General features: G+C 33.1%; 5 protein-coding genes across 10 annotated transcripts; all 5 read left to right on the top strand.

Moving 5' to 3' along the window:
* The first annotated feature begins 4029 nt into the window (after positions 1 to 4029).
* Positions 4030 to 8922, top strand: LOC114400113 (bromodomain-containing protein 4-like). The gene is made up of 3 exons (XM_028362395.1): positions 4030 to 4560; positions 6297 to 6575; positions 7571 to 8922. Exons 1-3 carry the CDS (start codon positions 4213 to 4215, stop codon positions 8678 to 8680), a joined length of 1737 nt encoding a protein of 578 aa, XP_028218196.1. The 5' UTR covers positions 4030 to 4212; the 3' UTR covers positions 8681 to 8922.
* Positions 8923 to 18944: 10022 nt separating this feature from the next.
* LOC114400120 (zinc finger CCCH domain-containing protein 41) lies at positions 18945 to 26905 on the top strand. 3 transcript variants are annotated; one of them, XM_028362404.1, is made up of 6 exons: positions 18945 to 19115; positions 19796 to 19904; positions 20501 to 21391; positions 22473 to 23666; positions 24034 to 24366; positions 26047 to 26905. In XM_028362404.1, the coding sequence occupies exons 3-6, from the start codon at positions 20606 to 20608 to the stop codon at positions 26512 to 26514; spliced, it is 2781 nt and encodes a 926-aa protein (XP_028218205.1). In that variant the 5' UTR covers positions 18945 to 19115; positions 19796 to 19904; positions 20501 to 20605; the 3' UTR covers positions 26515 to 26905. The 3 variants fall into 3 exon arrangements, with proteins under 3 accessions (XP_028218205.1, XP_028218204.1, XP_028218203.1); XM_028362403.1 differs by having other exon boundaries at positions 19739 to 19904; XM_028362402.1 differs by lacking the exon at positions 19796 to 19904.
* Positions 26906 to 34699: 7794 nt separating this feature from the next.
* Positions 34700 to 38494, top strand: LOC114400515 (heterogeneous nuclear ribonucleoprotein 1-like). The gene is made up of 6 exons (XM_028362998.1): positions 34700 to 34913; positions 35135 to 35175; positions 35316 to 35479; positions 35614 to 35713; positions 36266 to 36435; positions 37648 to 38494. The coding sequence occupies exons 1-6, from the start codon at positions 34789 to 34791 to the stop codon at positions 38179 to 38181; spliced, it is 1134 nt and encodes a 377-aa protein (XP_028218799.1). The 5' UTR covers positions 34700 to 34788; the 3' UTR covers positions 38182 to 38494.
* A 12731-nt stretch (positions 38495 to 51225) lies between these two features.
* Positions 51226 to 55363, top strand: LOC114400892 (protein kinase PVPK-1). 3 transcript variants are annotated; one of them, XM_028363554.1, is made up of 3 exons: positions 51226 to 51445; positions 52152 to 53161; positions 54296 to 55363. In XM_028363554.1, exons 2-3 carry the CDS (start codon positions 52161 to 52163, stop codon positions 55131 to 55133), a joined length of 1839 nt encoding a protein of 612 aa, XP_028219355.1. In that variant the 5' UTR covers positions 51226 to 51445; positions 52152 to 52160; the 3' UTR covers positions 55134 to 55363. The 3 variants fall into 3 exon arrangements, with proteins under 3 accessions (XP_028219355.1, XP_028219354.1, XP_028219356.1); XM_028363553.1 differs by having other exon boundaries at positions 52057 to 53161; XM_028363555.1 differs by having other exon boundaries at positions 52027 to 53161.
* A 2025-nt stretch (positions 55364 to 57388) lies between these two features.
* Positions 57389 to 61847, top strand: LOC114400628 (altered inheritance of mitochondria protein 32-like). 2 transcript variants are annotated; one of them, XM_028363169.1, is made up of 5 exons: positions 57389 to 57819; positions 57905 to 57990; positions 59235 to 59546; positions 60531 to 60614; positions 61268 to 61847. In XM_028363169.1, the coding sequence occupies exons 1-5, from the start codon at positions 57526 to 57528 to the stop codon at positions 61584 to 61586; spliced, it is 1095 nt and encodes a 364-aa protein (XP_028218970.1). In that variant the 5' UTR covers positions 57389 to 57525; the 3' UTR covers positions 61587 to 61847. The 2 variants fall into 2 exon arrangements, with proteins under 2 accessions (XP_028218970.1, XP_028218969.1); XM_028363168.1 differs by having other exon boundaries at positions 57390 to 57819; positions 57902 to 57990.
* Positions 61848 to 72089: the final 10242 nt, after the last annotated feature.

The raw sequence follows: 72089 nt of genomic DNA, 5'->3' as shown, positions 1-72089 counted from the left end.
TTATATCCCTAGATTTGAATTAGTTAGATGTCATTTTCCAGTTCTTTTAAAGATAAACATTTCTCAACACTACTCATAAAACTTACCATGAATATGAGTGATCAAACTACAATCAATAAAATTAAGCACAAAAAAAAGACAATGAAATTGAAATAAAATTAAATAGATAAGAAGAATAGTTACATCAAAAGTAGTTGGTTGTTAAGCTCCCAACAAGAGAGTTTTTAGCCTCTTATTGCCATAAGAGACTTTACAATTGTAAGAGGGTAATAACTAATGACGATAGTAGATAAGAAAGGGAATGAAGTGAAGAAATGACTCCTAGTGGTTGATTTTCCTACTTTTAGCCTTTGCCTTTGGTAAGGAATTGTATTCTCTTAAATATTTTGTGTATTTTCTCCTTCTCCTCTTCCACTTGTTATAGGTGCAGTTCAACTTGGATTTTACGCAACTTTCACACTAAGCGCGATTGTCGTGCTGAGCGCCTAAGACGCATCGAGCGAGCATCTTCAGATCTTTAATTTGTTTTATTGGGCTTTACTTTGTTTTTATGTGACAATTATTCACCAAGCACTATAAATTCACAAACTCGAATACTTCTTGCACAAAAACTTAAATGATATTAAAATTTCAATTATTCACATAAAAAGGAAGAAATAAGAGAGGAAAATTAATAATTTCTATATGATTTAATCCCAAAATATACTTATATATATCAATTATCAAATATGCAAACCATTTGATTGAAGGGGAAAAATATACTAGTTAAATTGTGCTATTTGAAAAATGTCGATGTCTTAAAGAAATATTTTAAATAGCGTTAGTCAAGAAACTGAATCATTCAATCTAGTCCAATTTGCTTTTAATCGAATTGGATAATAGTATATTCAATCTTTTTCAAATCAATTTGCACTTTAAAATCTCATTATAGTTTTCACATTGTTGCGAACACCTAAACTAGAATTTATAATCATTTTTTTCACTCGATTTTGTAACATATTTTGGGAGGTAGAAGGTAACATGGTATATGGTTTTTGAATCATGTTGTTTAAAGTAAAAAGAGTGATATGAAATTGGTTTATATTGCTTACACCACCTAAATGTTATTGCCAATGTTGATTCGTGTCCTATATGTCATCCTTGTATATGTGTCATGTTGTATATAAATTTTTTATTATAATGTTGCAACATTTTGTTGTTTTTGGTACTTTTGAACATTATATAAAATCCAATACAACAAGAAAGCAAATATATGCATTTCCTCCTTTGAGCCAACTTTGTATAATTTATTCTTTCTAAATAAGATTTATTTCATTTTGACTTACTGAGGGTCATATCTTAAATATCTTATTTCAATGTCTATGACTTCGTATTTCTAGATGTAACAATGTTGGTATGATGGGTTGCTAATGGACAAATTCTTGAGTCCATATTACTTTTATTATGTTAATTTATACTAAATAAATAAATAAGAAGATCTTGTATTGGGATTTTTAGATTTGTGCATAATCTACTTTTTTTCAATCTACTAATATACAATTTAATTTTTCAAAAACAACATCAGTTTTTAAAAGAACCGATGTTGTCCACCAAAAAACAACATTGATTTTTCTAAAAATTGATGTGAACCACAACATCGATTTTTCTAAAAATCGATGTTGATTTATATATATTTTATATTTTTATTTTATTTTTTATGATGCAATATCAGTTTTTTTAAAAAAAATCGATGTTGTACAATTTAGTTTAACATTGATTTTCATAACTAATGTTAACGTTGATACTTTTAACGTTGGTAGTTTCAATATAGGTTAATAACCGATGTTGAAAGTCTTTAATAATCGATATTAAAAGTCTAGTTTTTAGTAATGGTTGTATCATAATTGAGACATTTGAATCTTGTATTTCTCATTTTGAATCCTACAAAATACGTCAAACAATCTATCAAGGGCCTAATCTATATAAGGTATGACCTAATGACTCATTTATTGAAAAATGTCAAATTTAAACTTTTATAAAATTTGTGTTAAAAAGTCAAAGCTTAGGCCTTTAAAAAATCCTATTAAGTTCGATCGCTTAGCTCATTTATACAAACATATAATATATTATTATATACACTAGATTTTAAAATATATAATTTTTTAATATTTTTTAAAACATATGTATATACATATAAATAAAATTATTAATTTTTAAAATATTTAATAAATTTAAACTATAATTGCATTAAAATTGGGGAAGATGATTAATTATATTTTATTTAAATAAACCATAGCTAAAAAATTCAAGGCTATTAAAATTTATTATGATTTTTTCCCAAATAATATTAGTAATACAATACCTACATGAAATATATATTTTTAAAATATAAATATAATAAATAGGAATGAATAGTATGTAATTATCCAAATTTGAGTGTTAGTTTTTGTTATTGTTGATATTATGTTAATGTGTACTTAATTTTTGTATGTTTATAAATAATTATTTTAATATATTTCTTGTTAAAATTTAAATTATTTTAAACTTTCTTGTAAAAATAAAATTTTTCATCATGTTTACTACTGCTAATGTCTTTTATTTTGTTGTTATTGAAAAATATTATTATTATTTTAGCTAAAAAAATTAATAGAATAATTTAACTATATAAAATTCATTAAGTTATTTTAAGAGTAATTAATATATATATATATATATATATATATATATATATATATATATGGAGAATTAATGAATAAGGATAAAGTTGTAACGATAATAGGTTCCTTTAATAAAATTGGTGAATAACATAATTTATGTCAATAAAGAGACTAAAATTTCGTCCATAATTGCATAAAATATAGAACTCAACATAAGGATACAAAACTCTTTGATACATATCAAAGATTCCTATATCCTCTCAACATAATAAGGGGAATAGTATAATATGACATTATTATTTTAATCCACCATTCATGCATGCAACATGAAAAATAGTATCAACTTAAAATACTATGTCATTCTACGCAACTTTAATTTATCTTTGTTATGGTAGAGGATAAAAAACTTGTATTTGTTGTTAGTCACTTCCAGTGTTTTGTTCAATTACAAAATCAAAGATAAATATAATATTATAAGACTTATCTGTGCTTAGATCTTTAAGGAACTAAGCACAATAAGTCACTACTTCCATTTTCTAATAACAATTTTCTAGTTCACACGTGCAAAATCTAGTTCCAGTGAGGAATGCTAATAACAATTTTCTAATCCTTAATTAATTGTTATGTTCCTTTTGTTGATCTGAAGATGGTCACGCTTGGAACATCATGCAGGAGGCATTAAAGTATAAAATATTTTCATTCTTCTATTTTATTTATCATGTTATTTAATTTGATGACAAAAATAAAATAAAGACTTATCTATTTTATATTTATAAATATATACGCTAAAAGTATAAAATATTTTAAAAAACATCTAGTAATTAGTAACTTTGTGTTTTTAATATAAAAAAATCTTTTGTACTTCTTACTTTTTCATGCTTAAGTAACAAAAGTTATTAGTATAGTACTCTTCGTATTTATACTTATTTATTTACTTTTGAAAAGTTATTTTTATTTTATTTTTACTTATCTATTCATTGAATGATTCAAAATAATTTTAATTATGATCTTTTTAATCATATTTTTATCTTTATCAAACTTCTTAAAATTTTATACTCTTGAGTTTACATATGCAAATGTTTTTTTTAACAATTTTCTCACGAAAAAATATCACGTAACTTTTTATTCTTAGAAAAATTATTTAAATATTTTTATGATAACTAAATAAATTTTATTCGTTTTATGAAATAATGATTCTAAAACTTGAAAAAAAATTCCCCTTCCAAACACTCTTTAAGTAAATAAATAATAACAAATTACGAATTAAATATAAGTAAAGATATTAATATTTTCTTCAAAAAAAACTTACTGAAATATGTTATCCTTTTAACTTGTGAGATTTTTTTAAAAAAAAAACAAGAGATAAAAGAAAAGAAATAATTGTTTTATTTTTTTTTATTTTTTGTTTTTGGAATGAGAAAGTGAAGAAAGAAGGATAGTGTAGTGTTGTTGATCGAAGAGGTTTTCGGTTTTCTTATATGATAAAAAACTCAACACAGTTGCTGTTCGCACCCAACCATTGTGCTGTGTTTGAATTCGTTGGTGTGCTCTTTAGTCTCAGTCTGGTAATTCATCGATGAATACGACGCCGTTTATGGACAAGCAGATTATGGATCTCACTCACGCTCACGGATCTTCTTCTTCTTCTTCCACTACGCAGTTGCAGAGCAAGGACTTCATTGACCTCATGAAAGAACCGCCACAAAACCAACATAACCATCACCATCATCATCTCGAAGATGAAGATGAAGAAGAAAAAGCGAGTCGTGGCAATGGGATCAGCAAAGACGACATCGTTCCCAGCTACGATTTCCAACCGATTCGCCCTCTCGCCGCTTCCAATTCCAATAATTTCGATTCCGCCGCATTCTCTCGCCCTTGGAACTCCGATTCCAACTCCAACGCTTCCCCTCCCATCCTCAAAGTAACCTTTTTCTCTTTTCTCCCCAAATTTTGTGTCTTTAACTCGTTTGCTGATCTGGGTGTTCTCTATTTTTATTGGTTAGCTTATGGGATGTTTTGTTTTGCGATTTTTTACTAATGGGTATTGGATTAATTAGAGTTCAAAGATTAGTTGCTAAGCTTTGTTTGGTAATTACCTTTGAGGTTGTCTCCCTGTTGTTACTTGTGATTGCTGCTGTTTGTTACTCCTTTGAGTTTTATTGAAAAACTCGGTTATGTGTTTACGTGGAGATTTTTTTATATTTTTTTGAGTAAAAGTTTAGGTGAGTTGGGTCTTGGGGACTCATCAGTATCAGAGCATCAGAGCATGCCTCGAGGCTCATTGAACGCTTATAGAGGTACTTATAGATTATTCACCATGAAGGTCCTCACATCGACAGCGGGAATCGAACCCACGCCCTTGTGAAGAATGTTTGGGAACATGGACATGTGGTGCTCATGGACCATACCGTAAGTTTGAGAGTCCTCTTCGAAGGGGGTGTTTGGTATCTTTCAATGCTGAAGGAGGATATATATGTTTACTATTTCACTTTAGTTTTTTCATTGTTGGGTTCTCTATTGTGTGTTCATGAAATATATTATGTTAACTGTTTTAAATTACTCAAGGAATGCAAGCAATTAATCTGATAAATACTCTCTTTGCTAATAATTTTTGTTTCTATTATTGACTTCTTACCGTGCGCCTGCCGCCGCTGGCACACAATAGAAAAGCCCTTTGATTGTTGTTGCGTGTGGTTTTTAAAATTATGCATATTTGAATGTATTCAGAGTGGCAAGTGCTTAGAGAAAATGGAAGGTATGTTTTGTGAAATCTGGGGGTTCAGCATTTGGAGTTAGGTCTGCCCCCTTTGTCGTTTCTACCAAATCGCCACTTTTCAGCTTGGGTCTGCATTCATACATTCGTGCATTCATGAATCAAAACCACTGGATGAAAATTGGTCAGTTTAGATCTTGTATACTTATTTTAAGCTAGGTTTATCGACATAGAATATGAGTCATCCGATCTACATCCAACAATTCTGATTAGCTGAATGAGTGAATGCGGAAAATCTGTGACTGCAGGGAATCCCAATCCAAAATTCTATAGCCTGTTGTTGTGGCGTGGCAAGTTGGAGCTTCATGTTCCAAAAAATTTCTTTATTTTTTGTGTGTAAAATATTGACACTGTTACTTAAGATACTTGTCTTCATGTCTGGGTTCCAAATGTTGTTCTTGAAACAGTAAGAGTTAGCTGATACTATGTAGTTATTTATTTCTAGGTTGTTAATAGCCCGCTATAGCATGGCGCAATAGTGGCAGAGTGGCCGGTAGTCACTGTAGCATAGTGTTTTGGTGTCACAGCTGTTGCAGCTGCTATAGCGGTCTAGATCACGGCTTGTCGTGCACAAATTGCCAACGATATTCCTAAAGCGTTGGTTTTTAAACATCCTGAATGGCGTTTTGTGATCCATGTAGCTGATCTCACTAGTAGAATAAAGCTTTGTTGTTGTTGTTGTTACTTCTTGAATTTGAATTGTGCTCTCAACTTTATAGCTTTAGTTGTTTTACATTGTTGCTGCATGAAGGTTTTGTGTGTTTGAATAATTGGGTGATGATTCATATCTAGTGTTGTGTAGCATTAATAATTTATTGTACCATCTCGGTGTAGTGTTTTTTCTTCATGAATTTTATGTATTCATTCATCCTCATCTGGTGCAGAATTACAATTCTCTGGATTCAATGGAACCTGCGAAAGTCATTGTAGAAAAGGACCAAAGTGCTTTTGATGCTACAATGTTGTCTGAGATTGATCGTACCGTGAAGAAACATATGGAAAATATGCTTCATGTTCTGGAAGGTGTTAGTGCGCGGTTAACACAACTAGAAACCAGAACCCACCATCTTGAAAATTCCGTGGATGATTTGAAGGTATCGGTTGGAAATAGTCATGGTAGCACTGATGGAAAATTGAGGCAGATGGAGAATAGTCTTCGAGAGGTATTTTATCTATAACACTCCCTCCACCCACTTGCTCCCACCCCCTTCCACCCTTGATAACTAGGAACATTTTGTTGATGTAAATATTTGTATATATATGGTATAAGAATTACAAAAGTTTATCCAAGTAAAACATATAATTAACCATTTAATACCATAAACAGTTGTATCCTAATCCATAAACATTTTTTTATGTTCAACCATTCAATTTGATTCTGACATTTTATTCACACCAGATATCAGGACAATATCTCAGTATAGTTGTTGGGCTTCATTTCAAATTCTTGCTTTTCTGTCCCTAAATTTTCTACATAACTTCTGTTGAGCAAAATGTATAACAAAAAATGTGGCCTATACACAAGACTCCCATTATTGTCTTGTCTGCTGTTTGGAAAGGTTAGATGTACCCAGACTTTTCCCTGTAAGCGATAGAACGCCTGGTTACCGGGTCTTAAGGCAGCAACAATGTGACTTGACTTTGTGTGTTTCTGCTATAAATTTATCATGCAAAACTCTTACTGTAAATCCTTATTTGTGCAGTCCACTTTCAGTATAAAAAAATGAATGATATTGAAATGTTTGTGAATTCGGTTAGTTCTCCAATTCCTATGTTGTTTGCTATGTATGGTCAATATTAAGCTTCTCTTCCTAAGCTTCTGGGAGAGTTGGCACTCATGATTGAATTTAATACTGTTTTAAATTTTCTGTAATAGTGAAAAGAAACATTTAAAATTATAGACTGAATTTGTTAGTTCAAAAATAAAAAAAAAATGAGAAGAGCAAAATATTTAAATGAATGGTTCATGGGGAAAGTTATGTAGAGGCTAATTATGAGGAGCAATGAAGCTAATTTTAATAAATTGGTGTATGAACATGCTACTGTTTGTATAATCCTAACTTAAACTTTATCTCTAAGCTTTAGTTCATGATATATTATGGTTTATTTTCATACTGGTCTTTTTCTTACTGTTTTGTTTGACAAATGAAATATACAGGTACAATCAGGGGTGCAGACTATCAAGGACAAGCAAGATATTGTGCAAGCTCAGCTGCAACTGGCAAAGCTAGAAGTGTCAAAGACGGATCCGCAATCAGAAACACAAACTAGCACAATTACTGATCCTGTTCAGCAAGCTGCATTTGCTCCTGGGCAAACTCAACCACAGCTTCCTACCCCTGCAAATCTTCCACAATCAATCCCTATTGTTCCTCCCCCTAATGCACCTCCTCAACCTTCCCCACAACAGGGTTTGCCACCTCCAGTTCATCTTCCAAACCAATTCCCTCAAAACCAAATCCCAGCTGCTCCTCAGAGAGATCAATACTTCCCACCACCGGTTCAGTCTCAGGAAACACCAAATCAGCAATACCAACTTCCGTTATCTCAGCAGCCACATGCTCAGCCCGGGGCACCACCGCATCAGCAATATCAACAGATCCCGCATCCCCAGTACCCTCAGCCAGCACCTCATCTACCTCAACAGCAGCCACCGTCGCATCCATCCATGAATCCGCCTCAACTACAATCTTCACTTGGTCACCATGTTGAGGAACCACCTTATCCTCCTCAGAATTATCCTCCCAATGTCCGCCAGCCACCATCTCAGTCACCCACCGGTCCTCCTCCTCCCCAACAGTTCTATGGGACACCACCTCATGCATATGAACCACCATCAAGCAGATCTGGTTCAGGCTATTCTTCTGGATATGGTACACTATCTGGCCCTGCCGAGCAATATCGTTATGGTGGACCACCTCAGTATGCTGGCACTCCTGCACTAAAACCACAACAACTGCCAACTGCTTCAGTGGCTCCGAGTGGTGGTAGCGGTTACCCTCAGCTCCCAACTGCCAGGGTACTCCCGCAAGCAATACCAACTGCATCTGCAGTGAGTGGTGGCTCAGGTTCTGCTGGAACTGGAGGCAGGGTTTCTGTCGATGATGTGGTCGACAAAGTTTCTACTATGGGATTCCCTAGAGACCATGTGAGGGCCACGGTTCGGAAGCTGACAGAGAATGGTCAGTCTGTTGACCTAAATGCAGTGCTGGATAAGCTCATGAATGATGGCGAAGTCCAACCCCCTCGAGGTTGGTTCGGTCGGTAGCATGGCTTGATTAATTGATGTATAGAAGAATCTATTGCTCCCTGATGAAAGGTTTATGAGGAGACTTTGTGGTTAGTTGGATTGTGCCAAAGTGGATATTTTGACTTCTTTTTTTATTATTATTGTTTCTTGGAAAGTTGAAACTGGTTTGCTTTCTTGTCTGGCTCCGATTTATGACTATCTTCATCTTGCTTTGTATACCCGCAATAAATAGATGTGGATTTCGAAAATTACTTAGAACAGCTTAAGTCATGTTACTAATAGCGTGTTTGGATTTAAGTTAAATGATCTAGAATCATGTTGAAATACAAGCTAACATCATGTTGAAATACTAGCTAACATGATTTTAGATAAATACTTGCATGTTTGATTCCATGTTGAGGAATTTATTCAGGCTTCAAAATTGATTAATGTGAAACAACTTTAAATAGTTTTCGCATTAAATAATTTTTTTAATAGAATTTTAGCTCCGACTTACTTTTAAAATAAAGGCATCTAAATAGTAATTACATTATTTTAGAATCAATTTTAATCAAAAAAATTGTAAAATCAAATTTGTAAACATTCATCTAAGCATGTCCCAAATGGTAGATTTTTTTTCCACGTCATTTCTTTGATACGTTATTGTTAGGTGATTGTTTGCTTGAGGACTAGGCATGCCATTAGTGGCAAATATTTATTTATAAAAAAATGAAAAGGGGAGTGGTGGCAAAGGAAAGAATCTCCTAAACATGACGTCGTGGACAGGGGGTGAGGAGAAGAGACCTTCACAAAGATATTAAGAGCACATTTGCAAAAATACATGGCTGCTCTAGCTATTCAACATAAGAGATAACGTGTTAAAAAAAGTAGAAATTGATAACAAATGTTATCTTAACCATTCAATATATAATCAACAAATCTAACGATTATTATATATTTGTGCACCATAAATCATATAACACACTTCCTCAACTTAGTTATTGTCATTTTTTTAAAATTTATAATTAACCTAGATATACATATTATACTGAAAACATTGTAAATAATGAGTCATCTGTTATAAACTATTACTCAATGAATTTTTCATTTCTTAACATATTTTTTTAATATATTTCAACAATAATTTTCAGTATATTCATTGTAAATAATGAGTCATCTATTATGAACTATAACTCAGTAATTTTTTCTTCATAAAAAAAATCCAATAAATTTTTCATTTCTTAATTACTCGTTGCAGCTTTGTGCCCTCACTATCACTAGAACATCATGCAAACATGCATGGGGAGCGATAAAGCATGAGAAGAATATTAGTACCTCAAAGCTCGATTCAATTTATAAAACAAAAGTGAGTTGAGTTTTGTCTTAGGATAAAAAAAATGGTTTTAATGAGCTAAATTTAGTGATTAATGTAAGCTTTTGCTTAAATAATGACATTTGTTTCAACAACGTCATAACAAGTTATATATATATATATATATAAACTCAATTATTAATTAAATTTTATTTATCTTTTAGTCGAACTCCAAATTAATCAATTTTTTTTTCTTTAGATAAACTGAATGGCTAAGACAAAAAGATACATATAAAAAGAACTTAATTAAAATTATATAAAATGCAAAAATTATATACCTGCGTACAAGATTGGTGATTATAAATCACTTGTATGTTTGGATTTTTTTAGTTAAAAGGCAAATGCTAAGTTTTTTTTATAATTTTTTAAAGTTAATTTAAAATAGAAGTTTTAAAGATAAAATAGAAATAATTTTACAATTTTCCCTTTTTAATTTAAAAGAGATGACATGAGACTTGAGAGAATAAAAAGATCGAGTGAGGAGCGAGAATGAGAATGAGAAGAGAGAGATGGGACAAATGCTCAATAAAATCAAATAAAAGTCCAAAAGCTTTGTTTGCAATATAAAAACTTAAACACGTGAAGGAGAAAATTTGAAGATCACGCAAAGAGGTTTATACTAGTCCATTCTATAACTTAGCTATGTTTAGTACTTTCACTATCAAGAAACACTTACACCAAGTGTTCTTGTTAGGCTCTTTATGCTTTACAATAACATAATCTTAACATGATGATATTTCAAAAACTAAGTATTCTTTTTGACTAAGTTTCTTCAAGTTTTAACAAGATCACAAAGGTTATCAAAAGGCTAACTCACAGAAGTGAGGTTTTGAAACTTTAAGTCCAATGCAAAGCGTTGAAAAACAAAGCGATGTCAAAATTAAAGAGTATCATCCAACAAATTCTAATTGGTGGTTGCATGTTATTCCTACTTATTTGGTTGATGTCTTCTTTTTTATATCAAACACTTAAGCCAAATTAACAAGCATGTTAGATTGATTAATGTGTAAAGCACATTGTCCAATATATTTAAAACACTTGAGTATATAGAAAAGAGTCAAGCTAAAAGGTACTACATAGAAACACACATTGGACGCTCTTTGTGAAAAGACTATTGGATTGTCTAATTGAAAAACATACATTTGGATGCTTTTGTGTTAAAACCATATGTTGGACTTGAAAACACGTTTTGTTTTGAACAGTTCGTACATATTTATTTTCAAAAACATAATTTGTTATATTTCAAAGCAAATTTTGAAAGATTTATAAATTCATATTTTAATCAAATTATCTTCATTTCACTTATAACACATTATTAGATAGTTCATAAATTATACAACAAATAAATTTATGATGACAAATATGTATTAGAGCAGAAAACTTTTTTTTGTCAGCAAAGATAAATATATATATATATATATATAAATCTGAGTACCAGAGGTACAAAGGTTACAAAGTTGTGATAGACCATACAATATTGGTTCCAAATATCAGATTTAATGTAGGCTCGATAGGAACCAAATCTGGCTAAATACATGACTGTAATGTCTACTAGTAGCCTATATTGTTAGCCTCAGCTAAAAACAAACCCTGTTTTAAGATTACTAGACCATTGATTAAAGTGAGTTGCAAAGTCCTTCTCGAAACTTCTAAGCCATGTCCAGAGTAAGAAAGCTGCGTCATCCATCAATTTGTTGCCATTGAAGGTGTCATTGGAAAAAATTATGTTGTTCCTCTGCTGCCATATGGACCATGTCAGAGCCAACCACCAACACTTTCACCTGTTGACCCTTATTCCATTAGCTAGTCCAGATACATGTTGAAGGAAATGTTGTCTTGGGTTTTGTGGGAAAGCACCTAATATATTCACCCAAGACAGAGATTCCCACCAAATAGGAAGAATTTTGCTGTAATGAAAAAATAAGTGGCCTGCATCCTCCTCCCTATTGTTGCAGAATGGATAATGCCTGTCATTGATCTCCACTTGTTGCCTTTGTAGATTTATTTTTGTAGGCAGTCTATCTCTAAGTAACCTCCATGCAAAGACTGAGATTTTGCTTGAGACCTTTAGTTTCCACAGTTCCTCAAAAGCTCCATCCTGATTCCCATCTATTGTTTCCCCCATCATCATATTATAAGCGCTTTGTACTGAGTATTGGCCACTTGGATTTGCCATCCACACCCAATCATCTCTTCTATATGGCTGGATTGGCTTGCCTTCAACATCCTTTAGGAAATTAACAGCCATGGCTATCTCACTGTCAAACAGTGGTCTCCTCCATATGAAATCCCACTCCCACCCTATGTCCTTGTGGCCTCCCATCTGCTGGATAAGTTGATTTTGCTGACAAGAGATAAGGTACAACCTAGGGTATTTTGCTAATAATGTTGCCTCTCCATCAATCCAGTTGTCCTCCCAAAACTTGATCTTATCACCACAACCAACCCTCCACAATGTGCTATTTGGGAAGGCATCACCCTGTTGCAAATGTTGAGAAGCCATCTTTAAGTCCCTCCACCATATGGATTCGTTGGTGTCTCATGATGCTTCATCCACCGTATTTAGACTCAAGTACCCTAGCCCACAATTGTCCTTGATGTTGAAATAGATTCCACTTCCATTTGCCAAGCAGTGCAAGATTGAAAGAGTTTATGTTCTTGATGCCCAAATCCCTTTTTTTCTTTTGGAAGGCACACTGCCTCCAAGTTAATCCAGACAATCTTGTTTTGCTCAGATCCGCCACCCCATAAGAATCTGCGTTGTAAGCTCACCAACTTGTCCACCACCCTCTTAGGGACCCTGAAAAATGAAAAGAAATAGATATGAATAGATGTTAAAACCGACTATATAAGAGTCACTCTCCCCTCGAAAGAAATGTGTCTTTACTTCCACTTTGCTAGTTTTCTCTCACACTTGTTGAGGATAGGATCCTACAACTGACATCACCTTGGATTTGCCCCAATAGGTATGCCCAGGTAGACAAAAGGAATGGACAACAAGCTACAATTTAGGTAATTTGCTGCATCAAGTTTCCACTGGTCTGACCTTCTAATTGCTCCAAGGCTTCTACTTCTTTATTGTTTCATCATGTTGATTTTCAGTGCTTGACCTCCCAATAGGCCTCTGCCATACACACTAACTTCACCACTTATACTCTCATTGTTGGTCCCAGAAATAATTTTTAAGGCCCTGGACTTTGTTGAATGTATGGAGGTATAACTAATATGTGTAACCCTGCATGTTTGCATGTGTTGATTGTTCATTTTTTCACGATCATGTTATGTTAATCTATAATATAATAAACATATGCAAGTCATAGTTGTTTCTTGAAAAGTAGTTTTAAGTTTTGACATAGCAAGGTTTTGTCATTGAGTGTTGTTACTTTTTGAAGTTGTTTCTGCTGCAATGTCCTTGTTTGATAGGAACTCAAGTTCATCTTCATTAGTGAAGCTACCTCAGTTAATTAGTTAACCTTATTACTACTGCTTGGAAGTTCGAGATATCTAGTTCCTTTTGAATTATTGAGAGATTACAACATCTTTGAAAAAGTCATATGACTATTTTTTTTCCACATTTTATGTTTTCGTTTTCAATTATCGGTTATTATTTAATTTAAGGCTTTATTTAGATAAATTTCTTTGTAAGTATTCATAGAAAAAATAATAAAAATAAAATAAACTTTTTTATAAGTTAAAATTAACTTATGTATAAGTTAAAATCAAGTTGTTTAAAATTATTTAGATTCTCTAAAAATGTTGATTTTATCTTATACATATGCTAGTTTTAGCTTGCTTGAGATAGACTTATTTCATTTTTATAAAGAAACTTATGCAAACTGACTTGAGTATATTTTATTATGCAAAGTTAAGGGGGAAATTGAAGGTCTGCCTCTTAAATTTAAATAGTTTTATGTTTATTTCTAATTACATTGATAGTATGCATGGGAGGACAAGCTACACTGATTTGCATACAAATGCAAGAAAAAGGTTAATTTTCTGGTTGGATTGATTTTGTGTAGTCATGGGCCTGGCTTTGAAGCTTCTAAGTTTGGTTTTGAAAACTTATTTGAGAGTGATAGTTTATAAAGGTTTATAGATGTAGTTTGAGTTGCAATTGGAGTGAATATTCTAAAGATATCTTTAGGAGGAAGCTATTTTGACTTGTAAGCATTTTACATGATAAATCAGATGTCTGTCTTGGTTTTTTCTTGTATATGTTGTTTGGGGTGAATTGACTCACTTACTCTGACAAACATGTCATATTTTATATTTATATATTTTTTTATGTAATTTTGTAGATACCTCCTAGGACCAAATGATATGCTAGTTTTGGACATTGCATGCTCAATTTATAAACAATTTGAAGACTATCCAAATGCACTCCAAATTGCATTTTTCATGGATAATACTCAGGTATGACATTGAAATTCTTTGCAATGTCTCTTTTAACATTGTAGTTTCTGTTCAATCCTCCTTTAAGGAGTGTGTGTATCTATTTAACTATCTATCTATCTATCTATATTATTTGTGAAATGATTTCTATCTTTTGTATCGTAAATTATTGTGGCTTCAATCTACTAGTTACGGTGCTATTGACAGCATGTGAAGGGGGTGTTCACCTCTTGTAATGTGTGTTGTGAAAGAAGCAATTCTGTTACATGTTTGCACGTCATGTAAGTCCTACATTCTGTGTTAGTACTTTGTGAAGTTATCTTGGCTCAAGTTTCTTTGTATGTGAGGTAGTTGTGACACATAAGTTTTTTAAATGTAATTATTTAACATTTTTCTCTCTTATTTGTTAAAAAAATGTATCAAAATATTATATAAATTGATTTTTTTCTCTCTCTTGTTTTGAAGTTTTCCAGAGGAGCTCTTTGTTGATGCAGGAATATTGGCTATTGAGCATGTTGATTTTGATGGGATTAAGCGTCTGCCTTCGGTAACTGGTGGTGAAATTGCGTCAACCTTTCACAATCTAAAGTCTGTTAAGCTTAGACATTGCGACCTTATTGAGGAGATTATGATTAGCGAGGATAAACTGATTCATTTTTCTGGTGTTGCTATGGGGCAAACATGTACAATAGTTTTGAGAGGTCCTACGTACTTGTTACTCTTTTTATTTATTTATTTAAAACCTATTTCAAGTGTTCTTTTACATAGTCAAACATTTTATTGTTGATAACATATTATATCAAATCTTTTTGTCAGTTGAAGTTTTAATGTTTTGGCAGCAAATTTTTTTAAATATTTTGTTCCATTCAAGTATAATCACACTATCTATTCATGGTGGATTATATTACTACCTTTTTTGTTGTTTCCGTGCTGATTTATTGAAATTTCACATCCATAATCCTGTATATATATATTTCCTTCCAGAATATTGGATATGCATATTGAGCCTAGTAATATGCATATTGTATATATTTGTAAATTTTAATTATTAATTATGAACATCTTTTCATTTTTGAGCATTTATGTGTGCTATAAAATATTCATATTGTATCCATAATTTTTTATCTTGCTAAAGCACTTTTGGGGTTGACCATTTCATGTGGCCAAAAATAAAAATAAATAAAATCTACATGTGACCTTATAAGATGATTCTTAGTTAAGAACCATATTAAAATGATACCTTTTTCTAAGAATGTTTTTTTATAAAACCGTCATCGAAAGTCAAGACTTTCAACGACGTTGGCTTCCAAAACGATTTTCAACCGTCTTTGAATGTACTTTGGAACCGCCTTAAAATGATACTCCTTTAAGATGATTCTACTAAGAATGTATTAAGAACCGTATTAAAAATGTATCATTTTCTAAGACGATTTTTTATGAAACCGTCATCGAAAGTCAAGACTTTCAACGATATTGACTTCAAAGATTATTTTCAACCGTCTTTGAATGTACTTTAGAACTGTCGTTTTTGTAGTAGTGTGAAGTTTGTGTTAAATATTTTTTGAAATATATATATATATATATATATATATATATATGCGTGTGTGTGTGTGTGTGTGTGTGTGTGTGTATATGTGTGTGTGTGTGTGTGTGTGTGTGTGTGTGTGTCTATATATATATGTAACATAAAACTACAAAGTTCAAAAGCTTCCAATGAAAAAGGTAATGAATAGGAAAAATGCAAAAAATTTATAGTGGTTCACTCTGCAGCTAAGAATTATGTCTGTCCCTTCACATGAAGGATTTCCACTAAAAAAATCACTTGCAACAAGTAAATAGGTGAAGGTATTTTATCTTGAGATAACAAATTTTCTATTAAAAAAGTGGAATTCATAACTACTTTCATAATGTTCTTAGCACGAACTATCGAAGATAATTCTGTATTGGTTTGTGCAGGTGAAAATGATTCCTTAGATGTCATCTTTGTATCCTTATTGCATGAAGCGTTCATCCCTTTTTGCGTATACCCTACATGTGTTGCTTAGGGATTGCCATGTGCTAGAAATTCCATCAACTTGAGAAACATGTGGATTATTCCTTCCATATTTACGTGGCCTTTTACGTATTGAATTTTGCACATATCTATAAATTTTTTTTCCACCATGGCTTGTTGATTGAGTGACATTATTGGAATTTAATATTGTTGAACTTGAAGCGACAACCCGATTCACATTGTCTTCAATGATAACGAGTATCTTCTTAGAATCAATATTGGATCCTATATCTACATTATTACCAATGAACTACTGAAGCAACAACCCAATTTAATATTGTTTTTTTTTCTTTTGTTGAACTATTGACCACTCACCATACACCTCAATATCTACATTATTACCATTTTTATCTCCGAACCAACTATTTGGGGTAGTTAAAGTGAAATATTTGCTCTTATGACCATAATCATTTGCCACAAAACAAATGTAAGCCTTTATATTCCACATAATACCAATGACCTCTAATATTAACACTTCCATCAAATTTGAAGGTTAATTTCCATGCACACCTGAGTAAACCTACCATGGCCCAAAAGCAAAGTGTTTGTACTTACCTTGATGAGTTTGCCAATAATCAAGCTAAACCAAGTAAAAAAAAAGCCATCATAGAACATCATATTTAAACTAAGGAAGGAAACCCTACATCAACATCCTATCAATTGTATTTGCTTCTGCAATGAACTTTGTGACCATGTTTTCCCTATCAAATAGTTATAAAAAATCATCCATGGGCCTCTACTGATAACCTGTTAGAGTTTGTGGTCTTAGTTCCTTTGTCCCACATCGCTTGGTCTGTAAAACTTGTGTGGTCTTAGTCCCACATCACTTGGTTTGTAAAAACTTGTGTCTCATTAGTGTTATATATAGAGACACCTTGTAAGCTTTTATGTGCAAGTAATAAAAAGTTCTCCTAGTGTAGCCGTGGACGTAGGCACATACATTGTGTGCTGAACCACATTAAACTTTGTGTCTTTTTCTTTCTTCCTTTTATTTCTTTCTCTTCTTTTATTGCTCTATACTAACATAACCTTCCATCTATCCTTTGGAAAGTCAAACTTAACCATGAAATAACCATGTCCAACATCCCTTATATCAAAACCTAATAGATTCCACAAAGACTTTAACTTTAAAAGCGTAGTAGGATAACCAATAATCCAATATTCTTGTTGAGCAAATTAATCACAAAAGGCTCTGACCATAGCTCACATAGCTCGTTGAAACAACTCTCATTTACAATAATCTTTAGGAGTACATAAGGGATTCATATCCTCATTTTACACTTTTAGGAGATTGCAAGCAAAGAGATCCTTTTTCTCTTCACGAGCCAAAGGTGGTCTACCAATAACATTATTGCAAAAAGACATTGCAATAGAACCTTGTTCATCTACGGAATCCGTGAGAGTGCTCTACAAAAAAAAAATGAAACTTTAAGAGGAATTCATTGTAAAGATTATTTATATGCTAATTTAAAATTATTTTTAATGTTGATGTACAAATAACAAGTTTAATTTTAAAATAGATTATTTTCTAAAGTGAATTAGAAACAACTATTATGTACAAATAACAAGTTTAATTTTCATCCATATTTGGAATGCATTTTGTTATTTTATCAATTAATTAGAAATTATATTAGACATAACTCTTACTATTATTATCATAAAAATAATAATCTTTAAAATATATGGTTGAACAACAATGTTCTTACTTTTTACTACATTGAAATTACATTTCAATTAAAAATTAAACAAAACATGAATTTGCAATGTAAATTTAGTGTATGTGGAAAGAAAAGAAATGAAAATTTTGAATTAAAATAAAAGGTAAAAATATGAATTTCATTTAATTTGACTATTTATGTTATTTATTTCCTAGCTTTTTTGGGCCTCTACCAAACTAAATAGATCATTCTTATTTGTATGACAAAGATGAAAGGGAAAAAATAACAAAAGAAAGAAAAGAAGGGATAAATAGTCATTTCTTCTTTGAATGTATAATGTGTCGACAAATTGATCCCCAAAAGATGAAAATTCAAATTTTAGTTATTAAAAATGAAAAAAGTATGACAAATTTATCTATCCATTAACTTTTCGTCCGTTACCATTAATGAAAGAATTTACGTGATACATTCAAGGATAAATTTGTGAGTTACACGGACAAAAATGATAATTTATTCAAAATATAATTTAATCTTCATATTCTCTCTTTTAATGGTTATAAGCGTAATATTACAATAAATACTAAAAAAACAAAAAAAATATACATAAGTTAAAACAAACATATTATTGATTAATAAATATATATATTGCTATGAAAATTTGACAAAATTAGATAATAACAAAATTTAGTTGAATAAATAATTATTTTTGTCCCATTAGAACATTAAACTCTTTCATTATCACCTTGATGAAAGAACCTAGATAATATATTCATGTAGGAATTTGTAAACATTTAGAAAATGACTATTTATATATAAAAAAAAAAGTAATCTTTGTTGTGTTTGTTTCCTGCTTACAAAGTCTCCACCAACGCACAAGAGAGGCGCACGCACCACGCTCTCGCTCTCACTCTCAGCTCCTCCTCCTCCTCCGTCCAATCGCCGCCACTAACCGCCATCGTCGTCCGCCGCCACCGCCTCTGCTTCCATTCCACGTCTCAGGTTTTTCCTCTCTCTCTCCCTCTCTCTAACTACGTTGTTCTTCGAATTGTTTTGCCCCTCTCTTATCCTAATTGAAGGAATGAACGAAATAGATATACGCGCGCGATTGCTTTTTCTTTAGGTTTCACTGAATTTCGGTGCTGTGGAATGGATGCGTAATTTCGGTGATTTCCTTCATCGCTATGTGTGGACATAACATAACCCCCCTCGCACAGTGTAGTGGTTGTTTTTTATTATTCGATGATTTAAATTGGAGCAAATGATTGAAACGCCATGTGTTGCGAACGCAAAAATATTTGTTTAGTTAGGGCTAACAACAGTGAGGGATCTTTCCAATTAGCCAATCATTTTGGGGTAATTAGCAAATGATGTGGTTTTTTATTTTTTTGTAATTCAATGGATTCCTAGGGGGTGTCATTAGCAGGTTTGAGCTGTTGATGACTTTGGTGTGGAATAGTGTGGTGAGATTTTTGTTGCTGCATTGTCTTAGATGATGATGTTGGGTAGCTAGAGATCTGTTGCTTTTTTTTTTTAATGGTTGCTCCTAATATGTCTGTGTCTAATGAATACTGTGTGACGTGTTGTTCTGTTTCTGATTTAACTGCATATTTGTTTGTGTCAAGGTTTTAAATGTTGGTCACAGTTGCGTTGTGGTTTCGTCGCATTTGTTGATATTGCAGAAAATCACAGACAAATGCGGCCGATGCGGTCATCTTGCGGTCGTGGATAGTTAGAAAAACCTTGATATAGCGGCCCAAATCACAGTTGCGGACTGTTTTTAAAACCTTGGTTTGTGTCTTGTCTAGCTTCTATATTTATTTTTTGTCGTCTTTGATAAACATTGGGACTTGGGTGTTTCCTCAAAAGTTGGATGATTCTCTTACTATTTGACGAGCCAAACAGAGTTTAGTTTTAAGTGATTAGAAGTAATTATTATGGTTTTATCATCTTACTTTGCACAGATGCTGCATAGCTCACATTCTTTGGAAGTAGGGATGTGCCAAATTCTTCACTTATTAATAGCTTAAGGAGTTTAGTTAGCATTTCTCACTCTCCACAGTTGGACAGAAGATTGTGGATTTCGTATAGATGTATTTTTTTGAGCTCCTTGCTTGTTATCCGTTGAGATTGTGGAAATATCAGAGTTTTTCAGCAATTAGTAGTAAATTGAGATTCTCAATTTGACCTTTGGCATTTTCCTTGCAACCGAGTGTAATGATACATGACTAGGAAAACTGGCCATTAAATGCAAACATAACATGTATACAAGTTACCAGTGCCTTTTGCATTTTCTATGGGTAAAATTGTTAGTCTTTTATATTTAGATTCTGACATGACACCAAATCATCTCATATTAGATCTCCTATATTTTCTATTGCTGGTAGGTCCCTTTGTATTTCCGGAAGTGTTTCAGACAACATAAGCTGGCTTATTCTTTCTAGTTGGTGTTTGGAAGAAGATACTGTAAATATTGTGTTGTAAGAGAGTTAATGGAGCTGAAAGTTTCATCTCCAAAACCTGAGTCTGTTGCGCCGTCTGATTGCGCCAGTGATCCTGAGGAAAAGGAAGTGAGTGATGATGATGATGATGATCGGAATCACAAGCATCGAAGGAGGGAAGCTCGTTCTCAATCTTTGGAGAGAGATGTTTCAGATCCTGTTATTAGTAGGCCATTCAAAAAGCGTAACAAAAATTTTGGGAATAGGCATCCATTCAGGGAAAATGAATCTCAAGCCTTTGAAACGCTGAAAACTTACAGTGATGCCACCACAGATAAAGAATTTTACTTCAAGTTTGATAGAAGACGCCCTGGCTTGGCTTCAGCTCCTCGAGCACCTCTGGATATGAGTCAAAGACTACGTGCAAACCAATCTTTTACTGGAGATCCTGGTATTGGCAGGGGAAGAGGCAGGGAATCTGGTTTTTGGAATCAACGTGAGTCTAGGTTTGGTTCAATGGATGTTGCTTCACAAGTGGTTCCGCAGGGGTCCATTCCTCCAAGCCTTTATGCTGGACGTGGGTTACTCAATGTTTCAAATGCACAAAATGCATCATGGAATACATTTGGTTTAATACCAGCGGTGCCCAATGGTGGCCTAGATATGCTTCATCCGATGGGTTTACAAGGAACGCTCAGACCACCTATTAATTCATCTTTGAATGTGAATATTCCTCGCCAACGATGTAGGGATTTTGAGGAACGTGGGTTTTGCCTTAGAGGGGACATGTGTCCTATGGAGCACGGTGTTAATCGGATTGTTATTGAAGATGTTCAGGTACCTTTTCTTTTCTTAGGATGTTTCCTGTTGTTTAGTGAACAAGGGTGAAACTCACATTTCAAATTGCATGAGGAATTCTATTACAAAGTAGGATAATATTTCTATTGTATTTCACTTTAAAGAAGAATTGACTGACTGTAGGTGGAATCAATTCAATATTATTGCATACAAATTATATATCAGATGTTCATGTGGGTGATTTAATTTACTATATGATTTGCTGACATGGTTGGGACAAAAAGTGTTGCTGAGGTGCTGTTGCATTTCCTAGGATTTTTGGGCTGTTGTACGAATATTTGACTATTTGATGTCCTTGTCATTTGCATGTCTCTCAATCAAACTTTGTTTTATCAAAGAGAAAAAAATGATAGTTCCTTACTTAAGAGCAATGGCAAGGGCAACATTGAAACATGACTCACATTATACTGTTAATTAAATATATTAATCCTAAAACACAACACCAAGCACTGAAAACATAAATAGGTCTGAGTTGAAGCAGTTTCTGAATCAAGAATGCTACATTAAAAAAATGAGGCATTGAGCCAGCGAGAAAAAAAGTTACCAGATTTAAAAATTAGCTTCACAATTTTTAAAGTGTGTACTTCCTCTCATGTTTATGCATCATTCCTCAAGTTTATATGAATAAAGAATAAAATCATGCATGATAATGATAGTGGAGGGGTCAAAGGGAAATTTTTTAAAAATGGCGTCATTTATGAAAATGTTCCCTCATGTTTTCTGCTTGGTGGCATTGCTTTTGGAAAATTAGATATTACATGTTCCTTTTTGAACTTGACATGTTTGCAAATTGCATAAATTTGTTAATAGAACATTTACATAAAACTACTTGGCTTTTTTAACACAAACTTGCATTTTGTAGAATTTTCAAATATTCAATATTAAAATTTATTGCATTGCATACATTGTATTAACTTACGTTGTACACTTGTACTTTCCCAGATTTTATACATTATCATAATTATACACTGTTGGTTTGAATTAGATGCAGTAATGCATACTTTCTTTTGTATAGGGTTTGATTCATTGTTATACTCACTATTTTTTGTTTACAATTCAGAGTCTTTCACAGTTCAACCTTCCTGTTTCACTTCCAAGTGCACACCTAATCGGAGCTCCTGCTGGATCTGGACCTTTACATTCAGTAAATGCTTCGACCACTTTGATGAACAACAAATGTTTACCTGGAAAAATTTCCAAGTCTGTAGTCAATGATGATGGTTTGCCATTGGATGGTGTATATACCGGTCCTGGTTGCACAAGTGGAGCTGATCTTTATGATCCTGATCAACCGCTTTGGAATGATTGTGGTCTGGAGTCTTCAAATGCACTCCTAACTCTTCAGTCATCCAAGATTGATGAATCCGAGCCCATATCTAATGATGCTCCCGATAGTGATTGCCCAGTTGGAACTGCCAGAACTTCTGTCAGTTCACAGGGTACTAGTTCATCTGTCTGGGCCAGAATTGGTAGTTCAAAAAACAGATTTGACATGAAAGAAAAAACTAACTCTACAATGAGTTCCTTTAATTATCCAGAGAATCAATTGAAGGAAGATAACGATGAATTAGTCAGTGCTCACAATGCTTCCTTTCAAGTAAAGCAAAGCATAGCCGATGATGCTGACCCAAAAGCCTTGGAAGCCTCTTTGAAAGCACAAACTGATAGTATGCGTAATATACGCAAGTCATCACAAAAGGCATTGTGTACTCTATTTGTAAATGGGATACCTCAGAAAAATAACAAGAGAGAGGCTCTTCTTGCTCATTTTAAGAAGTTTGGTGAAGTTATTGACATTTATATTCCATTGAACAGTGAACGGGCTTTTGTGCAATTCTCCAAGAGAGAAGAGGCTGAAGCTGCTTTGAAGGCACCAGATGCTGTAATGGGTAATCGTTTTATCAAGCTATGGTGGGCTAATCGTGATAGCATTCGCAAAGATAGTACTACTAGTGGGAATGGTGTGATTGTAACTCCCCGTGGGCAAGCACCTGCTTTTGTTCCATCTCATCCTGTTGTCACTGATAGGGGTAAAGACATCCATCAAGCTGATGCTTCAAAGACTATGTATGAAGTATCATCGCCTACTGATCAATCTAAGCCTGTCATCACAGATGGACCCAAGGTTCCACCTCCTTTGCAGAAGAAGCTTGTAAACTTAGAGAATCTAAAGGAAGAACTGCGCAAGAAGCAGGAAATGCTAGATCAAAAGCGCAATGAGTTCAAGCGCCAGTTGAACAAATTTGAGAAACAAGTAAAACCTAAAGGCCCTTTCCTTTAATTTGTTGTTGATTATACATTGTTTTAGAGGTTTATGATCTTTTTGCTTTAAAAGACTATACCTTTAGTAAGTAGCGTGATTGGTTTAGACTTTAGTGTCAGGTAACAAACATTATGTATCAAAAAGGCCTATGCTGCCCTTTTCAAGTCTGAGTAAAGTTTATCTGGTAGAAACTTGTAAAATATTTTTCGTAGTTTATCCTCTACTTATGTTAATAAAGAGGCGTAGAAGTTAGGCATACTCGTCATTCTTGATTCTCCTGTTACATTCTGTTATCATCTTGTTTCTTGTATTGGTGTCATTACTTCCTTCTCATCATATGGACTTTGGTTATTCACAGGCTTCTGGACTCAAGGGTGAAGTATCTACTGAGCAAGCCGCCAAGAGGCTCAAAATGTGTGTGCCATCTGATGTTGCCAAACTGGCTTCCCCTCAATCATCGGATGCTGATGTTGGCATGGCATCTCCACACACAGAGGCAGCAGCTGATAAGAATAAACAGCTGGTCAATCCTGTATCCCGAAGTCCTAAAGCAAGTACAGCAACAAGACTGCAAGAATCTACAGGCTTGAAGCATCCAATTCAACCACTAATGCCTGTAAATAGATACAAATTGGACAATCGTCCTGCTGCATTTTGTATCATTCCACCTTTGCCATCTGGTCTAGCAAATGTAAGTATTCTATCTGTCTTTCTGTCTCCGTGGTTAAGGTATAGGAGGATTTTACAATGGCATGCTTTGCTTATGCACTTGTTTTTAATACTGTAAGAGTCTAAGACAAATTCCCTGTTGGAGTCAGGCATGCACTCACATGTGAGAGTAGTAAATATTGGTTTCGATATATTTGTTGGATAAGGTTTTTACTTTTTGAACTTGCAGCACAACATGTGCCGTCAATGTTGTAGTGTGTGACTCTGTGTTCTTAGTTATCTTTCCAAACTCCAAAGTCTGACCCATTTTAGGATATTTGTGAAAAAGCAATACCATCTGTTGATAGAAACACAGAAGAAATAGTAGTGACTGTTTGGGTAAAAAAAATGATTTGTTTGTCACCCTTCCTTTTAATTGTTTGTATTTTTTCTATCTTCATGGGTTTATATAATGTTTAGAAATTATGGCAAATGTCTTCTCTGTAAAATACAGACACACATAAGAAATCATACTTTAAATTCCAATTATGGGTTTATATAAGGTATGCTCAGGAATAATTTTTTTTTTAAAATTCAACCAAACTTGGGAATCTTTATTTCCTAAGCTTGTATTCCCAGGAATATATTTTCCTACCCCTGAAACATATACTTTTTTTTTTTGGGGTGGGGTGGGGGGCAGAATTAGACCATAATTTTTCTAAGAGAACAGAATAACTAATAAAGTTGACATTCTTTAATCGTCTATTATTTTCTACCCATTTTTATGAATAAATTTCTAATATTTTAATCAAAGTTATTTGCTGTTTATTCCTTTCTTTTCCATATTTCTAAATTAAACAAAAATATGGCAACTGTCTTCTCTCTGTGATATGTACCCTTATACATTATTTCATGCCAATTTTCTTTCTACTCCTTATTGTAGAGATGTTTCCGACCATAATAGTGTGAAGAGGGTAAAAGGAGTACGAGAGAATTATACTGTAATGGGATAAACTGTATAATAGTCTTCTTATGTATATATACCTCTAGGTTAAAACTTCAGTACAAAATACATCTGTGTAATATTCCCGTATATTCTCAATAACCTAAAGAAGTTAACTCTTAACTCTTAACACCACCCCAAGCTGAAGCATAGATTTTAATGATACTGAGCTTGTTTCAAATGAAATCACAGCATACCCTAGTCAAAGCCTTTGTGAATAAATTTATAAGTTGGTGGTCAATGGTCACTTGTCCTAACATGGGATGTGAATATAATAGGTTTTTGTAAATTTTCTCTTGGACAAAATAAAGATTAACTAGATAAGTTGTGAACCTTTTGCATTGCATGAATCTACATTGTTAGCTGGTCTCATCTTTTTAAACCTAGAAGCCCAAGTGAAATATATCTTCCTTTAGAATTGTTTTTTAATAAGAAAAATGACATGAGATCATTTGATGTGTTGTATCAGATGAAAATAAAATGATTTTTTATGGTTGATTTAGTACGACTCTATGCATTTATATGGTCATGTCTTGAATTCGTTAATGCATTTGATGTGTTGTATCAGATAAAAATAAAATGATTTTTTATGGTTGATTTAGTACAACTCTATGCATTTATATGGTCATGTCTTGAATTCGTTAATGTACCATTTATTAAATGAGAGACAGTCTTTTTCGTCTTATTCTATTTTTGCTCAACTAAATTGCTGTCTTTTAGGTTGCTGTTTTGAAGGAGCACTTCTCACCATACGGTGAACTTTCTGCCGTAGAGCTAGAAGACGTGCAAGTCAATGATAGTAGCCAACAAGAGGCTCATATAACTTTCACCACTCGTTGGGCAGCTGAGAGAGCATTTATTAATGGCAAATGCTGGAATGACCACAATCTAAAGTTCATGTGGCTGACACCTACTAGTTCTAGTTCTATTTCCAGTAATGCTACTGCTAGCAGAGAACGTTCTCTATCAGCTCCCAAGGAGCCCCTAGATTCAGATGACCATTCTGAAGAAAATTTAGAAAACTGTGTGAACCAAGAAGCAGTGGTATCAGATGATGAGCATAAAAATTCAGAAACTAGAAATGGTTTGGAGCTTACGGAAATGGAACCAAGTGAAGATCCCCAGTGTACCACAAGGCAAGTTTCTTCTCCCAAACAATCACCGGAGGCCGAGGGCAATGCCTGTTGAGGATCTACTAATGGTCAGATTTGTACAGCAAGGTAAAATTAAATCTATCAAACTCTAATTTTCAGGGGGCATTTTTTTTTTTCTATTTCGGAAAATTTATTATTCCATGTTCCTTTTTAAATGCTCGAGACTTGTAAATTTCTTTCTTTCTTGCTGCCCTGTATTTGGCGGTATTAGTTGAATGGTGCATCATGTTGTTTCTCAGCTTGGGTAGTTTACTTCTAGGATAAAAGTTTTGAGGTTCAAAATTCTGTTTAAAAGCCATTGAACGGTTACATAACAAATATTCAGAAACCCATTTCCCTTTATGTCTGTAGTTACAGTAAAAATATAATTGGAGCGGTTAGTCACTTAGTTTGAGATGACTATCCTTTAAATGTTTTCATTTCTACCTATTCTCTTAATTTGCTTCACTACTCTTTAAAGTGAGACGGAGTAATATATAAAAGGACAACTGACATATTTGTTCTTTTATCTTATTTTTTTGGTTTAATTTGATCCTTTATCTTTTAAAAAATTCATTTTGGTCCTTTATGTTTTAAATAATGACTAAAACGATCCTTCTGTTTGTTTTGAACTAACATTGTTAATAATTTAAAAAATTGACGGTTAAAAATCGCTACAAAATATAACTTTTTTTTCTTCATCTTCATCTTCGTTTGCTTCTTCTCCCGTTCTTCAACAACAGACAAATTAAAATTGGCAGCCCCTTCTTCGTCGCGGTGATTTGGATGTGAAATTTGGGAGGTGGGATCAAAATTAGATTGATTCCTAATTGAAGCTCGCCCATTGCAATAATTTTAGATCTGAAATTAGGTTGAACCTTAATTGAGAAAAATTGGGGTTTTTGTTTTCAACCATTCATTCTCGTGCAGGTTGCACGGTTGAAAATGGAGAACACGATTGCGGGGTTGAACACAGTGACAACGGTGAAACACAACGTGAGGGTGTATCGGTGGAATTGAGCGCATGACAACACAAATGAGGATGATAGGGAGCTTGTTAGGCACTAAAATCAACTGAAGTGTCGTAGTTACCGGCAACGAAAGAATCGTTGGATGATCTCAAAAAGGCTTTGTGGAAAGCTCTAGATTTGATGGAAAGTTGTGAAGACATTAGTTAAGTGTACATGCTTACCATGGGTTGGAGCATAGTGACATTTTATCATGTTTTGGCGAAGATGGATTGGTACCTTTCTTGGAGGTGTCTTGTGTGGTGAAGAATGAGGAAGGAGGAAGAGACGAAAGATGAAGAAAAAAAAGTTACATTTTGTGGTTGTTTATAGTTGTCAATTTTTTAAAATCATTAATGGTGTTAGTTCAAAACAGGTAAAAGGATCATTTTAATTTTTTTTAATGCATAAAAGATCAAAACAAACTTTTAAAAAGATAAAAAATCAAATTTAACCGAAAAAATAAGATAGATGACCAAATAGATTATTTAACCTACATAAAAATTGATTATTAGTTAAAGACTCTCATGAGACATTTGGCCTGGTATAGTGAAGCTTCAAAAGATCTTTTATACCTTCAAATTAATACCTATTGGATTTTGATAATCAATGTCCATATGGTATTGATTTTTTTATACCTTAAATTTATTATTCGTTATATTATCCTAATTATTTACATAAGAAAAATGTTTTAGATTTTAAAATATTGAATTCTTTTTATTTATTATATTTTAATTCCTTAATCAAATAATCACATTCAAACACAAACTTAAATACAATAATTAATAATATAAAACCTGAAGCGATTGTGGCACCGACTTTAAGTTATCATGTTTGCTACACCGACTTTAAGTTATCATCTTTGCTACACGTGAACATTTTGTTACTGTGTCACATGATTTAATCCTTTTTTATTATTATTTGACACAAGTTCCATTTTGTTATAGTGTCATGTGATTTAATTACTCTTTTTTTTTTATTTGTCACAAGTTCCTCCTTCCACCCCCATCTCACCTTCTACCTTACAAATAAATGAAAGCTGCCCGTTACTAATTCATTAATCAAAATAACGATTTGTGCTACTTCGTTGGCATTGAGCAACAAAGGCTCATTTTATCGTAACTTTTTGTGTTGGAAAAGTCACCAGCAAGCTGGTTTTGTACAAAATATCTTGTAACTTATTTTAATAGAAGTTTGGATTAAATTTATTTTTTATTCTTGTAAGTTATCACTTTTTTCATTTTTGGTCAATATAAATTTATTTTTTTAACTTTAGTCTTTGTAAGTTTAATCAAATCATTTTTGACCCAATTGAAGAAGCTAAGAGCTGAAGAGTGATCATATTTACATGACCCTTGAGATTTCATGGGGACCCAAGTGAGGGAGAATCACTTTGATGCCATTATTAGTACTATGGAGAAGGGAAATGTCGGAACTTTTGCGTTTGAGGATGAAAGAGATGAGGCTGACAATGTTGTTGGAGTTTTGGGTAGGAGGAAGGTATTTGTAAAAGGGACTTAAAGTGGGTTTGGAGTGAGAATCATCATCAAGAGTGATTAGAGAAGAAGATGAAGAAAAGAGCATAGATTGTGAAAGTGTGGGAACATTAACATAGATTGAAGGTCGACGAGTCATGCTAATCAAGAAAGAGAGAGAGAACAACAACAACGTTAACATACCAGGTTGTTCTCTCTTCACAGAGCAAAGGTGTGACTGTGATGAAGTGAAGTGTTGTTGCCACTTCATCGCCACCTGTCTCAAAGGCTCAGTAGTGCTTCATATTAAATTATGAAAATATCAAATTTTTACTAGCCTATTTAAATATTAGGCTTAAATATGTTTAACTGATGACAATATTATAAGTGATATGGTGATATATGAAAAAAAAACTTTTCTAGTCAAGGAATTTTTTTTTTTTTGGTTTAGATGAAAAAATATCTTGGGTCTATGTAAAAAAATACTTATTGAGAAACATCAATTCCTTGAATAGATATTAATATTTCAAAAAAATAACATTCTCAACTAAGAAATATTTTGAGTTTAACAAATCCAAATCCTCTCTCATTGCAAATAATTGGAGAGTATCCAATTAACAAAATGCACACTGTTATATGAGATGAGTGGTTGGGATGTGAAGATGTTAATTTTATATGTAAGGTCAAAAACTCCCTTCATATATCTTGTCTATTGTCTCCTTCATTGCTCATTTTCTCATGAGTGGTGACTCTTCTATCCTCTAGAAATTGTAGACCCTTCTTTTTATCATTATTTTTAGTTTGTTATTAGTTAAGTGGGCTAATTTGGCTCGAACTCACCTAACTCATTGGTTAAGTGAGTCAGGTTCATTTTCTCTAAGTACTGGGTATCTTTTAATTTTTTGGGCCCGACCCGAACTCGTGGTGAGTCGAGTTAGCTCATCAAGTTAGCTCATCGAGTTTTGGCACCCCTAGATACACATGGGTCTATAGTCATGAATAAAGTAATACTTTCTCCCTAACTGCAAATATGGTTTCAATTCATCTTTTTTTAGCCATTGTTGCCATGAAGCATTGACCTTTGTTTGCTTTCTCACATAGTGACTTAAAGTAAGAGATGTGTACAAAATAACTCCTAAGTTTTGATACTTGGGGATGTCTGGATTTATTAAATTACAAAATTCTTTATATGGCCTAAAACAATCACCCCAAGCTTGGTTTGGTTGGTTTAACAAAGGTACAATAGTTTGGAATTATCCATTACGAAGCAAACCACTTTGGTTTTATTCAAACGCTTGCCATCAAATAATTATGTTTATCTTGTGATTTATGCTGATGACACCGTGATTATAGGTGAAGATTAGGAGGGCATTAAGGCTGTTAAACAACATCTATTTCAGCACTTGCAAACTAAGGAGTTAGGTCCTTTGCATTGTTTTCTTGGGATTGAGATAACTCAGTCAAGGTTAGGAATTGCTATCTCTCAAAGGAAGCATGCTCTCGACATTTTGGAGGAGATAAGCCTCATAGATTGCAAGCTGGTGGATACCCTTGTCGATCCTAATGTGAAACTTTTGCCAAAGTAGGGGGAGCCTTATCCTAATCCAAGAAATATTGAAGACTAGTAGGAAAATTAAATTATCTCACCATGACTAGGCTTGAAATTTATGGCAAAAACATTTATTTTAGGAGCTCGTGTATGATAATCAATCAGCTTTGTATCTCTCTTCAAATTCAAACTTTCGTTAGAGAACAAAACAAATAAAAGTTGATTGTCATTTCCTTAGAGAAAAGATCCTCTTGGGCATCATCAAAGCTTCCTCTATTTTCTTTAGAGATTAGAGTGCTGGCATTTTTACTAAATCTTTGTGGGGTCCTACAATAACATCTATATGTGACAAGTTTAACACACATGACATATACGATCTAGCTTGAAGGGGAATGTTGAAATATAGTACATAACTAGTGAAATGAAATCCATATTTTTTAGGTTGATTTGTTTCTTGAATATTTCCCTAAATAGATTGATTCTAATTTCCCTAAACTTATTCATTGTACAATTATCATGGAAATACAACACACATCATTCGATATTTTTAGTCTAATCAACAAAGTGATTTGTGGTTTTTCTAGTTCATAATCATAGTTGATCCATGGATTAATACACCCTAACCCACATATACTTTAGGGCTAAATTGATTTGGGCCATTTAGTTCTTTTATTAAGTGAAAAAGGTCAATGCTATGTGGACTGAAAATAAGGCTAGGTAGGGTTAACCCTTAGCCTAAAACCCACATTGGGTAGTTGGCTTCGCTAAGTGGATTTGAGTAACATCAGCTTACAATGTTGAGTTGTGGGGAGTCTATGAGAGTCTCAAGATGGCTAGAAAGACAGGGATCGAATTTGTAAAGCTTCAAGTGGATTCCTTAACTGTGGTTCATAGTATCTCAACCTTGGGTTTTGGAAATGCATCCGACTGAACTGTGATTCAAGCTGTTCTTCAGATGATGAACCATGATTGCCAGATCAAACTCACACATGTTTACAGAGAAGCTAATTCATGTGCAAATGCTCTTGCCAATCTCATGCAAATTCTTCTTAGATAGTAAGATCACCCTCTTGCTTCAATGAGCATGTTGCTCATTTTTTATGCCATGAGAGTTAATCTCCCTCATTCCATTGTTGTCTAGTTCCTTCTTTTAATTCCCACTTTGTGATTGAAAATAAAGTGTGAGTGATGTATATGACTACAAATTCTTTTAATGGGTCCAAATGATTTTGTTGATGACAAAGACTCAATCATCGTTGAACAAATGAGCAAGATAAATAAGCTTGAAAGTGTTGCGAAGACAACGAAAAAAAGGCTAAATTTTTTCATTGTGGTTTGTTGTGTTATGCTTCTCATTTTAACAAAGCAATTTATGACAACTTCATAGAGATGACATGGAAATCAAAATTTTAAAATTTGATTTTCGGCGGCTTAAAAAGCAGCCAGAATCAATAAAAAAAAATGATAGTAGTTGTTTACAATTGGTGGTAGTAATATACTGCCGAAAGTTTAAATTTTCTTTTAAAAAATTAAATCCTCAAACTCAACACTTTTAATTTTTAGATGAACACAAAATTGTGACAAAATCATCAATGATTCACACCAAAAACTCACATGAACACAACCAAGAAACACACCAAATTGCAAAAAAAATTACAACATTGAATGAATCTTATTAGGGATTTTTTGTATGGTCAAGTGAAACCAAGTTTCAAAATAGTATTTAGCACTTGTGTTCAAGTCATCTCCCAAAGGACTAGTGAAAATTCGGGCAATTAGGATTGAGAACTATGAAATACACACAAAAAAAAACAAAGACAACTCTTTTTAACCATTAACTCCTAAACCCTAAATAAAAAAAAAGTTTACAATTTTCATACCTGTTAGTTGTTGTGTTTCCTAAGTGCATCACCTTATTTGTCCAGGCTTTAACAAATCTTTCTTTGTGGGGAATTATCCATGTTTGGTTGACCTAGTCAACAAACATTGGCCATGATGAACAAACAATTTCAAACTTCTTAAGACACTCATCGAACTCTTCCTCAAAAAGACAATCAACCAAACTCCCTTAGGCTTCCATAACATAATCTCATGCATTTTTTTGACCTACCAGGGATTTATACTTTGCCTTCACATTTTTATTAATGTGAAACTGACACAACAACTTGTTGCACTCAAGGAATACAATTTTCATTGTATTCATCAATATTATATCTTTGTCAGTAACAATAACTCCAAGAAGGGCATCACGTATGAGAAAAAGACATCAAAACCGTTCTAGAGTCCAAACAACATTATTTACACGTTCTCCCTCCAAATAGGCAAAATCAACCGAGAATGTCATCCTTGTTGGTGTGACACCAACAGAGTCAAGTAACGGGAGTTTGCACTTGTTTGTTTTGTAGATACTATTTATCAAAAATACCAAATTATAGGCATTGCATAACTTCACTGCATCAGGATGACACCAAAAGATATCATGTAGAACATCTTCATCCTTTAGTCTATGCTAATAAATACACTGATCTCATTCAAGAAACTTCATTAGTTGTTGCATTTTAGTATTACTACCTCTTATGGAAGAATGGTATGCACTTCTTGCATTGCATACTTACTTGATTGTTGTATAACTATTGGCATCGTACTCCTTCAATGTTAGAAGAATATTTCTTGGTTTTACCATTGCCTTTGTCATATCAACAATAATAATCTTTTCATCCTTAGTCAGTCAACCAGCATATGTATGACCAATTCATGAGCTGACCAATTCATGATTGTGACTCTCACACATTAACTTCCCACGCAGCTTAAAGGACATCCACATTTTCTACTGCCAGTATCTATTTTTAGCAAATCCTTTTTCTTGGACCTATATTGACCACTCTTTTCACAATCAATTAAGACAAATGATGTCCTTCCTCACATACTAGTATTTGTGTCTGACCTGATGATCACCGCCACAAAACCAATTTCATAAGCAACAACTCGAGCCTAATTCAAAATATCATCACGAGTAGCAAACACCTACAACACAATCTAAACATCTTTAGTCTTCAAGAGACATTCATTAACTTACTTTAACAACAAAAAATCATATTAATACCTGAGAAGTATTGAAGGCATCAGAATAATCAACATGTTCTAATTTCACACCAGCTTCGTCTTTATTTTGTTCACTCATATCAACTTCTTTAGACATTAAATTGTCATGCATCCACTGATCTTTGTCCGTCTTAACAAAAAATTGAAATTTTTTAATGACAAACAAATGACCCCTAACCACACCATAAATATATTATCACACATTTTTTTTTACTACATTTAATAATATAAAACATTACAATTGATAACCATATATATTAAAAAACCAATAACATCAAGTTTTTGTACGTAAAATTCATAACTATATAATACATAAAAATTGATAACCTAACCATATATACTAAAATAGATAATATTATTGAACTTAATTGTAATTCATCAAATTATAAGCACTAAAAACAACCAATTTTAAAGCACAACGACTCAAATAAATTATAAATCTAAATTATTTTATAATTAATGCCAATTCCAAAATATAAAACAAATACTTACGAATGAATTATGAAACTATACTTATTTATAAATATTTTAAATATTAATACTAATTACATTTAAAATAAACAATAAAACAAATTTTAAAAAAATAAAAAAAATTATCTTACAGATTAACAATCCGTAAGTTATATAATACTTATGGATTATGAATCCGCAAATATTATATAACTTAGAGATTCATAATCCGTAAGTTTTATACAGAAAAAGTTATCGAAGACAAGTTATAGCTTATCTTCGCTGTTAACAACCACACTAACTACCACTTGTCGATGTACCTTTGTAAGACTTTCACCTCGACCAAAGCAGACACAATGGAACTCTCCTCTCACAAGAATGAATGAACGTGACCAAACCAGCAGAATGAATGAGTCAACAAGGTGAAAGAAAAAGGTAAAAGGAAGAAGAAGAACTCATAGGGCTATTTTCGGAATATCATAATATTGCTGGCTGCACAAGCAATATGCCTGGTGCACAAAGCAGCAGCCTGAAATGAGCACAAGAGGCCTATAGAACATGTACGGCCCATGAATAACACCACAATAAAAATTTCGAAGGAATCTAAGACCACTGTCTTGTCTGGTTCTCAACATCAGCTAGCTAGCCACTCACTCACAATAAATAAAATAAAAAGGGTTTTACAAAATATAAACAATATCTAGGGTTTCTCTTTCTCTTTTGCATTCTCTCTGAATTCGTATGCCATGGAGTCACCCGGTAACGAGCATGTGGTGGGTGGCGCAGAACCCAACGACGTCGTTACGCCCTTTTCCCACAGAGAAGAACCTCACAATTCCCAACCCCTCACCGGCGACGGTGCCAGTCCCGGGTAACTTTCCCCTTTCTCTTTTCTCTCTCAATTCGGTTTGGTTGCTTAGAAAATTTTGAAATTGAAGCAATTGGGTAAACGCAGCTTATGAAAAGAACCTTTTTTTTTGCAATTCCTAGAAAAGGTTTTTATTTTATTTTTACTTTTTGATTATTTAGATTAGATGATAACAATGTTCTTAGATTTGGTTCTAATAATTTCCCTCGACCCATAATTTGCAGAAAGATATTTATAGGTGGTTTAGCGAGAGAAACGACCATTGGTTAGTGCTTGCTTTGTTTATGTTTATGTTCATGATTATCATAATTGTAATTATTATTAGGGGATGACAATCCCTTCACTTAATTGTGTGGATTTGTTGCTTTTTGCATTGGTTTTCTTACTTGCCCCCTTGTGTTGCAGCCCAATTTATCAAGCACTTTGGTAAGTATGGTGAGATCACGGATTCAGTTATCATGAAGGACAGGAAAACTGGGCAGCCTCGTGGATTCGGGTTTATAACATATGCGGATCCCTCTGTGGTCGATAAAGTCATTGAGGAACCTCATGTCATCAATGGCAAACAAGTATGACACTATGTATTGAATTTGATGATGTCTTTGGCTAAGGATGTCATGTTACTTGCTTTTTTGTTTTGATTATAGTGATTAGTGAATGGATACTTTGCTGGATCTTATGGTTTTGGGATCATCATATATAGGTTGAGATTAAGCGGACGATACCGAGGGGAGCTGTTGGCTCTAAGGATTTTAGGACAAAGAAAATTTTTGTAGGTGGAATTCCTTCAAATGTGACTGAAGGTAGGTTGCCTCTTTAGTTAGCTAATAGCTAATTCTTTGCTGCTTGACTCCGAGGTGTCAACAAGGGAGACACATTGCAACACCTTGAGAGAGCAAACTCCAAATTATGAGGGCAGTATGGTCATAAAAAATTATCTTAGTTTCAGATCCTAGAATTGAATACAGTTTTACATATATATGAGAGTAATGTTTACGATCTGTCAGAGGTTAGCTCTGATATTGTACATGGACAGAGCTACCTTAAGTTATTGTGTTGTACGTAATATATGTTCAAGATTTCTTTTACTAAAAGTTCTTCTTATGAATCACTTGGCCACATGAAATTTGCATCTGTGCTGATGTGAATGATATGTTGTGTTTGTATGATGGTGTGTAAGTAAATTGACTATTTTCATTATGACTCCCCTTTCTCCTTCTAAAGCTCTGTTAGATCCTAAAAATATTTTTTAAAATTTTTTTGAAAGCAACTTATTAATCATTGGATAGCTGTGGTGAAAATGGCAAACTTTCTTTGGCTGGTATTGTTTTTAATCTAGAGATGCACTTGTGCAGATGAATTTAGAGACTTCTTTACACGCTACGGCGAAGTTAAAGATCACCAAATAATGCGGGACCACTCCACCAACCGATCTCGTGGCTTTGGGTTTATCACATTTGAATCTGAAGAAGCAGTTGATGATCTTCTGTCCATGGGGAACAAAATTGACTTTGCTGGAGCTCAGGTGAGGAATCTTTTATTCAAAATAAGTGCTTGTGTTGCATTATCTACCAGGCAGATATAGGATACCGAGCAATAAAGTGCTTGACTTGTGTAATTGGTATCTAACTCCTGAGGTTTAATTTTATAAATTTAGATTTTCTTGGTTGAAAGTCCAAAGAATTTAACTCATGAATCATCAATAACTTAAGAAATACTTTAATGTCAATAATCAAGGGACACTGCTATTTCTGACTTCCCTATTGAATTCAATGTTCCAGTTGCAATATACTGAACACAAAAAATATCAAATCCATAGTTTCATAACATCATATTTAGTTGTGTTTTAGTGATGGTTACTGCTTTGAGTAGTAGAGTGGGGTTTCTCGTTAGAATCCTCATCAGGAAATGTGGGTTGACCGAATCAGTTATGTGCTGAGTCCCTTGAGGGTTTACCTTAGATGAAAGGGACCCATGGGAAAGACGAAGGAGAGTTGGTTACGTGAATTGGGAGAGGGAGTGACGGAAAGTAGTGGGAAAGGGTAGTTATAGAGGGAGAGTGAGTGTAGTAGAAGGGGAGAGATCTGATATTTCTTGGATAGTTCATCTGTTTTGGCCTGGAATTAAGAGATTTGTGCATTTTACTTTGTTTTTTTTGTAGAAATCTTGTGTAATTGGAGATTCTCTACTTTATAAATAAAAGTTGCATTTCAGTTTTCTGTGTGACAATTTCCACCATTTCTTGGGGTCCAATAAGGTTTGCATTGGTTTTTGGATAGATTTTGTCAACTTCACTTAATCTTCTTCAGATTACTTTTACATTTTTTTATTAGTATATAGACACTACTGTGGAATATAAAAATATACTGTGAGGAAGTTCAAGCAAATTGTTAATTAGAAATTCACCATCTACTGTTTCATTTGGGGAGGGGGGTGGGGACTATGTATAGTTTTACTGATATACAATGGCATTTGCAAGAATATGTTGTCTTGAGTAGTTAGAACATTAGCCTGATCTATCAAATTCGAAGTGGTATTTCTTAGTTTTAACTATTTGCACTACAATCATGGGTTGGCACCTTGTCAACCACAAACATTTTTGACAGCATACATAGTTATTTGATTTCTATGATTTGACAGATCAAGAAACTTATTGAACTATTTTGTCTATTTTGAGGCTTTTTTTTCATAAATGTAATATTTTTATCAATAAAGTAACCTCATCTTTCTTTTGTAGGTGGAAATCAAGAAGGCTGAACCAAAGAAGCCAAACTCAGCACCTCCATCATCCAAGCGCTATAACGACTCTAGGTCTTCATACAGCAGTGGTGGATATGGAGATGCTTATGATGGATTTGGTGGCAGCTTTGGAATGGGGGGTGGTTATAGGTCAGGTGGTGCTTATGGTGGTGGTAGGGGTAGTGGTGCTTATGGTGGCTATGCAAGTGAATTTGGTGGGTATGGAGGATATGCTGGTGCGATGGGGCCGTATAGAGGAGATCCCTCCCTTGGGTATGCTGGTCGTTATGGAGGAAGCTTTAGCAGAGGGTATGATCTTGGTGGGTATGGCGGACCTAGTGAGAATTATGGAGCATATGGGGCAGGTGGGGGTTCTTCGGGTGGTGCTGGTGCTGGTGCCGGTGCCGGTGCCTACCAAAGTGGCTATGATGGAAACCTGGGAGGGGGATATGGAGGGGCTAGTGGAGGCCCCTTCTATGGGAGCACTAGAGGAGGATACAGCGCTGGTCGATATCATCCTTATGGAAGATAAGATTGGAAACCAAGCATTTATAGTCTAGGACTAATATGTCTAGCATCAAAGCAGGTTTGTAGTTTGTGTTTTGTTCATCAGATAGATTATATACTCTTTCAAAAAAAAAAAATTGTCAACGTTACTTTCATTTATGAGCATACCCATTTCTTGAAAGTCCAAACAAATTTTCTATTTGGCTCCCCCTTTGAGTCTGGTTTATGTATGTAAGAGCTGCAAATTGTGTAGACGGGTGTATTCTCAATCTTGTTCATTGTTGCTTGTAATGCTTCTAATTACCATCTTTTGTTTTTTATTTGATTTAATTACTCCATGCTGGTTTGTTATTCTATACATGAGATAAACTTTCTAACACTTTTATTGGTTGAATATTTTTGGAAATTATAAAGTTTTTGCGAGTCTCAGGTCTTAATTAATAAATCTATTTGCATTTCATAAACAAAAATCTATTTAATCATAGATTTTAATAAATTTTGTTAGGAGTGTGTTGTTTGTACTCCTCTTTTATGTATAGTGGCCGTAGTCGTAGAAGTATCTTATCTGTGTATGGCCGAAATAGAATAGGATAGAACTCCATTTGTTTTTGTTTTTTTTTTCATTTCCCTTCAAACTCCTAGCATAGGTCTAACATATTGTGATCAAATTTTGCCGAACCAATTTTTGCCCTATCACTTCATTGTTACATTAATATAAATAAAATAAAGCAGTAAAATGATCAAATATAAAAAATGACTTGAACAAATATTATCCATTGACTGAAACTTTTACGTTATAATAGTCGTTGATCAGATGTATTTTTTTTAACAATTGTATCTAATGAATTTTTTTGGTTACCATTTAATGAAGAATTTAATTGTTCATATCAATGTTATTCATTATATAATTTTGACTATTAAAAATTAGTTTTAATATATTATTTATTATATGGATTTTATAATTAAATGTTAATTGTGATATTAAGCAGTCATTAAATAGGCTTAGTTATCAATTTGGTTCCTAAATTATTTTTAAAAATTATTTATTTTGGTCTCCAAATTTTAAAAAGTTTATTTTGCTCTTCAAAATTTTAAAAATAAATCAATTTGATTTTCAAATTAATTTAAATAGTTCAATTTAATCCTTTAAGTTTTGATCCATGTAAGTGATCAAATTAATAGTGAGATTGATGAATTTTAGCAAGCTTTGTTCCAAATGCACTCGGATAAAGCCCCAAAAGACCAGACATGCTTAATCCTGGTTTTTACAAAAGGTTTTGGGATATGTTTGGAATTTAAAATTTTCAGACTTGCCATGAATGGTTGAATGATGGTGCCCAACCCCCTAATATGAATGATACTAATATTGTTTTGACCCCTAAGGAGGAAAACCTAATATCTATGACAGATCTGAGACCAAGCTGACTTTGTGATGTGGTGTACAAGATTTTGTGGAAAGTCCTTGCTAATAGGTTGAAGCATAATATAGGTTGAAGCCAATTATGCCCAATTGTATAGCTATGGAGCAATCTGCGTTTGTTGAAAATAGATTTATCATTGACAATACACTAGTTGCTTTTGAGACAAATCATCACATGAAGTGTAAGACGAAAGGAAAGAAGGGTGAAGTGGCGCTCAAGCTAGATATGAGCAAAGCATTCAACAGAACTGAGTGGGGTTATATGAAGGGTATTATGAGAAAGATGGGCTTATGTGATACTTGTGTGAAATAGATGGTTATGTGTCTGGGTTCAGTTAAGTTTTCGGTTCAGGTGAATGGAGAAGGATTTGGCCTAGTGACCCCTAAAGGAGAACTTAGGCAAGGTGACAGTGTCACCTTGCCTATTCATCTTATGCTGTGATATCAATCATCACATTCATCTCAACCCTTACTCCAACCCCATCAACATCCATCCATACCGATATCCACACTTTTAGAAAACTAAAATTGAGAAGCAAGTATATGATATGCTTAAGTCTGGTATGATCCAACTTAGTCAAAGTCCATTTTCATCTCCACTCCTCCTTGTCAAGAAAAAAGACGGCAATTGAAGACCATGTGTTGACTTTCAAGCTCTAAATTCCATCACTGTCAAATACCGATTTTTCATGCCCACCATCAACGAGTTAATGGATGATCTCGGGGGTGCTTACTAGTTTTCAAAACTAGACATGTGACAAGGATTCCACCAGATACACATGGCTGAGGAGGATATCTATATGATGACATTTCGTACTTCTCACTGTCATAACGAGTACATAGTTATGTCTTTCAGCCTTTGTAATGCATTGTCGACATTCCAAGCCACCGTGAACGAGTTGATGAAACCATTCCTTCGTCACTTTGTGGTTGTTTTCTTCGTCGTCTATAGTGAGTCTTTTGAATATAATCTAAACCACTTGAATTCTGTTTTATCTACTTCGCAAGAGGGCCAATTCTTTTTGAAACTTTTGAAGTGTCTATTTGCTCAAAGACAACTCGAATTTTTGGGGCATATTGTATCTCATCAAGGTATGGCTCTGTAAAACTCCAAAATTCGTGTTATGCCTGAGTGGCCAACTCCAATGTCCTCCACTTCTCTTTGGGGATTTCTAGGGTTGACTGGTTTCTATAGGAAATTCATCAAGGGTTATGCAACCATTGTTGCCCCTCTCAATTTTCTTCTTCGAAAGGATTAATTTCAATGTAGTCCCATGGCTCAACATGCCTTTGATTGAAGCCCCTGTTCTCGCATTACCAGATTTCAAAGAGCCTTTTATACTTGAAACTGATGCTTCGAGGTCTGCCATGGGTGTCGTGCTTATGCAAAAGAGCCACCTAATTGCTTTTTTCGGCAAAGTTTTTTGTCCTCGTTTACAAAAGGCCTCCACATACGTTAGGGAACTCCATGCCATTACTATTACAGTTCTAAAGTGGTGACAATATCTACTGGGATATTCTTTTGTCATCTTGACCAATCATAAAAATCTTCGGTACCTAATGACTCAAGTTATTCAAACCCTAAAGTAGTAGATTTATCTTTCCAAATTGATGGGGTATGATTATTCCATTCAGTATAAGTCTAGGTCTAGCAATGTTGTTGCTGATGCGCTCTCGCGAATTCCTGCAGACCTCTCAGCAGCATGTTTTACTTTGTCTATGCCTAATTATGTGTTCTTGGATCAACTGCGAGTTTCTCTTCAAGATCATTCTGATTTTGCAGCGTTACTTACTCACATGGGTATTACAAAGACTTTACATTGTTTGCAAGGCAATTATTTCTAGACCAATATGCGAAAGGATGTGAAAACATACGTGTCCTAATGCACCACTTGTCAACAGGTGAAAAGCGAGACTAAACGCCCTATAGGTTTGCTTCAACCTCTTCGTGTCCCCTCTACTATATGGGAAGACCTTTCCCTTGATTTTTATCACGGGCTTACCTTCCTCTCAGGGTTACTCTACCATCCTTGTAGTTGTTGACCTTTTCTCCAAAGGGGTTCACCTTGGTCTTCTTTGACCAGATTACACTACTTTCAAGGTAGCATCCTTCTTCTTTGACATGGTGTGCAAGCTTCACGGTTTTCCCCAGAGTCTTGTTTCTGATTGTGACCCGATTTTCATTAGTCAATTTTGGTGCAAGCTATTTCATTTATGTGGCACCAAATTGTGAATGAGTACTACATATCACCCAGAATTCAATGGCTAGACTGAGGTTTTCAACCGTGTGTTGGAACAATACTTGCATGCTTTTGTCCCTAGATGAATGGTCATATAATACTGCAGTTCACGCAGGTACATGGCTCACACCATTTGAGGTTACTTATGGTAAACCTCCTGGGAAAAGTGGGATGATCTCAATGCTATCTCATTGGTAACAATAAGTAATGGGGAGTGCATTTAAATAGTCCTAGATGATATTAATCTATGGATAATATTTATTAAAGTGTCAATATCATGTTATTCTAAACATAAATAAAATAAAACTACAAGTTATAAATATCTAACTCCACCTTATATAATCATTGAGTCACTTAATCGTCCTTCTTTAGCACTCTTTGGGCCTATCCTATCACTGTATCGCGAGGAATCAGAGAAATTTGAAATATTCTGATAAAAGCTACCTATGAAGCACTGGTAGCAGAAGCGTTAGCATTTCAATGGAGTGTTCGATTTGCCATCGATTTATGTTTTATGGACACTGTCTTTGAATCTGATTGCCAAGTATTAGTTTGCAGATGGAATAAGCTGATAGGTCCTATATTGAGGACATCTTATGTGATGTTGAAGGCATGTCTCCTTTGCATTGTGGTGATAACAGTGCAGGACCAAAAACAAATGGCAAGGGCGTCATGGAACATTGTTCTTGGTGACCCCTAGTGCTTTTCCAGTTATATATTTTGTGGTGGAGTTTTCCATAGCTATGCTGTGGCTTTTCGTGCTCTAAATCTTCCACCACCCGTGTCTTTGAAGAAATTTTTGGATAGATTTAATCTTGAATTATTACTATTAGACAGTCTTGAATTATTGCATACTCATGGACTTTTCATGTAACTATGTTATTTCATTAGTCTCAAAATAAGTGCTGTTCTAAATTTATTTTACAAAGACAAAAAAAATTAATAAATAAATAATTTTCTGCTGGAGTTTTCAATTGTTATGTTGTTGATTTCCATGCTCTAATTCTTCTGCCACCTATGAATTTGGAAGAATTATAACATAGTTTTAATCTTGAATTACTACTATTACATAATCTTGAATTATTGCATATTCAAGATTATCTAATAGGCGAATTCTACCGTGTATGACTTTGATAGATCTGATATCATGCGTGAGTTTTTTTAGACTGTACCACTCGTTGTTAAGAAAAGATGACAACTTGTCATGCGTGATTAAGTTGATAATCAATCCTATTTTTTATTTAAAATAATAGAGACTTGGATTTAATCAATTACAAGTCATGCATGCATGGTAGAATTGCCCGTTAGATAATCTTGGACTATTGCATGCTTATAATTTTAGTCAATGATTTTAGTTGATTTTCATGTAACACATGTTGATTTTAATAAAAATTAAGCAATGAGTAGTGTAGCTTAAATTTGGGTTTGATTCCCACATAATACACCTTCAAGAGAATCAATGAATTTTAAGTATAACTAGACTTCGAATTGAAGATTAATCTCGTAATCGATCCAAAATGACCAAAATTTAGAGATATTCAAGGTTTTATTCTTATCGGAGAACCGAATGTCCTAATTATGATAATTAAAAAAATTAATAAAAATTAGGTATCTCGGACTAACTAATAATTTTTCATTGGCTGTTGGGACTTGGGATTGTGATATTCTCCTCTTTGATTTCACCTTTCACTCTAATTTGAAAAGAATTGGAAAGTTCTTTGATGCTCTGGCTTTCCTTAGAAAGAAAACCTCTGCCTCAATAAAACAGCTTTGCATGGACAAGACTGATCAGAAAAGTGACAAGGTATTATAATAGGAAGGAAATTGAAAAGTTCATGAGAACACCATGACAACAAGCACACGACAAAAATGAATACAGTTGCAAACTATTGAGCTATATGAGAACATATAAATGGGCGATTAAAGATGCAATCACAAAAGATATAATTGGAGACAATGCACGTGTTTGAGCTCAACTTACACAAAAGAAAGTAGATGAATGATAAAATATTTAGCATATATATTACTTTTATAAGTTTGAGGAATATGGTTGTGATTGCTTCCTTTGGAACTATTGTTTCTCATTTCCAATGGCAAAACATTATGGAGGGATGGCCTATGGGTCCATATATGAGATGAGGAATTGTAACGTGATTGTCATTTGTCTTCATGGTTCAGAAAACAGGTGGTCAGTGTAGATTCATCAGCCCAATTTATGCACTGTTTAATAAAACATACCCAATGAAATTATGATCTTTTTTCTCTCATTACTCAATCCAACATTTTTGTTTCAAGCCATCCAACTGAGGGTATGTTTACTTGTGTTGAAGACAAAAAAATAAAAGAAAATTGAAAACAAATATTTGATTTAAAATAGAAAAAAAGAGGTGTGAGATTTACATAATTTAAATTTTTTTATTTCCCTTTCTCTCCTATTTATTCACAATCAAACACACTTAAATATGATGCCTAATCACTAAAAATATAAATTAGCTGCACAAATTTTTTTAAACTGAATCAGTGATCCCAAATTTAAAAATTAAATATGTAACTGCATTAAATATGTAGAACAATAATTTTATTGTCCATAATAATTCTATTCAATTCAAACAAAATTATTTATAATATCTTTAAAAAATTATAATGTGATGTCATATGATATTTTTATGAATATCATATCACAAACTCTGTAGTGAATAGAGTATAATTAGAATCACTTGGAACCACTTCTTGCGCCATATGATCCAAGTTTATAACAGAAGAAGGAACAGGCTAAGGTGAGAGAGCCAAATAGTTTCCCACCGTGAGAAAGTAATTAACAACCGTTAGATTTATGATTATTTAATTAAGGGCTGGATCTTTTCTTCTTTTTCCTTTTCCTGCTCTACCCCTATCTTATTCCCTTCCTTCCTCTTTATCTCCAATGAAGCAATTATGCAAAAGGCCATAACTTGCATAGTTTATTTAATTTTCTATTTGAGATGTTGTAAGCTTAGTTTATAGATGAAATTCAATTTCATAGCACGTATTTGATTACCCAAAAAAAAATATTTGTATATTAAGACTTGTTAGGTTATTTTTACAGATCCAAACATTCAAGAATTCATAACTTGCATGTCATGTCTATTATATTTCATATATAGTGTGATTTTTGAGTTGAGACTTACCTGATGGACGTGTGATGAAACACGTTGTACCCTTTCCACTGCATAGTCAGCAGGGTGCACTATTACTCACGTGCAGCACTGTCAAAATGCCATACCTAATTTTCAAATATATAATCCAAAACAGTCATATATATATCATATAAAGCAAAGTAACAAAATTATACTATATTTTATTTATAAGATACTAATGTTGCAAGGTGTGGTGCCTCTCTTTCTCCATTGTGGCCAACACAAACAGCCTGTGAAGCGTATTAGGCCTGTTGCATTCATAATATTGTCGTCGTCTATGTTGCCAATAATTAACACCACATTCAATATCTTTCTTTCCACATATAAGATTGCACCACTGAGCTACATGTTCTACACACCCAATAAAAAAAAATGTAAGTTACATGTTCTGCTCTCTTTATTTTTTAATGAACTCAAGGTGTTTTTTAATCGAAAGCTAGGAACCGATTTCTTGAAATACTGAAATCTACTTAAATAATTCGTAGTAGTATCATTTAACAAATGATTTTCTATATACACAAAGTTTGGAGATTGCCTAAATTTTCATTGGATATTGGTTTGACTAGCCTGAGTCTAATCTAATTAACTCTCAGAGCCAGAAAAATACTTTCTTTATGGAATTTTTCATTTTTGTTTATCAAATTTAAAAATCTTTCTTTGAGATTCAAATGTTAAAATTTTAGATAAGTTATATTTTTAGTTTCTCTAAATATTACAATTTTTTATTTGGTCCTTCGCTTTTTTAAAGTTGTAATTTAATCATCAATTTTTTCCCCATTTTCATGGAGTATGTCTTATAATTAAAATGATTTATAAAATAGGAAAATCATAATATTTGGATAGAATAATTAATTGAAAACTCATTATATTTACAGAAATTAAATAGATAAAATACTTAATAAGTAAAATGTATGCATAAAGAAAACATTAATTTTATAAAAATTAAATTATAACCTTTTGTAATTAAGAGATAAAAAAGCACCATAATGTTTAAAAGAGTTAAACTATATTTAAATCGAAGTATAAGTTATCAGGTAATAGGAGGGAATGTATCCTATACAGTGAAAAAAAAAGTATGAGATGGTAAAGTGTTACAACTCACTACTGAATTTTAAAATTTTATAATAAAACTATTATATTAATTAATGAAATTTAATGAAAGCTAAAAATTCTCTACAGTGGTAATTTTATTACACAAGTTTAATTAATCATTTAGTCATATACTTATATACTAATTTTTCGTATTAGTCACTGTACTTTCATATTATTAAAAGGGAAGCCGAATACAATCAGGAATATTATTAAAGAAATGGGAACTAGCAAAGAATCGAAGTATTATCACAAAGGAGTGAGCGACTTAATTGATTTGTCTGAGAATAAGAATCAAAGAGGAGTTGTGAACTAAACTCAGATTTTGTTTACATAAAGCAACGATGGTGCCTGTCTAAGTAATGCATGGCACGAGAAGAAGATATCATGTTGCCATGAAGTTGCTTGCAATCAATCATAAATACGACGTTTTGAAGACGAAGATCTATGACCCAGCTGATGAATGATATGAGCAAAAACAAACTCACCATTAATAGTTATGGATACAAACTCATGCATCATATGATCTCTTCTCAGCATAAATTGAGGCATCTATGTTGCACTTAAAATACCCAGCAGTTGGAGGGAGTCACTATACTTAAAACTCTACATTTTAGTTCCTTTTCAAACAATTTCTTATGTTTTTATTTTATAACTGTTTTACATTGCTAAAAAACCTAATAAGAGGAACTAAATTACCCATGTAGTGATTAAAACAATTTTTATACAGAAACTAAAAAAAGATTATGCTAGTATATATATAATGAACAAATAGTTAATTACTTTTATTATATCATTTATTTATGTATTTTCAGAAATTATATTATGCATTATATCTATTTATTTTCCTCTTACGTCTATTTCAATTCAATCACTTCAAAATGGGTCGAGGTCTAGCATTTTGCATCTGATTTAGCACACGATCCTAGTCTCTAGAGTATGCCACCATGCAAGCTATGAGTCTACTTGTACTGGTATTGTATGTGTCAATCAGAGTGATTGATAGACAAAGAATATGATTGCTTACACTATTCACTGAAAATGATTGTTTCAAACATGTTTGAGTGATTAGTGGTCCCACAAAATGCACACTGTCTATTGTCTACTGTCTGAGACCCCACCCTAAATCATTACACGTGTCAACCTTATAGGAACCCAGTACAATATCCGGAGGCTGTCAATCTCATTCTTTTTTTTTTGGTACTTTCTGCTTCTCCACTAAACTAATTAATTACTACTTCTTCTATATATACATTTTAATATAAAATTTATAATTAGAAGTAACTTAATGCCACATTTTAATAGTATTAACATTTAACAATTTAAGTTAATTTTACTTAATTTTGGAAACAAATTAAAGAAGCCTTTATGATATATTCTGTTTCTGTTGCTTTGACTCTCTAACTTTGATGGTATCAACTTGATTGGAATGATAAAAATATGAATTTTTAACTAAACTTTTTTTTTCTTAAAAAAAGAATATATTTTTTTTTTCACCTTTTTACATAATCAAACAAGAAAATTTTAATTTTAATTTTTCTAATTTTCATCTTCTTTCCTACCAAATGACCAGCAAAATCATTTCACTTCTTACTTTTTCTTCATTATTTTCTTTTTCTTTCACTCTCATCTCTAGCTAATTCAATCAAACATTTCATTACTCTACAAACTGAATCCAAATCAGAATATACATCGCCCTATCGTTTGATTTGCATATATTTCAAAAATCAATGGTCAAAGAAGCTAGCATATGTTGTATGGGGGGCTAAAATCTGAATGGTGAGTGAGGGCCATCATATGAGAGCTATATATATGTTACGTTGTTAAATTGGTTGATAGTGAATCCTACACATTAGTTTCTGGCTCATGAATTACATTAAAAAAATACACTGAAAATACGATTTAAATAACTGAGTGTTGTGTCTTGGCATTTCTTGCACATATATATCATAGAGTTAATATCCAAAATAGCATAGTTGCATAGGTGAGAGGTGATTGTTGTTAGAAGTTGGAAGAGAACTTATAATAGAATGATGCATTCGAAATGACAACCATCCACGTAGTACAAGTCAGGTTCACGTGTGTGCATGTGAATGCTCTTCCTTATTATTCTCGCTAGTCTACTTAATTTGGACCTTTTGGTTTTTGTTCTTTATACCTAACTCCCATGTGTTTGTGGTTACGTAACGTACATCAATGTTATCTTTTTTCTTCAAATTATTTTTCCAAACGAAAGTTCATCTACAATTATATATATAAATAAAGAAGGTTTTTTTCTTTAGATTTTTATTAACGAAATAAAAATATTTTTTTATTAAAAACATTTTTATATGAAAATATAAAAATTAGGCTTATAGTAGTACTTTTGGTCTTTTTCTAATTTAGGAATTTCTTCTTCTATTGTTTTTTTTTTCTTTTGCAAATTTGGTTTCTGCTATTTTAATTGTGCAATTTTAATCATAATTTAACATTTAATATTTTTTTAAAAAAATACTAATGGGACACTCTAATAAACTGTCACTTCAACACGTAAGTCTATGCTAATGTGTGGCACTTGGTTGCATTATTATGTCAACATTTCTGTTAAACATTTCATAATAAATTAATGAACGAACAAAAAATGCATAATTAAAATAGTGAAAGATTAAATTTACAAATAAATAAATAAGGGATGAAATTTTTCCAAATTGAGAAATTAAATGAATAAAAGTACAATTGAATCTAAAAATTATTTAATGGTATTTTTTTAAATAATTTAAATATTTAATAAAATAGATTTAATTTTCTTTAAATAATGTGTTAAAAGTACTTATTAATCAAATTCGTTTACTTATAAGCATATACTTTTATATAGGTATGATTTTATTATTTTATTAATAATTTAATTTTTAATTAAGTCAATTTTTTCCCTTGTTATCCAACTCTTATTTTATTGAAAAAAATTTAAAGTCCCACATTAACTAAATATAAGTGAAGAACAACCCTTACGTTATAAGTTAATTTTTGAGGTTGAATTAGGTCTAAATTTAATTTCTAACATACTCAAATCAATTTATTAATAGTTTTAATTATGATATTAGTTTTTACTATTCTATTTTATTTTTTTATATGTTTGAATTATTATTTTTTAAAATACTTATGTTATAAATATTTAACAAAAAACACTTGACAAGATATTTTTTTTTATAAACACGTTTATGTCATTGATTTATTTCAACATTTGTCATAAATATTACATTCGCAAATTTAAATTATTTACTATTGTGTGTTTCTGTCAAAAAAGAATATTCTATATTGTCCAAATCAAATTTTCCTATGTAATGTACCTGACTCTTAATTGGCCGGCAGTATCATCCGTAATCCAAATGATCCAATCATGCAAAAGCATAAGATTTCTTTAATACACATTTCCGTATTAAACAATTAATTTAAGTATGTTTATACTGTGCACATAAAAGGATAGATGTTTATCCGGTGGTCTCGATAATAGTATATGGAAAATGTTTATTTTTAAATTATAATTTTTTATTTTAATCAATTTCTTTTAAAGTTAAAAGAAATAGTTTTTATTGTCATATTTTAATATGTTAAAATTGTTTTTATTCACTCGCTTTAAAGACAAGTTTATTTTAGATGGAACATATATACTCTAATTTCACATCATATTCTATATTTTAGATACGGCAAACGGGTAGCGTAAGTATATTTTGCATTATCACCAACCATAAAAACAACAACAACAACAAAAACACAACTTAAAAAAGATAATTTGAAAATTACACGAAAGAAAACATTCAAAAGTGTATTGAAAGCTAACTATACTAGTGTTTAAAAAGTGACATTATTGATTAAAACAAAACATTTTAAAATAAGTTAGAATAAGATAAGAAAAATGGTACATAATAATACAACTACAAGTGACATTATTGTTTAAAAAGTGGGAAGGAGTGCTTCACGCATCCTGGTTCGTGGGAGGAAAATGAAGTGCCCCATACCCAGCCACAACACAACCCATTTTCTCTTGAGCTTGTGTTCTTAAAAAACAAAAACAAACACACACACACACACATATACATATATATATATATATATATATATATATATATATATATATATATATATATATATATATATATGGAAAAGCAGGAACAAGAAACAAGGAGAATTTGGCTTTTATTAGAGAGAAGCTACAGTAAGATAATAATTCCATTATTTTATTAAAATCTTCTGCTTGTGATGTTGCCTCCGTTTTCTCCCATGCCCAAGACTATATAATTCTGGGTGTACAAAGTAAAAACAATATATAGTAGCAAATAAATACTATTTTATTATATTGTGAAGCACATGGATCAATTTAAGTGAATTATTTTTATTTAACTAGTGATTTAAGTTGAATTCTTAAGTAAACAATTATATTAAATATCTATAAATAAACTTTTACTGTCCATGATAATTTTACTACCAGAAAGCTATAAAAAGAGATACTGGTATTCTATTATGAGTAAATAGTGAATGTATAGATATTATAAATTTTTTTATCCAACGTTAGTTAATAACAACTTAGTATTTAGGGTAAGTAACTAAATTCTTCATGAAAGTATAAAATATTAATAAATTAGTTTTTAAAAAATACAAAATTAAAATTCAATTTCTGAATATAAAAAATTCAATAAATTAATCTAATAGATATTTTAATAATAAATTATCCTCTAAACTTTACTAACTTAATCTTAAATTAGTTTTAAAAAAGTATTATAAAACTTTTTATCCAATATTAGTTAAAAACAAATTATTATTAAGGATAAATAATTAAATTCGTCATAAAAGTATGAAATATAAATAAATTAGTTCTTAAAAAATAAAAAATTAAAATTCAATTATTAAATATAAAAAATATGATAAATTAATCTAACACATAATTTAATGATAAATTAATTTCTAAATTTTATAATTTAATGTTAAATTAATTTAAAAAAATATAATTTATTCTCAAATTTATCCTTTTACATTAAAACTTTTTGGGAATAAATTTTGCTATTTATTCAATTATTTATAACAATTTTGTTAAGTTTTGTAATATAATTATCTTTAAAATTCATAAAATAATTTTGATCGAGTGAGAGTGATAATTGTTTGTTTAGTTGCTTCCTTTTGGATCGGATCTGAGGCAAAGAGGGTGTTCAGAATCAGTGTTCACTCTTTGTTCAGTGGTGTCTTGGTGCTCAAAGACTCCCAAAGTTACTTCCCTTTCTGTTTTCTTTCTTCTTCTCAACATGCTTGTTCCTCCACCACCACCACCCATGAACAAATGAAAACAACATTTCTTACTCTTCATCCACATTGCCATTTCTCTTATCTCATCAGGTTCTCTCTCTCTCTCTCTACCTTTTGCTCTTCAACCACTGTTTTCCCACCCTTTGCTTTTTTCTTTATGGGGAGGTTTTCATCACTGTAGTAGAATCAAAGAATGCTCAAGGGGGCTTCTAAAGAATCAAACTTTTTTTTTAACTTGGGGTGTCTTAGTTTAATTCGTTTGGCAACACCAAACCGTTAATTGGTTGCTCTGATTAGGTTCGTTGCTTCATCATGTTTTTGTCTTGTTTGTTTCCACACGGGTTCTTGAGAAACTTGTAAAACCGAACCTTTAACTCTCTGAAAGCCTTTTCATTTTCTTGAGGCTTAATGAAGAGTCCTTTAGGTGTTAGACGCTTATGATGCTTTCTTTTGGGTTGTTAATTAATAAGGCGTCTAAATTTGAAGTCTTTTGTTTTTTGTTCGGGGATTTTTAAATGGATTCTACTCAGTTGAATGGTTTTCTGTTGATTGATTGCGTCCGAAATGGGTCTCTTGCAGATTCTCTCATGTTTTCTTTATTTTATTTTTTGAATTTCATTATACGTATCATGTATACGTCGATTAATGTCCTTTATCTTATTTATTTACAGATTCTTTTTTCTTAAATGTCAATTTTATAGACATTTTTGTAGGAGATTCTGTAATTAAAGAGCTCGTTGAATGAGTACATATTGGTAATTCACTGTGCTGAGTTGGATTTTTTAAGCCTGTTCAGATACCCTTCATGGAGTCACCTGTTAATGGAGTAGATTCCTTATCAGAGGTTCAGAATTCAGTTTCTGGGGTACATCATGATCTTCTTTCATCTGGGACTCCCCGTCCTTCACGGCCTCCCTTGAGAGCATCTAGAAACCATCAAACCAAGACCATCCACCATCAAAACAGCCATGTAATTAATCAAAAGCATTCCTATCAAGAGGGAAACAATGTGGAGCATGAAAGGTTGCCAACAAAATTGTGCAGCAAGCATCAACCACTTGATGATTCCAAGAATTGTGAGTCAAGTGATGTGTTAGAATCTGACAATTGCATCTTAGGGCCGTCAAAACGAGTTGTGGCTAATCATGCAAGGAGTTACTGCCAGTCAGAGGTTACTTTCTGTCCAAGTCCTCAGAGTAGTTTCTATTCAGCCACTGTCTATTCGGAAGCGAAACAAAGTTTCACCAACACTGAGGTCAGTGAGTGTGCTAGTGTTGACAAGTCTTGTGTAAGTGGAGAAATGGCAAATTCCTGTGATTTTAATGAGAGCAGGAAGACCAGCATCTGTAGAGCAAGTACTGGCAGTGATGCTAGTGATGAGAGCAGCACCAGTAGTTTGAGCAGTGTCGTGTATAAACCACACAAGGCCAATGACATAAGATGGGAAGCGATTCAAGCTGTCCGAGCTCGAGATGGGATGTTGGAAATGAGGCATTTCAGGTTGTTGAAGCAATTGGGGTGTGGAGACATAGGGGTAGTGTATCTAGTTGAATTGAGTGGCACAAGAACTTCTTTTGCCATGAAGATCATGGACAAGACCAAGCTGGCGAATCGCAAGAAGGTTCTGAGGTCTCAGACCGAGAGAGAGATATTGCAGTCTTTAGATCACCCTTTTCTACCCACATTGTATACACACTTTGAGACAGAGATATTTTCTTGCTTGGTAATGGAGTTCTGCCCCGGTGGGGACCTGCATGCACTCAGGCAAAGACAACCAGGGAAGTATTTTTCGGAGCATGCCGTCAGGTTAGCAATTTCCTTTTCTGCTTGACTCTTGCAATTGTATCTATATATAATGTAATAATATAACAATTAACAAGCAGACATATGCACAACTAGCTAGGGTCTGTGAACTTGATGTTAGTTAATTATATATTCCTTGGATTTATGAACTCAAGTATTACATGGCACCAGGAGCCTGGAAGGAAGCTGTAGTCATGAAGGAAAACTCCATGCTTTCCTTCAGAATAAGTACTAGTTGAGGTTTTCATAATTATAAATGACAAAAGATTGACTTCCAGATTGTAATTTCTATCCACTGTGATCAATATGACCCCTGAAATTTCTATGTAGCCAACCCCAAGCATAGAGTGAAAACTTTCATGGTTTTTCAACCCTGTTTGAGGATGTCAGCCAAATTATACAATATACCACTTGCACATGCTACCTTTTCTTTCTCTGCCTTTATGATTAGTCAATTACCTTGGTTCTTTGCTTACTCCTTTTCCACCATTGTGACAGTCTGGTTCTGTGAGTTTAATTTTAATCCGTTGTCATTTGTGACTTAATGAAAATCTTCACACTATCTTTCAATCTATAAAACTAAAAGATGTTAATTTAAAGCTCTTCTAATAAGTGGCAATACATGACTGGATAAGTGTAAAAAAAAGGGTTTTATATTAGCTGCAGATTAAAATCTAACTCTTTCTGTAATCAATGTTATGCTTAGTGATCTTACAAAGAGCCAATTTCTTGCTTCTTTTCACTCCAAGCCTGGTGATAACTATGAATAGCTTCTCTTTCACCCTCAATTCATTTTTAATGGGTTTTACAAATGTTTACCTATGCCATTTTTGGTTAAAAATATCAAGTTTATTTTCTTCTGCTAGTAATTAGTATCAGTTAGTTGTCATCAACACTTTATGCACTTCATTAACAGCTAAGAATCTGATATCAATCAATTTGGCCATTCTGATATCTTGCTTGGTGGAAACACTCTTTGGTACTAAGTCCTCTCCAACTTATGACAAATAGATTAAGATTGCTGGTATAATACCTTCTAGGCTTAGGAGGCTTGAACTTTGACAAATCACAAAGATGTATCTTAATTTTTTGTTTGAATATTTTAACATTTGTTTAGTCTGCTTTCTTGGTTTGCAGGTTTTATGTGGCAGAAGTTCTCCTTGCTTTGGAGTACTTGCACATGCTTGGGATCATCTACCGAGACCTCAAACCTGAGAATGTGTTGGTGAGAGAAGATGGTCACATAATGCTTTCAGATTTTGATCTCTCTCTAAGGTGCACTGTCAGTCCAACTCTAGTAAAGTCATCAATTAACAGCTTGGAGACAAAAAGCTCAGGATACTGCATTCAGCCTGCTTGCATTGAGCCAACTTGTGTAATGCAGCCAGACTGCATCCAACCAGCATGCTTCACGCCACGCTTTCTATCCGGAAAATCCAAGAAAGACAAAAAGTTCAAACCAAAGAATGACATGCATCACCAAGTGACCCCTCTTCCTGAGCTAATTGCTGAGCCAACAAATGCCAGATCAATGTCCTTTGTGGGGACACACGAGTACTTGGCGCCGGAGATCATCAAGGGTGAAGGGCACGGAAGTGCCGTGGACTGGTGGACATTTGGGATATTCTTGTATGAGCTTTTGTTTGGCAGAACACCATTCAAAGGTTCAGTGAATCGTGCAACACTGTTTAACGTAATTGGGCAGCCTCTACGGTTTCCAGAATCTCCTAGTGTCAGCTTTGCTGCCAGGGACTTGATCAGGGGCTTGCTTGTGAAAGAGCCTCAGCATCGTCTTGCCTATAGACGTGGTGCGACAGAGATAAAACAGCATCCATTCTTTCAGAATGTTAACTGGGCACTGATCCGTTGTGCAAATCCTCCAGAGGTGCCAAGACAGGTTATGAAGCTTGCTCAAACGGAAAAGGAGCTTGGTGTGAAGCCTTCGGGTAATTATTTAGATATTGATTTCTTTTGATACTTATGTGCGACTATGTCCATTTTCTCCTTTGGACTAGTTTCCAGTTTCCATCTCTCATTTGTGGTGTTTCATGTTTGTGTGTCCAACATGGTTCTTTCCTTTGCCTAAAAAGGATGCTATGTTCTCAACTACATTGTTGATCAGCACTTATAATTGTCCATGCAAAACTGTTGTAAGAAATTTCACATGCTTTATATTGAGTAACAAAGTTTCTGTTCTCTTGTTTACTTCTACTCCTTTCAGAAAACTGCTTTGGATGAATGTTATGGTAAAACAAATAGCAATGCTTAGCTTTTAATTATTGTCCTGGCAACAGATAACAAAATTGACTTGACCTGGTATGAACAGAATTTAATAGTAGATTTCCAATTAAGACTCTCGCAGTTACCATCAATCAAGCATTCAAATGTTTTGGGTTTGAATTTGGAATCACAAATGGAATGGTGAATAATGCAAATAAATGTGAATGAGACCGAGACCACTTGAAAGAGTGATTTTAGCTTGAATGAATGAATAGACCAGTAATTTTTTCTTTTCTTTTTCCAAGGTGACAATAGAATTTGAACCTAAGACCTGATGCAAATTAATCAAGCTCTTACCACTAGGATGATTTCAATAGGTTAATGAATGCATAGCATCTAAAGCAAGATGCGTTTCACAAAAATAATTTTAAAAAAATATCCTGACTTTGATCAAAAAAGGAAGAAAAATCAATAAGAAATTTGCCACGCCTCCTCCTTGGACCTTGGTCATGCGTCATCATTTTTATTTATTTTTTTGTGTTACATCAGTTGTTAATTAGTCCTACAAATGAATAGGTAAAGTAAACGCATAATTATTAACATAACTATTTTAATTTATTGAAGCCTTATTTTCTTGATCAAATCCCTTTGAGATTGAAAATTTGCATTAATCTTACATCAGACGAGCTTTCCCGCATTCTAAGAGATACATTTCACAATTTATTTTTGCTTCCCATTTCAACTTAATAGTTTTTTTTTTTTTGAATGGATTTCAACTTAATAGTTAACGAGTGGACATTTTTGAACATATTTTACTCTAATCAATCGACGACACATTTGAATTGAATATTTTATCTAAACTCTAAAGCACCAAAATGCTTTAAAAAATAGTGTAATATAACGTCAGCTATTATCATTGTTTAATCTCGATATGTTTTTTCCTCCCTTGATCTGGACATGCTTGACCCTCCAGAAGCTCGTAATATTTTGATTTATTAAATTAGAACATTTGAACGAAGCGGTCAACGCCCTAATTATACGTTCAAATTAAACTTTGTATTTTTTGTTGTAAAATTTATATTCGTCGCTGCTAAATGATTTAAAAAAGAATTCACAAAATTTTCTATGCTGCTAAATGATTTAAAAAAGAATTCACAAAATTTTCTATAAAAGAATTCACAAAATTTCACAGTTTTATATATTAAAAAATCTCAAGTTTAACGTTGACCGACCAGTTCAGCCAAAATTCTTACCTGTGATAAGTTTCGTAACTGCCCTTCTCGCGGCTATATTTCCGATTCCATCACCGCCACGCGCGCCATTAACAAAAAAAATTCATTTTTTTCTTCATAAAAAAACTTAATGGTAATACGTTCGTATAAAACAATTTTTAATTATATAATTATATTTTAGAGTTTAGTGTTATCCGTTATTTAATTATAAATCACCATTTCATTTTTAAAATAATTATTATAAAAATTAATAAACTTATAATGAATAATAACTTAATAACAATATAAAACTTTTTATATTGAACAATACATAAACTTTTCTCTATGTACTTTATTATTATTAGTTTTTAATTAACTTGTATATAAACTAATTTGTAGAAATTCTTTTATATTTATCTAGACTAGATTAATCCAAGTTATATTAGATCCAATTTTCTTACGTGAAATATAAGTTTTTTTAGTATTATAAATGGAAAAATGTGATTGCAAAAAAGAAAATTTTACTAAAAATAATCAAACAGTTCCTTGCAGAGACAACTCTGTATCAATAAAATGGTTTTAAAAAAACCACTTAATACACCTATATTCCACTAAATAGTAGTTTGAATGGTTTTTTTAAGTTTTAAGTTCTTACTTCATTATACAATTTATGTTTTACAAAATTTCAACATTTCACGTTATTGGGATAATTAAGATAAAACTTGTGTAATTTTTTAAAAGTAAAGTTGAAAGGAGAAAAAAATTAGGTGATGATATATAAAGCAAGATGGGAGATTAAGTTGATAGATGGTTGAGAAACGTGAAATGAAAGAGTTGAATTGACTTTTTGGAAGTGAAGCGTGTTGTTGATCAAGAAGGTACGCTTGGAGTCGTTTTCTTCATTACGTATGTCTTTTCTTAATTAAGAGAGAGAGCATGCCGTTGTTATCTCATACAATAATCACTCCCATTCTCTCTCGTAACAACCGTCGTTGCTTTTCTCTCATGGCTGCTTCCGCCGCATTCGACGACGCCAAGCACGGCTTTTCTCGGCCGGAGATGTACAAGGAAAACCTCGCCGGCACCTTGGACGCCTACGACCGCCACGTGTTCCTCTGCTACAAGAACCACCTCGCCTGGCCGCCTCGCCTCGAGGCCTCCGACGCCGATCCTCTTCCCAAGCGCGTCGCCACCGTCTGGAGAGCTCGCAAAAACGACATCGCCGTCAAGGTTCGTTCGTTAATTTGCTTTCTCTACTGTTTTTTAATTTGATTGTGATTTCGATTAATTTGAATTTGTTTGTGGCGTGCAGCAGACGAAAATCACGGTGTGCGAGGCGCGTGAGGAGGCAGGTTTCTCCGACGGTGATGCGTTGATTTTCCCCGACATGATCAAATACAGGTATGCTAAAGTTTAAGTTTGATTTTCTTCTTTTGCGTTGGTGATTTGTTGTGTTTCTCTTTAACCTGTCTGTTAATCAGTGTTTTCAATTTAAAACTGAAAAACAATTATTAGATTTTGATTTCTTAAAGAGTATCATAAGGATCGTTTGGATAAGGAGATTACCAAATCAAATCTCTTAAAATATTTCTGGTGAAGGAAATTAAAACTATAACAAAACTTAGACATGATTTCGTATTTTTTATACTTAAAATTGGATTTCATAATTCATCTTATAAAATTTTACATTGAAGATGAATAAACGATTTTGAATGAAATTAATTTTAAAATAATATTATTTATGCAAGATAATAGTAAAACTTAATATAAAAGTTATTTATTCAAAATTAATTTTGAATTTAAAATTAATTCCTCATCGTAAAGCTATAAAAGTTAAAATCACATCAACTAATATTTAAGGTAATTCCGGTTGATGTAAATATCCACTAAAAGTTTACATTAGATATTAAATAGATTATCAAAGACTAAACTTTAAATTTAATAAAAGAACATTACCAATTTCTTTGCGTTTGGATACAGATTTTACGTGAGGAAAGTAATTTATTAGAGAATTTAAATTTTTTTAATCTAAAATTTATTATTTGGATGTCTTTTTATGAAAGAATTTAAATTTTTGAAATTTTAAACAATTAAAAATGTGAAATTTTAGTTCCCGAAATCTCGTTCTAGATGACTCTTCCCTCACATCCATGATCATCTTCTTCAAGAAACAATATCGAGCTCGCGAAACGTCGATCGGATGCGGGCATAGGGAACACGTAGAACAGCACCCGCCAAGGAAGCTAGTCATGTCTTGGGCGCCGTTGACTGAATGCTGTGGTTGAGTATGGTGATGTACGCCATCGTGTCTCGGTTCTCCTATGACTTCCCATGCCGCATTAATATTTTTCTCTTTGGAATCACACCAATCTTGTCTTCTCTTTGCACTCATTTTCTTTCACCCTCACAATTTTAATTTTTTTTTATTTAAATACAAATTTTGAAAATAAAAAATTTTCAATTAAAATATTTAAAATTCCTTGTCTAAACACACTCTTAAGAAATTGCATGTGAAAAATTTTGGGCTTAAAATTATTGTTTGCATGTTGTGGACTATAGATTGATACCAAAACGTGTTAATATTTAATACTAGTAATGTGTTTTTTTTTAAGAATTTGAGAATGTTGTTGTTGTTTGATTGAAAGGGGTGTGGAGGAGTCAAACGTGGATGTGTTTTTTAATGATGTGATAGTGAGTGGTAAAGAGTGGAGTGGTGGAAAGCAAGGGAAGGGGGTGTTGAAGGGTTCGCATATATTTGTATGTGCTCATGGAAGTCGTGATGTGCGGTGCGGTGTTTGTGGGCCGGTTCTGATGGACAAGTTCAATGAGGAAATTCAGCTGAGGGGATTGAAGGATCAGATATCTGTTTTGGCCTGTTCTCATATCGGTGGCCATAAGTATGCTGGGAATGTAATCATATTCTCTCCAGGATCAGATGGAAAAATCATGGGTCATTGGTTAGTTCTCACATCTCTACTGTACTACTATGTTATTATTACATATTTACATCCCTTTCACATCTATTAATGTTTATTTTTATTTTTTAAAATTTTGTAAATCTAAAGTATCTCATCATTTTTCCCACCTATACTTCTATTTAAGGATTGCTACAATTGTCATTTACTCCATCCGTCCGTCCTTATAATAGTCATCAAATGTTTTTTAGATAGAAAAAAAATATTAATAAATACATGAAAGAGATTAATAATTTTATTAAATTAATATTATTACTATTACTTATTTTATTTTTAATTATAAGACCATTTTTTATAAAAAAAATTTATCTCTTTTTATAAGATCTTTTTTAATTTTTAGATGTATTAATTATTTTTTTCTTATATACTCTTACTTAATTATTTCTTCTCAGAAATAAGTAAGTGGAAAGAGAGAGAACAAATGAGTCATTTTGGAATTATAGTATAAATAATTGATAAATTTAATGTGATAATTATTTTTTTTAAGGGAGTAAATGAGTTAAAAAAGTTTTATAATTAAGGACAGACAGATAGAGTAATATTCTTTGTTGGAATGGGGGAGTATAATAAGTAATGAGATATTAAATAAGAATATTTTTAGTTAAATATCAACACTTTACATCCATCCATTAAATGTATCTCAATTTGTGAAAATTAACTTTAATTATCAATAAATATGGAATGGAAGATAATAACATTTTCCAATTTTGAAGGAATCCGGGGCTTTTGTATAAACCTTTAACAAAGAAGTACCAATAGTAGTTGTGTGACACATTAATTATTTTTATCATTTATTTTTTTTAGATATTTTCATGAGATATTTTTTATTTTGAAATAGTTACATATTCTTTTATAAATTTTTAAGTATATTTGAAATTACAAATGTGTTTATGAAAAATTACAAACAAATGGATGCTTTTGATATTGCTGGTTTAATTGTAGCGCTTAATGATCAATTAACTACAGGTATGGCTATGTTACTCCGGATGACGTGGCAGCCTTGTTGGACCGACAAATTGCCAAGGGAGAGGTCATAAAAAAACTTTGGAGGTTGGTAGTTTTTGTTTTATTTTGCATTTTCTATACTTTAATGAAGTTCTAATTTGAATGAATGACATATGGTTTGTAAAGATTTTTTTTTATATAATATATTATGTTTTTTAAGATTCTTAAAGTACTCTTCTGTTGGTTATTAGACTATATGGGAGCAGGGACTTATCAAGATTATCAATGTTAATTTGTTCACATGTCTGATTTTAAGGAGTGTCTGGCTATTTGGAGACAATGTCATCCTGTTTCCAGTGATTTGATGTACCATACTATCATAGTATGTGTCCTATTAATAAAACCGAATCTACATTTTGTTTGTTCCGTGCGAATTGAACACAAATTTTGTGGATAAATTTGCAGCTAATTAATGCAGTCTTTATTTGCCACGCGCCTAACTCTCATTCGTCTATCAGAATGCAACCATATGGTTTGTTTCCTTTGTTATGGTTCAGTCTGATGGAATCGTATGCGCCTTTGCATCTAACTTCACTACGTAGAATAATCAAAGGAAAACGGCATTATTTGGTTGTTCATGTACTTCATATCATTTCAAGCACTTCCCTTATAATGGAGTATGATTAAATTTGATTGTGTGAAATTGTTTCATCTTAAGCACTTGATGGTTAAATTTGATCAATGCGAAATTGTTTCAGGGGTCAAATGGGGCCACCCGGTGCCGAAATCAAGGTAGCAGATGACCATAAACTTGCTAACGGAGTTTATAATAACAAGGCCAATCTAAGCAACAATGAAAATGTTACAGGATGCTGTCAGGGTGTTAATGGGGTTTCTTGCTGCAGGACTGCAAGTTTTGATGATAAAACCGCAGAAGCATATAAAAAGCAAGGGAGCAATAATATAAGTTGGTGTTTGCCTGTATTAAAGAAGCGTGACATTCTTACGGCTGGTGGTATACTTGGAGCTTTGGCAGCTGTTGCTGTAGCTTTCAGATTTTACAGAAGGGCAAGTTGAAATTCACTTTATTCTCAAGATTTAGATCTCAAGGGATCTGATTTAGTTGGTTGAAAATGATGTATGATTATTTTAAATTTTCTCGATTCCTGCGTATTAAAAAAAATTCTCAAGTTTTAGATTCATGGGGGATGTAGTGATGAGAACTTTTGTTATTACTTTTTTAAATTCAACGTCATTGTGATTGTGTTGTATTTGTTTCTTTACGTTGCTGGTTTTCTGGTAAATTCAAAGTTTCTGGTTGATTGCTTTTGTTGTTTATCACGTGTGTTCATTAGAAAATAGCTTTAAAATAAAAAAGATGCCATAATTTAAACATCAATATATTTTTCCTCAAACTTTTTTAGCTTTATTCGCATTGTCATCATCATGGTGGCAAATATTTTTGGAATTGTTGTGGCAAATGTCCTTCAAAATGTTGTCTCTTGTAAGGTATGGAAATGGTGACATGGACAATAAGACAAAAGGAAACAACGACTCACATGAGGACAACGGGCAAAATAGCTAACTGGTCAAAGACTCGATGGAGAATGCGCAAATTTAGGGCTTGAGGAGAAGAAGCAGGCCCAAAATAACCAACTCATGGTTAAAGGATTATGTGTGAAAAGAATCTATAAAGGGAGAGAGAGGTAGAGCATGAAGGGGGGAATTTTGTAGTGCATTTTATTATCTTTTATCTCATTCCAATTCTGATTGTATTTTCTCTTTCTATTCTCTTTGTCTGTTTATCATTGGGTGACATATTGTACTATTCCTTCTAGTACTGGTCCTCGATTGTCCCTGAAATCAATAAAATAATACAATTTTCTCTTTTTCTATCGTGATCCTTCTTTATTCCTTACAATTGGTGCTTTCATCACACCATGGTAGACATCACCAAACTCAAGGAATTGCAAACAAAGGTTGACCGAATCCTAGAAAAAATGAAAGTCATGGAAATAGGCAAAACTGTTGCGGTCTGTGGACCTTCACATTGAGCAGATGGTGGGGAATCATGGCTCCAGGATTGATAGAATTGAAGCTGCGATTGAGAAACTGTTGTCAACCACCCATTTTTCTGTTAGGTCTCCCCATGGGTAGAACTCACACAATGACAACCCCCAACCTCCGTTCCAGATAAGGAATTTTAAGCTTGAGTTTCCACGATTTGATGGTAAAGATGTGTTAGAATGGATTTTTAAGTTAGGTCTCCCCATGGGTAGAACTCACACAATGACAACCCTCGACCTCCGTTCCAGGTAAGGAATTTTAAGCTCGTCACAACATAAAACCTTAAGCTTGTCAAGATAAAAAATAATGTTAGTATTTGAATTTTTGTGTTAGACTTTTTTTGCTTTATAAATATATATCTCATGAATAAAATGTTTTACAAATTTCTTTGCAAAACATATCTTTTTTTTACCATTGCCTCCTTTTACATGGGTGGGTAGGTGCTGGCCTGGTTTCAGTGGATGACCAGTAATGGTCAATTCACTTCTTGTCCGGTCTTTCTTCAAGCGTTTCAAACTCGTTTCACACCCTCGCAGTACGAGGACCCTACGAGTGCCCTGTTCCAATTGACCCAGAAGAGTACTATCAACGCTTACCTCTTTAAATTCCAAGATTTGACCAATCGTAGAATTGGTCTTCCATCACCTTTCCTCTTGAGTTTTTTCATCTCCAGTTTGAGTCCGGAGATATGGTGAGAGGTCCAAGCCTTGCAACCCCTGATGTTGGCTCAGGAGGCAGGGTTAGCTCATTTTCAAGAAGAGAAGCTTCTCAATGCTCGTCGCATGATGTGCCACAGATTTTCCCCAATTTCTTCCATAAACTGTTCACCAATCTCTCAAACAACTCCCTCACCAATACCTCCCCTACACGCCCCTCTATTGTTACCCACACCTTCAAAATCGCCTCCCACTGTTCCCCTGAAACGCTTGTCACCAGAGAAGTTAACCTCTTGGAGTGAACATGGCTTATGTTTCAATTGCGATGAAAATTTCCATCACGGATACAAGTGTGCATCTAGGTGACACTCTTTATTTGGGCCTTTCACCCAACCCGCCTAATGATCATAACTCAACTTTGGCCCAGATCAATTTCCACTCCCTTTCAGGCCAATTAGCTCTCGAGACCTTGTGTTTATTAGGTTATATTGATGTGCATCCAGTTGTGATCTTAGTTGATGAGGGGAGTACCCATAACTTTATTCAAGAGCCACTAGCACAGTTGTTGGGCCTGTCTACCCGGGCCACAACTCCCCTGAGGGTCATGGTGGGCAACAACCAACATCTTGATTGTCATCAGCTATGTGAGGCGGTTTGCATCTCAACCCAAGACATGTCGTTCACAGTGGACTTACATCTTCTGCCGTTAAGTGGTGCTAATGTCGTATTGGGTGTACAATGGTTCAAGGCTCTCGACCCCATTCTCACTGACTATAATGCCCTGTCTATGAAATTTTTCCATAACGATCACCTAGTTGAGTTAAAAGGCAATGCTGCATCTACCTTTCACCTACTTTCACCCCCTCAATTTCGCCGTTTACTCCGAAAGGATGGTGCTAGTGCTTATTTCCATATCGCCATCACACCCACAGTGCTTCCTTCAAAACCCAAACTTCCCGAAATTCAACTTTTCACCACCAAATTCATCTCTATATTTCACCCTCCCCAATCCTTGCCTCCCTCACGACCCACAAACCACCACATCCACCTTCAACCTAACTCAGACCCCGTTAATGCACACCCATACCGTTATCCTCACTTTCAGAAACAAGAAATTGAAAGTTAGGTTGAAGACATGTTGCAAAAAGAACTCATTCGTCCTAGTACTAGTCCATTCTCTTCACCTATTCTCTTAATCAAGAAGCACGATGGAACATGGCACTTATGTGTTGATTATCGGGCACTGAATGTGATGACGATCAAGGATCATTTTCCCATTCCCACTATCGATGAGTTACTAGACGAATTGGGAGGTGTGAGTTGGTTCTCTAAGTAGGATCTCTTATAGGGCTACCATCAAATTCATATGCATGAGGATGACGTTTGCAAAATTGCATTTTGCACTCACCATGGACATTATGAGTTCAAGGTGATGCCCTTTGACTTGTGCAATGCACCATCTTTGTTCCAAGCCACTATGAATGCCATTTTCCGTCCATACCTCCACCAATTCATTATTGTCTTTTTTGATGACATATTGATCTATATTCGTACCATGGAAGATTATTTGCTTCACTTAGAGAAAGTGTTTGAGGTTCTCCTTCATAGCCAATTCGTGCTTAAATTTTCCAAGTGTTTCTTTGCTCAAAGGAAAGTTAAATACTTAGGAAAGTCAAACCAATTGCTTCCAAAGTCCAGGCCATACATCAATGGCTCGTCCCACAATCCACATGGGCCCTGCGTAGCTTCTTGGGTCTCGCCAGATTTTACTGTAGATTCATTCGCGATTATGCCTCCACCGTAGCTCCTTTGATCAAGGTCACCACGAAGGACCCTTTCGAGTGGTCCGTTGACGCTCAACATGCTTTTCACATACTCAAGGAAGCTTTGACTTCGGCTTCAGTTCTCCTCTTACCGGATTTTACACTTCCATTTACTTTGGAAACAGACGCATTAGGCATTGGAATGGGCGTAGTCCTATCTCAAAAGGGCCACCCAATCGCGATCTTCAGCAAGACATTCAGTCACAAATTACTGCAAGCATCTACCTATGTGTGTGAACTGTTTGCGATAACGACGACCATGAAAAAGTGGCGGCAATATCTTTTGAGCCATCGATTCACCATTCTGACTGATCACCAGAGCCTCAAGGATCTCATGACCGAGGTGATTCAAACTCCTGAACAGCAAATGTATCTCACACGGCTTATGGGCTATGATTACTGCATCCAGTATTGTTCTGGTACCACTAATGTAGTGGCAAATGCGTTATCAAGGATTTTGAACAACCCAACGAGTACCATGTTTTTATTGCTAGTACCCTGTTTGACATTTTTAGAAGAGCTCAAGAAACACTTGGCCCGGTATTCTGTTTTTATTGAGTTCCAGCGAGCAATCATCACACACCCAAAATCCCACCCAGAGTATTCAATCGCTCAAGATTTAGTCTTAAAGGGAGGACATTTGGTTACCGCAAGGGCTTCCTTTCATTCAAACTTTTATAATGGAGTATCATTCCACCCCTACCGATGGCCATATAGGGGTAGCGAAAACTTTAGCGCGGTTAACATAAATTTTTTATTGGCTTGGTTTAAGAAAGGACGTGGAATGCTTCGTGGCAGCTTGTATCGACTGCCAACATACAAAATATAAAACCAAGAAGGTAGCAGGGCTTTTATGCCCTTTACCGGTGCCCTATCGACCACGAGAGGATCTTTCCTTGGACTTCATTACTGGCCTACCTCCATTTCCAGGCAATACTACTAGTTGTTGTAGATCGTTTCTTGAAAGGCATTCACCTGGGCATGCTACCACACCACCATACTTCTCATTCGGTAGAAATCTTATTCATGGACATTGTCGGGAAGCTTCACAGCATACCGTGAAGTCTAGTTTCAGATTGAGACTTGTTATTTGTTAGCCGTTTTTGGCAAGACCTGGTTCGTTTAAGCTACATGCAATTGTAAATGAGCTTTACCTATCATCCACAAATGGATGGACAAATAGACGTTTGAATCATGTTATTGAACAATACCTGTGTGCTTTTGTCCATAAGAAACCTTCATCTTGGGGGAAATTTCTAAATTGGGTGGAACAGTCCTACAACACTTCGTGGCTTTCGGGTTCGGGTGCATTGCTATACAAAATCACATTCGGGGAAAAAGCCCTTCAATTTTCCCCAATACATTGCAAGATCTTCCAAGGTGGATGTAGTGAATGAGTTCTTAATAGACAAAGAGGCAATCTTTGCAGAATTTCAAAAGAAGCTTTAAAAGGCCCAAATGGTGATGAAACAATTAGTGGATGCAAAACGTAGAGATGTTCAATTTGAAACAGGGGATTAGGTAATGGTGAAACTCTGACCACAAAGGCAGTCCTCGGTTTCAGGTCGACAAACAGATTATTCCAAACTTGCTAAGAGATTTTATGAGCCTTTTAAGATACTGGACAGAATTTGCCCAGCCATGTATAAACTTCAATTACTCGAAGGTGCCCGTATTCATCCTGTCTTCCATTATTCTATGCTCAAACCATTTCATCATCCTCTTGCCGATGACAATGCTCCACCATTATCATTACCACCTACTACAATTGATAATTAACCCCTTATATTATGCTATTAGCTATAGTGGGCACTAGATATAACTCAAATTCTAGTGAAGCTAAGCTACAGGTTCTCGTGTAGTGGGATGGCCTATTTCCCGAGGATACGACGTGGGAGGATTGGGAACAACTTCAAGTTGAATATCACCTTGAGGACAAGGTGATTTTGGAAGGCAAAGGGGATGATAACAAACAAGAACAACCAGTAATTAGGCCTAAGATAAAGAGCAACGCACCAACATACCTGAAGTACTTCATATAATTGCCATGCTGAGCTGGCAACCTTGTGTGCCACTAGTTCACTACTATGCTCTCCCATTTTCAATTCTGTTAAGCTTTGTCACCACAAAATTATAAATTTTGTTATTTCACCATAGTATAAATATAAGTATAATGTAATAAGGTAGATATGAATGAAATTCATCTTTTCTTCCTCTTTGGCTTGCTTCTTGGAGGTACTGGCCCTTGAAGCCAGAGTGCCTTTTGCTAAGATGATCATTGTCTTGCTATGACAATGGAGGAGACTAAGCAGAACTGCCAAAGCTCCAGATTTGATGATCTGAATCTTGTTTCTGTAAAAAAAAATATTGGAAAAAAGTTTTCTATTATAAACTCCCAAAACTTTTGAAGGAATTTATACATTACTTTTTGGTAAAGAAATATGATGGTACATTCTATTATTTAACCAATGGCAAACCTTATATATTACCAAGAACATATTCCTTAGCCCCACTGCCAAAAAACCAATCATGGGTACTAAAAGTTCAGACTTTTTTAATTACTCCAATACAGTGTAAGGTTGGGTATGTTTTATTGCCTCTTAATTCTTTTAATGAGCAAAAATTATGTTTTGGTAATTAATCATTTGTTCTGTTATGTACTCTCAACTCCTAATTTCTTTTTATCCAAAAAATGTTTGAGTTAGGTTCTAGGCCAGATCTCACTATTGTGGACTACAACAAGAAGAAATCGATGAAGTTCAGAACGAATAATATTATTTGAGGGTTAATGATGAACTAATACCTTTCACTGCCAAAGGAAAGGCTCAGCAAAGCACACAAAGCAGCTTCTATGGCTTCATAGTCTTGAGAATGAAGCATGAAAACAAGAGGAACCATAACACCACTCTCTTCCAACTTGTGCCTCCGCTTACTGCTTAATCTACTAAGTTCCAAAGCTGCTTGAATTTGAGATTCTCTATTACCGTCCCAAAAGGTTTTCCACAATCTCTTTTTTTTTTTTTTCCATTGGAGCTGGTTTCTTCTTTTGCTGTGTCTCAAAATCTTCTATGTTAGACAGTGGTGATTGCATTTGAGAATGGTTGCTTGAAGAGGTAATATTGTTAAGCTTTTGTGGGTATTCCAATCCGTTGTTTCAGCTAGAAGCAACATACAATTCTTTTGGTCTGTTCTTTTTCTCTATGGGTGTGTGTTGGGTACTATACACTGATAAAAAGAACAATATTGATTCCTAAGAATGAATCTTTAACTTTCCTTATATAGAAGCAAACGCCGTCAGCCTTTGGTAGGTGAAATATTTTCTTGTCAATCTTTTGTTAAAGATATATATATATATATATATATATATATATATATATATATATATATATATATATATATATATATATATATATATATAATATGATATCTTTAGTTTAAATAGAAAACAATTGTTATTTGTTTTAAATCATTAAGATATTATTTAGATTTAAAAATATTATGAATTTGATTAGGTAAAAGATAAATATTTGATCTTATCTTTTAGATTTAGGATGTTAAGAGTTTGATTTTAAGATTAAGATAAAAGATAATGTTAGTATTTGAATTTTTGTGTTAGACTTTTTTGCTTTATAAATATAGAGCTCATGAATAAAATATTTTACAAATTTCTTTGCAAAATATATCTTTTTCCTTAAAGTCCGTTTGATTTATTAAAAACATGGTACTCGATAGGATAAGAAGAACAACAATTTATATCAATTTTTCTAAAATATCTAATATTAATTATCTTAGTATAATTTATATAAAATATAATGTATTTACGAAAATAAAGAAAAAGGGAGAGATTAGTATAACAAAATTGAATGTTTCTTTTTTAAAATGATTATGTTAATTCGTTACTATTTTTTAGTTATTAAAGAGATAAAAATAAATGTGTTTTTTAATACATTAGACTTACGACAGTTGTCTTATAATTTTTTGAGTAACAAAAATTAAATTTTTTATCTTGTCTTCATATATTTGATTTGTGCTATTTTCTAATCTTTTTTTAAATCAAACCTGAAACCAAAATATTTATCTTATCCAAGATCATAATTTTTAACAAAAACAAAACCCAAATCTTAGTTCCCCTTCCCTCAATTGTTTTGTTTTTCTTCCCATAGTGTTTGCAACATGAAATACTATGAAAAGTTATTTAGATGCTACATTGATATTTATAGGTTTAATTATATATAGACAAAGCCAGGTCCAGAGAAGGTATTAAAGAAGGACTAATTTTTTTCCACAATTATTTAAATATTTATTTAATAAATTGTAAATTTGACACAAATATTTATTATTTATTTTTATGTGTAAAACTAGATGTAGGATTCTCTACTAAAAAAATTAAGTAAACATTAACTTAAGTAAGACTCTATTTTTCTTATTATTTTTCTGTATTAATGTTTTTTTTATATAATTTTTCTTTATTTTTTACTTCTCAAATAAACAAGGAATTTTCTTAAGTTCTTAATAAAAAAGGGCAAAACCCAAAATGTTAATATAACAGTGTAAGATCCCGTTACATTCGCATGAGTAAAAACTGTCTATTTAGCGACATAACTTACGTTTGATTCTTACTATGTGCAAAATTCCCTTGAAGCAACAGTAACCACGAACGGCTAGTAAACTTAATCTCTAACATAGTGGGTTAGGAGACACTTGTAATCTCTGACCCAAGACGGATTATATATAGAGTAAATTATAATGAGAATTTTCAAATTGGACATGATATAATTGTTTTTTCATACACTAACTCCTTGATAGTTTAAAAAATAGTATTGTTATTTAAAGGGTCTAAGAGGAATGTTGGGCTGAAGTGGGTGTGGGTGTCAACGTATCATTTCCAATTTAAACGCATCATAATATAAAACAAAAAAATGGAGGTGCGAAAACATAAAGAAAGGGTGAAAGTAGCAGGGCCCAAATTAAGTCACCAGCCAAGCATTCTAGCTCACACTAACCCAGCGTCCCAACCCCATTAAGGTTTCCCATTAATGTTACAGTTTTTTTAATAATAATAATAATAATAATAATAATGATAATAATAATAATAATAAGTCAACACAAATTATTATTTTTTAATTCTAAGATCACTTTTTTTTTTAACATGCAACAAACAACCTTTTAAGTACCAGAAGTTTTTTTGCCGTTAGGCGCTTCCGTGTAAGGAAGTTTTGCCATCTAATTTGCTGCTTTGCTTCATAAAGCATTCGAGGTGTTTTTTTTTTTTTTTACTTGTAAATATTAATGGTTAATTGTTAGTTTTTTTAACGGAAAGAATCAAACTCGGGACCTTTATCTCACTCTCTTCTTTTTACCACAAAACCAACCTTATTATTCCTAAAACCTCCAGATGTATTTTTCCTCACTAACAACTTGATTCATAAGTGCCCTTTTGTTGCAATTTTATGACACTTTGTGGTAGAGCAAATATTGATCTTCGTGACCAACATTTGTTTAGAAGTTGAATTTGATTGATTTTTCAGTAATTTAACTTGGAAAAGTAAGTATGCACACTAAAAAAGCCATTAGAGTCGAATTTGTCACTAGACTAGACAAGAGCACCCAGGCAGAAGTAGATTGCTAGGCACACCATTTGTTTTGCTGGTACACAACATATGTAATTCCTATATTGTCCTTCCCTAATTGGTTTACAAATTCACAGTCTGTAAGCTAATTACGGATCAACAATCCGTATGTCATATATGGAAGGACAATATGAGATTGGGTGTGCCAGCAAAACGAATGATGCGCATAGCAATTCCCAGGGTAGGATTGCTTTAGATTGGCCCAATTTTTTATTCCATGGGCCAGATCATTTACAAGACCAACAATTCATTTGCAGATCAGCCTAAGATTCCCACGGGGGACATCCAATGTATGAAGGACTTATGAATTCGTAATATGAAAGCTTATGGATAGACAATCCACAGGTACATATGGATTAACATTAAAAATTTTAATATATATTTAATATACATATAAATTTACATAATAAATTTTATGATAATTAATTTTGGTACATTAAATATATTAGAACAAAATTAATTATCACATCATTTATTATGTAAATATAAAAATTTATATATGTATTAAATATACATTAAAAATTTTAGTGTTATATATAATAATATTAATTATTTTACAACATAATTAATTTATTAATTCAATTAATTAGAATGTTATATTAATAACTGAAAGTCAAATGTTGAATGATGCATGTACCATTAATTTGTAAATATAGAAACTATATCATTGCTAAACTAACTTTAGTTGCGTGATAGAAATCAGAACCTGTTTTTTAACATATGAAAAGGAAGTCAATTTGCTTGAAAGGGAATCCGTACGAACTATTGTATTATCATATTTGTTGACAACAGTAAATAAAGTGATGCTATTTGGACAGCAAAAAAGTACACATTTTTTTCTACTGTTGCCAAAGCTATATATCACTTGCCACGAAACTTATTCTACTCAAACAATAAGTCTTTGGAAGGTGATGCCAAGTAATTCATACACTGAATGACCTCCTTAGCCTTATTTGTAATTCAGTTTAGCTATTCCTTTAAGAGTTATAAGTAAAGAAAGAAGAGAAGGAGAAAGAGATGTTGAGTTTGAATTTCTCTATTAATAAAAAACTAATAATTAATAAATTAACATTATGGATACAAAATTATTGGTTTATCAACACAAATAGGTGTTTGTAATTATTTACTTTATAATTCATTGAGTTATTGCTTTATATATATATATATATATATATATATATATATATATATATATATATATATATTTGTAATTCAAATATCATATAATGTTCTTATTTGTGTTTGATTTATAGAGACTAAAGCCCTAATTTAATTATTTAATTCTATAAAGTTACCAACAACATCATATAACTAGTCTCTCAATTTTTAATCTCATCATATTATCTTTCTAAATATTTTGTCATCCTTTTAATTAGTCCTTCGAATTTGTAAAAATGATTATTT

The sequence above is a fragment of the Glycine soja genome, chromosome 19, assembly GCF_004193775.1.
Source record: "Glycine soja cultivar W05 chromosome 19, ASM419377v2, whole genome shotgun sequence".
NCBI lineage: Eukaryota > Viridiplantae > Streptophyta > Magnoliopsida > Fabales > Fabaceae > Glycine > Glycine soja.
This window is presented reverse-complemented; position numbering and strand designations above follow the sequence as displayed.

Excerpts from the sequence above, each read along its gene's own strand:
- LOC114400892 (XM_028363554.1), top strand. The coding sequence starts at position 52,161 with ATGGAGTCACCTGTTAATGGAGTAGATTCCTTATCAGAGGTTCAGAAT. Across the intron at positions 53,162-54,295 it reads TTTTCGGAGCATGCCGTCAG|GTTTTATGTGGCAGAAGTTC; the intron begins GTTAGCAATTTC and ends CTTGGTTTGCAG.
- LOC114400628 (XM_028363168.1), top strand. The coding sequence starts at position 57,526 with ATGCCGTTGTTATCTCATACAATAATCACTCCCATTCTCTCTCGTAAC. Across the intron at positions 57,820-57,901 it reads AAAACGACATCGCCGTCAAG|CAGACGAAAATCACGGTGTG; the intron begins GTTCGTTCGTTA and ends TGTGGCGTGCAG. Across the intron at positions 57,991-59,234 it reads CCCGACATGATCAAATACAG|GGGTGTGGAGGAGTCAAACG; the intron begins GTATGCTAAAGT and ends TTTGATTGAAAG.
- LOC114400113 (XM_028362395.1), top strand. The coding sequence starts at position 4,213 with ATGAATACGACGCCGTTTATGGACAAGCAGATTATGGATCTCACTCAC. Across the intron at positions 4,561-6,296 it reads CTTCCCCTCCCATCCTCAAA|AATTACAATTCTCTGGATTC; the intron begins GTAACCTTTTTC and ends CATCTGGTGCAG. Across the intron at positions 6,576-7,570 it reads TGGAGAATAGTCTTCGAGAG|GTACAATCAGGGGTGCAGAC; the intron begins GTATTTTATCTA and ends TGAAATATACAG.
- LOC114400120 (XM_028362402.1), top strand. The coding sequence starts at position 20,606 with ATGGAGCTGAAAGTTTCATCTCCAAAACCTGAGTCTGTTGCGCCGTCT. Across the intron at positions 21,392-22,472 it reads TTGTTATTGAAGATGTTCAG|AGTCTTTCACAGTTCAACCT; the intron begins GTACCTTTTCTT and ends TTTACAATTCAG. Across the intron at positions 23,667-24,033 it reads TGAACAAATTTGAGAAACAA|GCTTCTGGACTCAAGGGTGA; the intron begins GTAAAACCTAAA and ends GGTTATTCACAG.
- LOC114400515 (XM_028362998.1), top strand. The coding sequence starts at position 34,789 with ATGGAGTCACCCGGTAACGAGCATGTGGTGGGTGGCGCAGAACCCAAC. Across the intron at positions 34,914-35,134 it reads GGCGACGGTGCCAGTCCCGG|AAAGATATTTATAGGTGGTT; the intron begins GTAACTTTCCCC and ends CATAATTTGCAG. Across the intron at positions 36,436-37,647 it reads TTGACTTTGCTGGAGCTCAG|GTGGAAATCAAGAAGGCTGA; the intron begins GTGAGGAATCTT and ends TTTCTTTTGTAG.